At 31.9% G+C, this 56,413-nt stretch overlaps 7 protein-coding genes across 8 annotated transcripts; 4 read left to right on the forward strand and 3 right to left on the reverse strand.

The window, feature by feature from the left end:
- Window positions 1-270: 270 nt before the first annotated feature.
- On the reverse strand, window positions 271-22,812 carry LOC130450006 (H(+)/Cl(-) exchange transporter 5). The gene is made up of 16 exons (XM_056788169.1): window positions 22,611-22,812; window positions 22,410-22,498; window positions 18,058-18,202; window positions 15,741-15,767; window positions 12,740-12,830; window positions 11,604-11,853; window positions 10,278-10,439; window positions 7,496-7,643; window positions 7,218-7,357; window positions 6,946-7,128; window positions 6,676-6,890; window positions 5,676-5,884; window positions 5,256-5,607; window positions 4,039-4,202; window positions 3,343-3,556; window positions 271-948 (listed from the first exon to the last, which is right to left on the reverse strand). The coding sequence occupies exons 2-16, from the start codon at window positions 22,482-22,484 to the stop codon at window positions 858-860; spliced, it is 2,466 nt and encodes an 821-aa protein (XP_056644147.1). The 5' UTR covers window positions 22,485-22,498; window positions 22,611-22,812; the 3' UTR covers window positions 271-857.
- A 1,612-nt stretch (window positions 22,813-24,424) lies between these two features.
- Window positions 24,425-24,748, forward strand: LOC130449965 (uncharacterized). The gene has a single exon (XM_056788089.1). It carries the CDS (start codon window positions 24,425-24,427, stop codon window positions 24,620-24,622), a length of 198 nt encoding a protein of 65 aa, XP_056644067.1. The 3' UTR covers window positions 24,623-24,748.
- Window positions 24,632-26,198, forward strand: LOC130449962 (GPI mannosyltransferase 1). Its single transcript, XM_056788086.1, has one exon. It carries the CDS (start codon window positions 24,632-24,634, stop codon window positions 26,150-26,152), a length of 1,521 nt encoding a protein of 506 aa, XP_056644064.1. The 3' UTR covers window positions 26,153-26,198.
- Window positions 26,199-27,650: 1,452 nt separating this feature from the next.
- Window positions 27,651-30,333, reverse strand: LOC130449963 (eukaryotic translation initiation factor 6). The gene is made up of 5 exons (XM_056788087.1): window positions 30,132-30,333; window positions 29,767-30,028; window positions 29,521-29,697; window positions 27,997-28,178; window positions 27,651-27,781 (listed from the first exon to the last, which is right to left on the reverse strand). The coding sequence occupies exons 1-5, from the start codon at window positions 30,236-30,238 to the stop codon at window positions 27,772-27,774; spliced, it is 738 nt and encodes a 245-aa protein (XP_056644065.1). The 5' UTR covers window positions 30,239-30,333; the 3' UTR covers window positions 27,651-27,771.
- A 36-nt stretch (window positions 30,334-30,369) lies between these two features.
- Window positions 30,370-32,885, forward strand: LOC130449964 (uncharacterized protein C16orf52 homolog A). The gene is made up of 3 exons (XM_056788088.1): window positions 30,370-30,617; window positions 30,671-30,883; window positions 30,954-32,885. Exons 1-3 carry the CDS (start codon window positions 30,515-30,517, stop codon window positions 31,139-31,141), a joined length of 504 nt encoding a protein of 167 aa, XP_056644066.1. The 5' UTR covers window positions 30,370-30,514; the 3' UTR covers window positions 31,142-32,885.
- Window positions 32,886-33,325: 440 nt separating this feature from the next.
- On the reverse strand, window positions 33,326-35,156 carry LOC130449966 (GEL complex subunit OPTI). 2 transcript variants are annotated; one of them, XM_056788090.1, is made up of 4 exons: window positions 34,689-35,156; window positions 34,530-34,633; window positions 34,327-34,456; window positions 33,326-33,782 (listed from the first exon to the last, which is right to left on the reverse strand). In XM_056788090.1, exons 1-4 carry the CDS (start codon window positions 34,791-34,793, stop codon window positions 33,723-33,725), a joined length of 399 nt encoding a protein of 132 aa, XP_056644068.1. In that variant the 5' UTR covers window positions 34,794-35,156; the 3' UTR covers window positions 33,326-33,722. The 2 variants fall into 2 exon arrangements, with proteins under 2 accessions (XP_056644068.1, XP_056644070.1); XM_056788092.1 differs by having other exon boundaries at window positions 33,486-33,782; window positions 34,327-34,414; window positions 34,689-34,925.
- A 158-nt stretch (window positions 35,157-35,314) lies between these two features.
- On the forward strand, window positions 35,315-55,561 carry LOC130449784 (probable helicase with zinc finger domain). Its single transcript, XM_056787785.1, has 12 exons — window positions 35,315-35,757; window positions 37,354-37,541; window positions 38,322-38,646; window positions 40,100-40,469; window positions 43,213-43,560; window positions 44,680-45,141; window positions 47,185-47,530; window positions 47,587-47,804; window positions 50,104-50,335; window positions 50,442-50,990; window positions 51,045-51,631; window positions 54,935-55,561. The coding sequence occupies exons 1-12, from the start codon at window positions 35,466-35,468 to the stop codon at window positions 55,380-55,382; spliced, it is 4,365 nt and encodes a 1,454-aa protein (XP_056643763.1). The 5' UTR covers window positions 35,315-35,465; the 3' UTR covers window positions 55,383-55,561.
- Window positions 55,562-56,413: the final 852 nt, after the last annotated feature.

The following is a 56,413-nucleotide window of genomic DNA, read 5'->3' on the forward strand; positions in this document are numbered from 1 at the left end:
TCAGATCGTTATTCAAAAACATCCATAAATTATTAGTTCCAAGAAATTGAACTATCCAAATAGAAAACGAGATTTTTTCAACTAATACACAAATAAAAAAAGGAAAATCAATAAGTTTGCCAAAATTAGTTTTTAAACAATCAAATATATAAATCACCAAATTTAAGTAAAATAAAGTAAACTATGTTACGACTTTTCGAAAGTTATATATATAATTGGAGAGACTTGTTTTTCATTTAATGTGTAACAAGTTTTAAATAAAACAACAACTGGATATAAAAATGTATTTTATTACATATATTATTCTGAGCATTATCTAGAAACCACATAATTACATAAATATACATATTTGCAAGTACTTTTCATCATAATTTATAAAATTACCAAATAGAATGTTAGAAATACTATAAAGCAAAAGATTTATTAAAAATCGAAATACGAAGAAAAATCAGTGACAAAATATTAAGGTAAAGGGACTTGAAACACTTTGTATTGATATTTTCTAGTTATAGTTTTTTACGCTTATCTACAACACGTGACAATCTACATCACAATTAAGTTTGCAATAATTATCAAAATTATGAATGTTCGATAAACCAAGAAAAGGAGCTACAACAAAATTTATAGGAATGGAATATTTTAAAACCGTCAAATTTATTTGAAACATTCTATTTCATATATATTTAAAGAAACAAAATATTTATAATAGGGAAGACAATTGTGTGGTGTGTATAATTACAAAAATAATAAATATCTTGTATAATGTGGATATTATTTAGTTAAACTTAAATATTATGTTAATCAATATAGTATACATAAAGAAACTAATTGTACACGGGGAAAATAAACTTTAAAAATTAGTTGAAGAGGACAGAGTTCGGATCTTCGTTGTCCATCTGTTTGATGTGCCTCAACACATCTTTTTTCGTTATCACTCCAAGTAATCGTCTGAAAAAACGAAAAATTAATTTTGAATAATCTTTACGCAGTCATTTCATGGACGATTTTGAAAAATATTTTATAATAATTAGATCAGGCAGTGTTCGGAAACGTTTTTATTCATCAATGTAATCTCCTTCAAAAACCTCAATAGTAACGTTAAACAGTTTGTTGATTTTGTACCACAGGAAATTATTGACTTAATCCAATATACCACCAAGCAAGCGAAACATTTTACCCATGTCCTACATAACCCAGACGATACATAAGCCCAGACACTTTATATAGAATACTTACAGAATTTATAGGCACGTCAAGGAAATTAAAAAATAATATATTAGCTGAGGAACAGAAAGATTGCAGAAGAGATTACCAAGGGTGTAAACAACAACTTCTTGTAGACTCTGTGATACTTCGGCAAGCACTGAACCACCCAACTATTGTAAGATTCCTTTCAACAATGATGAAGGGATGGCGAACGAATCTACATATGCGTCGAATCACCTCGTCGATACACATAGATTCTCCACTGATATATACATATGGAGTTTGGACTAAGTACAAGTACAAGACTAAGTACATATGAAGAAAGACATTGTTATTAACGGAAATGTGCAACTACCCAATGGAGTTATCGTAAATACAATGGAGCATGAGGAAACCTACAAATACCTGGGTTATAGCATGCTAGGTTATTGGATCACAAGCAGGGAAAACTTGTAATCCTTTTGATACTTGTAACCAGGATGGGTAAATAATACCAGCTCTAAGCTTAATAATAATTATAATAATAACTAATAAAAAATAATACAAAAGTCAAGCAAATAGGCAGGAAATATAAAATAATAAGAAATTGGCAACCACAAAAAATCAAAAATGAAAAAGATATTTGAATATCAAATTAACCAAAGTACCACGAGATTTTTTGATAGAAACAGTTTATTTAAATATAAAAAAACAAAATGTAAAAATGAATAAATAGAAAATTTGAAAATTTTGATTGTAATTGTTGCCCAGAAAGCACCTACAAAATTTTCATATCAAAGATTTTTATTTAAAAAAAAAGTGAAATTGATAGAAGAATTGGAGGAATAATTCTAACAGAAGGAAACAAAATTGGAAATAATATATAGCAAATAAAAAGGAATTACTCGATCGCAGCAGGTTAATATAAGGGGAAAAGCTTCCATTAAGCAACAAGTATAAGTAAACAGTGTGATCAGTATAAATATAACTAACTTAGTTACATTATAGTGACCATACATGGTTCGATGTAAATTGTAGAAATGTGTACTAGCAGCATATTATTTTTGCGATATATGGTACATTACACAAAAACATTGAACACTCATACCCCAGCTGTTTCAAATTAATTAAATAAATAAAACAAAAATTATCAGACTTATTTACAGATAACCCAAATATAAGTGGCATAAGTGGAGTTTTATTCTAATGAACCCAACAAATGTCAATTTTTATGTTTACATAACAGTATCACATAAAAACCGCGTGAATTTATTTACTTGAAAATTATCTTTGTAGAAAACGGTTATGGGTCATATAATTGTATTGATATGTTTTTAATAACAAGGAAATAAAATTATCACATGCTAATCGTCTGGTAGAGAGTAGTAATATAAAAATAAAATTTACAACAGATAAAAAAAACGTCTAGAACCCTCAATTTATGTTTGGAGGGGAATGTAATCCCGTATGAATCCTCTTCTAGTCAGTACCACTTAACACCCAAGTAATTGCAACAAGACTCAACAACTTATGTCATTACATTCCTGCTGACCAGATAATCAACCAGCAGTTACAATTCCAGTATTCGCAGAGCCATGACAAAAGACAATAATATGATAGGAAACCTTCTGGCATTCCTTCTGAGCTTCGAGGAGTTCCAAAAATTGAAGTCACTTTTAATTTAGATGCGAACGGTATATTAAATGTTTCTGCCAAAGTTCTGGAAATCCCCGCAACACAAAGATATTGACATGATGGTTTTGGAAACTGAAAAATACATGGAAGAAGATGAACGGTAGAGACAGAAATGAATGTGAAGGCTGTTTGGATGGAAAGACTCTCCAAAATTGATCTTGTTCAATGCTACCCAATCTTTCAGTGAGCGCCGTTTTGAGGTCCGATTTCGTGGCTGATGCAGGACTTCTAGCCCGAACATATCTCTTTAGTTCATCTCATAAATTCTTAATAAGATTTAAATCACTAGCAGAAATTTCGACATGAAAATGCTACCGTACAGAACCTGCAGAATGTAAACAAGAACTGTCCCGTCCTACCTCACAAGTTAAATAAAAGTCTCATAGTTCTTTGAAGAAACAGAGTACGACTAAATTTAAAGAGTAATGAAAAATAATTATTTAATGTTAATACAATACTTACCCGTTATGTGTAACGAGTGTTTGCCTTAGACCTAATTTTCTAAACATATCTACAACAGTCTCCATAGGTGTCTGATCAGTTATGGTAATTGGGGCCATATCCAGTATTTTCTTCAATTTCAGAGGTGGAGGTCCCAAAGTTTGCGGGGTATTTCCCTGGGTAAATAATACCAAGGATTGACCGCAAATACCATCGACCATTCTTTTCGCATTGGCTGTAATGAAAGATTATATATTTGAATAAATATAAATAGTACTAATTGTTTTAAATTTCAATTGTTATAGAAAAACACTTCTAGGAATAAGTTTTAAGATGTGAAGAACCACCTGCAGAGGAGTAATTCCTATATCAGGGCTAAACCCAATAGATCCCTTCCTCAACATGAAAAATTACTTCAGTCCATCCGAAAAAACCTAACGAACCTCTTTCTCTCTCTCTCTTAGGTATGGAGATTTAAAAGAAAAATAGAAGAAAATTAATCTGAATCAATGAGAACTTTTAAAACGTGCGAATCACATTGTTTAGCTTTAAATATTACAAAAATGAAAAAAAAAATTAATTATAGACATATTTTTATAAACTGAAGGGTTTATCTATGAAAATAATAAATTTTTTGAATTCCTGTTTGTATAATACAACAGTTGATTTGATTATCAATATCAAAATAAGGCATTATTAAAAAAATAAATTACTTACCTATTGCTAAATTAAGATCTCTTCTAACTACAAAACCTACTAGGTATTGAGACTCTCTGGATACTACAACGGGATACCCTTTATGTTCAGTCTCTTTTAATAAAATTTCTACATCATCGACAGTCATTGAATCTTGAGTAAGAACACTCAATGTTTCATTTCTCCTAAAACATAAGCAACATTACAAGTTTGCATACCTATCGAGTTTAATATTTTTAAAATTTTTAATATTATAATCGTGTTTCATCTATGAAAATAATGTTTTATTTGGTTAAGAAAGCTTAAAGTTAGAAAAGCAAAACTGCCACTAACCCTCTTTCATTTAAATTAAAACTGTTGATTATTTAACTTAATACTAAACTCTTTTGAAAATACTAACAATGCATTATTTTCAAAATTAATTTTAAAACATCTAGCCTCAACTCCCATCAACAAAATATTTGAAACCTAATAACCACAAATTGAGAAAAAAATCGTGTAGAAACTTTCAAATGAAATAATCCTAAGCAATGAAGAACATTTTCATTTTGGTTTAGTCAATCACCAAAATTGTTTATCGCAAAACATATATATCCACAATTTATCAATTATTGGTGCAGATTTTGAACTGGGGGTATTATTGGACTATTCTTTTTTCAAATTGAATCTGATACAGCAGTAATTGTTAATGTATAAAATTCAATGACTGCACGAGAAATTTACTTTTAATATTCTCTCTAGTTTCAAAATTGGTCCCTCGAATTGTGTTTTAATACTATCAGATTTCTTCTTATGGGGTTAACGGAAGTTAACGCATTAAATTCTACATCAACGGAATTCAGCCATGTTATGCAGAGTGATTATGGAAAGTTTCAACAACAGATTAAATTTATGCTAACAAATGGCTGTTTGCCTCATATTTTATTTAATAAATCCTTTGTACGTTATAATTTGATAAAAAAGTAATGACCTAAAGCAGTGATTCCCAAAGTTGTCCTGGTACACCCCCAGTTGTCCACGGAAAGCTTTACAACAGGAACGTACTTGAATTTCCAAAGTTAGATATGATTTTTTAATAAGTTGGGAATATGATGTAAATGTATCAAATAAAACTAGTTATATTTTGAAAAAGAAAAAAAATGTTGGAATTTCTGGCCTTAAGATTAAAAGCTTGTTCATTTCGACACACCCTTTCAGTTTTTTTATATGAGTTTCATCGTGCAAAAATCTAAACTTACTTAGGTTGCATGACATCAGCTGCCAACGAAGTATGTTGGAATTCATCTTTCGAATCCAAAAATGGATATCCATTTAAAGCTATGTGCGCATCATAGATACCTTGTCTACCTAACGCATCGCCTACCCATTTACTTGCCATAGCGGCCGCCATCAAAGGAACAATGTACCTTACTCCGCCTGTTAATTCGAACATTATAACAACAAGCGAAATAGTCATTCTAGTAACACCTCCTAATACCGCTGCAGCTCCCACCATAGCGTAAAGACCAGGTGTAATGCAATCGTCTCCCGTCGAACATTCACCACTGAACAGCCAAATTTTAGGATAGTTATAAGCTAATTGTTCCATACCTTCAATAGATATCAAATATTACTTACATATCAGTTGTATATAGATAAAAAATAGATATTGTACTTACCGATTCCTACAATACGGCCAACAATAGCTCCCAAACACAAAGAAGGAATAAATAGACCACAAGGCACCTTCATACCAAAGGTAAATATGGTCATGATTAACTTGAGGATAAGAGCTAAAATAAGTAACCATACCGCCCTATGAACTCCAGGACCTGCAGCTGCAATCTCTATAGCCGAATTGACATCAGTAAAATTACGATTGTAATCACTAAAAATTAATAACCAATTAAATCATATAAATATCAAAATACAATGACGGTTAAGAGTAGCAAAAACTGCGGCGAAGCACCTGATTACAAGTGCAAAAGAATAATCAGTCATCGAATAGTGAAAATATTATCAGTTATTCTCATTTTGTAAAACCATAATTGGCTTACAAACGTAGATAAGGAACCTATCATTAAGAATTGTACAAGGGAAGATAATTTCAGTAAGATTAAATACAAAGACGAATTTGTCGCTTATTGGCTAGTAATAGAGCTAAAAAATCTTTGGTAGAAAAAGTTGTAAAGACTATTTTTTGTTTCTTCATGTTTTTGTCGCCATATTTTAGATACAATACAGTGAATATTTTATAACAGTAGAAACATAACGGGGAATAACTTTTTAACTTTATAGCTATGACAATTTCCACTGAAGGCAATTCCAAAAATTGACTTTTCAGACTGCTCCAGAAAATGGAAACACAGCCGTGGACGAGTCATTATCAAATGGGGACTACTTTGGAAGATATCACACTCCAGATTATAGAGATGCTTCGCTAACAGACTAACAGACTTGACGTAACTCCTTAAGACTTTTAGCTCTTTTCCAAATAAAAGATACCCCTCAAAAGACACCTATTCAATGATAAACAGGCTGTTGAAAAGGATTTTTTGATTCCACTGAAAGCAATTCAAATTAGGACTACTTTGAAAGATGTAGTTTACCAGATTATAGAAATGCGAAAATAACAAGGTAGGTTTGGGATAAACTTTCAGTAATTCAAGATGTTCTTACCACAAGTCATCTGAATTTGCAATTCCACACTGGCTAAACAAAAGGTATATTAGTTGACTGGTATTCATTCTTGTGTAAGGATTCGGATAAGCGATTATGGCTGTCATAACGGTAACTAATAGTACTTCTGTTACAGGATACTGTCCCAATCTTGAAGATTTCCTATATTTACACCAATATATATTCGCTTTGATGAATATCGTTGCAATTAATCCCTGAAACGAAAAAATGAAAATTACATTGTTTTTATTTTTGAAATAATCTACTTACCCCGATAATACCCAGGCCAATAAATGGAATCAACTCAAAAAATATCCAAGGCTTGTTGTATTCCACATAGAATAGGACGGAATGTTCGTTTCCGAATGGATTTATTGATCTTAAGACGAAAGCAGCTATCAAAGCACAGAAAAATGATCTCCAGAGTGTCTTTAGAGGAAAATAATAACTCACCTACAATATTAAATTTTATAACAATTTCATATGTACCAATAGCAAATTGAATTATATTTAAAAAATTAAATTAAAACAATATCAATTACCTCTTCAAGACTGAACAAAACTCCACCAATTGGGGCTCCAAAAGCAACTGAGACACCAGCTGCTGCTGAAGCCGATAAAATTTCTCTTTTCTTTGCTTCATTTCTTCCATACTTCGGAAATAGATAAGAGAAAATATTACCTATAAGGATATAAGTCTATATAAAAAGGAAATAGTGAACTGCTGTGGTAACTAATGTCTTAAAGCATTTTTTTTTTATTTTTATTCATTGTAAAAGTTTTCTGATAAAAACTAGACTCATATATGTATAATACTCACCTATAGCACATGCTATGTGTACCATCGGTCCTTCTTTACCTAAACTCAAACCAGCTGATACTGAAAGTATCAAACCGACACATTTTATTATAAGTGTCCATTTTCCAAGATACCCCCTTATTATAAATCCACTTAAAATAGTCTTGATCTGAAAAATGAACTTTTCGATTCATATAAATCTATCAAAAAAGGAATACTACATCATGAAATTTTCATGAAACTTGTTACTCTCATTATTTTCTTTTTTTTTATTCAATAGTAGTTAGTGTTTGTAATAAGGATTGTAGAAGAGATTCATTGTAAACGTATTTATTAATATGATTTCGAATAGTGTTGCGGGTTGAGGACTCACAATAAAATTATATTATATTATAACAACAAATACATGGATAGATATTTATATCGATACACTGATTATTGTTTCTCATCTAATTTCAAAATTTTTTGTTCACTTGATTATCTTCATCAATGTTTGAGTTATGATGTACCATATACAGGGTGCGGCAGCATAACTTCCTTTTTTAAAAAGTTCGCCATTTAGTCGGTAGATGTCGTAACGGAGTGCTAGTGGTCTCGTTCGAGAGGGGGGACTATAAAGTTTTGTCCCGGCACAGTTCAGTCGCCATCATGCGTTGGAACAGTGAGGAGCGTGCGTTTGCCGTTGAGGTTTACTTTTCGAGCGGATGTTCTGTGATCGCAACCCAGCGCGCCTTTCGGAATCGCTTTAATTTAGCCCCCTTGGCCCCTGTCCCGGACCGGAAATCAATTGTTACGTGGGTCACTACGTTCAGACAAACTGCAAGTGTGACAAGACGAAGAACTGGAGTCCCTCGGCCCATTAGATCACCGGAGAACATTGAGTTAGTTAGAACTTCAGTGTTGCGATCACCACGGCGTTCTGCGCGCAAACATGCGTCTGCCCTTGGACTTTCCGATCGTTCTGTGAGGAGAATACTTCATGATGATCTTCATTTTTATCCATACAAGATGGCAATTGTGCAGGAACTTTCTGAACGTGACTTCAATTCTCGGAGGAACGCGTGTGAGGTTTTTCTGGAAGTCGTTCCTGAGGACGCTATTGTTTTTTTTAGTGATGAAGCCCATTTTCATTTGTGTGGATCCGTAAACAAACAAAACGTGCGCTACTGGGCTGATACCAATCCTCGACAATTGCATCAACGCCCTTTGCATTCACCTAAAGTCACAGTGTGGTGTGCAATTTACTCACGTGGAATTATTGGTCCCTGGTTCTTTGAGGAAAATGAAGTCACAGTGACAGTGAATTCGCACCGGTATGTAAACATGTTACAGGAATTTTTTTTCCCACGGCTAGATGAGTTGGACTTAGGGGACACTTGGTTCCAACAAGACGGAGCAACGGCACACACTTCAAGAACATCGATGGCTGTTTTGAGGGAACACTTCCCAGAGCGCCTTATCTCAATTAGGGGCGATTTGGAGTGGCCAGCCCGCTCTCCCGATTTGACCCCTTGTGATTATTTCCTACGGGGTTTTTTGAAATCCCGTGTGTATGTGAACCGTTCAAGGACCCTACAAGATTTGAAGACGAACATCCAGGAAGAAATTGCCAACATAACGCCTGCTATGCTGGCAAGAGTCATGACAAACGCCAGAAATCGGTTTACTCAGTGTATGGAGAATGGGGGACGTCACCTAACTGATTTGATCTTCAAAACTCAGTAAAACAAAACTTTATGTATGTGCCTGTATTATAAAAAACGAATAAAAATTTTCTGATTCATACAATAAGTTTTATTAACTTTTGAAAAAAGGAAGTTATGCTGCCGCACCCTGTATTTTTAGCCTTGATAAAGATCAAATAAAAAAATCGAAACGTTGGCATTTTAAAAAACTCTTTGGACAGTTTTATTTCGAGTTGTCAACTCACAACACCATTCGAAATTACATACTAGGAAGGACAATAATATAAACAATAATAATTATTGATGATAATAATAATTTTAAAATATAAGGAAAATAGTCTTATTGCACATCTGTGCAGTAAACAAAGTCACTGTTTTCTCATTTAGTTGGTTTAGCAATCAATGCCCATATACAACCAAATCAAAAAGATCTAATCTCCAAAAGGTACTGGTCTGCACCCTTCCTAGATTTATCCCAATTTTTTGATAAGGTATAGTATAGAGGCTCACAAATCAAACTAAATAAGGTCCTTCCTGGTCCCTACTATCAATTGCTTAGATCATTATATAATGGGCAAAAATTTCTGCCACTGTACTTTCATAATGCTATTTTGAAAATTGATTTCAGTAAACTTTCTTTGGAGAAAAAAGAAAAACGAAATCATTATATTATTTTCCTCATACTGATAAAACATAATCTAACAAAAAGACAAAAATAAAAACAAATCGTTGGTTGGTTAGCCAACAGAGTAAAATAATTCTGGGATGTATATCTTGAAATAGTTCCAGGGGTAGAAATAATAAATGTTTATACCCGGGAAAGGATATTTTATAAAGTGCTTCCACTTATATGTATTGTTTACACACGCTATAGTAACTGTAAGTGAAAATAGACTAATAAAATATAAAAATAAAATTATTATATGCCACATATTTGAAATTTGAATCAAACCGTTTGAGTACTACAGTTTACGCTTAAATGAAAGCCTGTTTGAAATGAGTTTCCGACAGATCACTATTGTAGTTTTCATTTATAAATCGATCTTTTAATTATTAACAAATGTTGTGAAACATTAATGAAAATTATAGGCAATCATTTAATGGTACCAACAACTTACCTCTGGTATACCAGATCCACATGCGTAAGGGGCGAACATACGCACCAAGGAAGCTGATAGGGCAGCAAATAGAAGAGCCCATATTATATAAAATAAATATGAAATAATATAGGCACCTGCGCCGGCTCTTGTTTGGCCTAAGAGCTCAGCCCATGTCTGCCACTAAAACAATAAAATTCTCGTTGTAGTTCAACGTTTGAAATTTAACTACCTGGTAAAAGCGATAGTGGGTTAATCGTAGAGTCAAAGATAAACTTCATGTTTAATAATTTTTATTCTTATTAGCAATACAGTTGAATATTAATAGCAGGTCTTTTAGCACGTAGCTTTTTCAAAAAAAAAAGAGACTTTAGGAACAAAACATGAAAAAAAGGACTTTCGGGGACCTATAATTTTACTCATAGATATCAATAATATATAAATTCAATTTTAGCGTTATTATGTACTATATGAAAAAAACATGAGACGTCCTTATTAGCAAAAAACTGAACCAGGTGCGATTGAAAGTCATCGTCATTTGTGAAAGTTTGACCATTCAAAATAAATGCTAATCAAATAGTGCCAGATCAGGGCTGTATAGTGGATGTGTCATCACTTCCCAGTCAAACTCCAATAGTTTCCCACGAGTTGCCAAAGATGTGTGAGGCCTTGTATTTTCAACCTAACTTAACCTAAACCTTTCCGATTTGACAATTCTCGCCGTTTTTGTCAAAAAATAAGGGGAAAGTGTCCCATCGAAATAAAGTCACTACTGTCATTAATCAATATATTCACCAAATTTGTATATAGTTTGGAATATCATTTGCCAATTACTGGAGGGCAGTAGCAAGTCCCAGATTTCAATCATGGTGTTCTTTATTTCAGATTGAAACTGCCTAATATTGGTATATTACACACATTTTCTTGGAAATTTATCAAAGGAAGTGTTAGTAAAAAGTGTACTAACGCATATATTTGTACTGACATGATGAGTAACTGACGATTGTTTTTCAAAAAAAAAGTAGCTAAATGTGATAATTTCCACTTCCAATCATATAACTATGTTTAATTTCATTTGGCAGTCATAAACAATTGAAAAAAAAGTGTTTCTGAGCACCATCGTCAAATTAAAGTATCCGGCAATGTGGTAAATATATATATATATATATATATATATATATATATATATATATATATATATATATATATATATATATATATATATAAATCATACAATCTTTGATGCAAAATTTAGGAACCAATTTGCAAAAAAGAGACATTTAGGGAACCAAAATCAAAAAGGAACTTCTAAGGACCTCAGTAAAAGCTCTGTAATAATGTTTTTACCTGCGAGCAATTCTTGGCTTCAAAACTAGTTTCATTTGATGACCAACAACATTGTTCCTGATTTAACCAGAACGCCTGCGGACATATACCAAATTTTAAATCTGTCATCCAACTAGCACCTATATCTATAACACCGGCTATAGCGCCAGTAAATAATCCTACTAATAATACGCACAACCAACCCGACCAAGCATCGTGCACCCCTTCTAACAGGTTCCATATTGAATCTTGCTTCTTTTTAACAATGTGCCTGAAAAAAGAAAAATATTATAAAATAATAAGCCGTAGATGGATAGATTAAAATGTAATGGATTTCTACATGTACTGCGAGTTTGAAGATCTCGTTTGTCATCCCTTTGCTAGTACTGGACTGGATATGTATGCTACAGCTCTTTGTATAATCTCATTTAATAGATGCTGTTATTTCAGGCGGTAAAAAAACCTGCAGTAGCAGTTGTTTTTCATTTTTATTTACTCATCCCATTTAGAACTCTGAGAAAGTGAAATGTTCCTATTTAAGTCGATGTACTCTTAAGACCAGTTTTTGGGGAATAACTGGTGCAGATTTAGACTCCCGTTATAGTGCTTCATGTTATGTGAGACGGCCACAAAACCTGCAGTAGCATATGTCTTTTATTTTTATTTTCTTATCATGTTTAGAACTCTGAGAAAGTGAAATGTTCCTATTTAAGTCGATGTACTCATAAGACCAGTTTTTGGGGAGTATCTGGTGCAGATTTAGACTCCCGTTATAGTGCTTCATGTGTTTTCAAGTTCTTCTTTTCAACTGAACACCCCCTAGGAAGTACAACGATTCTGGTCCAGTGAAAGAAGACTTAGCCCCCATTTTACCAAATAATTTGCTTTCTCGTGATACCTCTGTATACTTCTACCAGATTAATCTATCAGCAATAGTTCAATACGTACATAATTGAATTACTTTATCATATTCACAATGGAAAAAACCAATGATAGTAAAAAAATCAAGAATAGTATTTGAAAACTGGGTACTGTCTTCAATATATTATTGGTAGAAAATGATAATTTCTCTTTTAACACTGTTATCTATATAATATCAACGAAAAACTAATGGAATAGCTTGTAAAAACTTTTTTATTTCAATAAACATCACATACCTATGTCGCATACGATCTCTGGCAATATCCCGTTGCCAATCAATTGTGTGAAAATCTTCATATTGTCCAATTCCAGGAATATCTGCGGTTTCTAAAAACATTAACGTTTATTTTTGGTCATTAAAACTTTTGAACAATTTCATAATAACCGAGAGTTGCTACTTTAATTTTGAGATATGGCAACACTGATGTGGATATGTAAAATCTGACATTGACATCTCTTAGTGTAACAATCTTAATGGTGGACATGCTCAGAACGTGTTTTCATATAAGTGCGAGATACTTAAAACATTCATCTTGGACAAAAACTGGAATTACATCGCGTAGTATAATTTTCTACGATTTTCGACGTAGATTAAACCAGCAGGAGGATGCCCATCAACTCGTTTCGATTTTTGGTGATGAAGCATCAGTTTGAGTCATCGTGTTTCGTTGATTTTCCTAATTCAATCGTGGTCGTACTACGGGATGAATTTCGTGAAGGTGGCGTGGATTAAACCAACAGCATTATGCCGATTAACTCGCTTCGACTTTTGGTAAAGAGCAGTGGCGGATCTATGGGATGTGTGCAAAATTTTCTGTAAGAACGTAAATTTTTTACATATATAATTAGTTTGAAGCTACTTCTTCATTAATACTCTGTATAATGTCTTAGTTACATTTACTTTGCCTGAAATCAATCAAAATTGAAATGAACGCGCACTATCCAGTACGCACAAATAGTAACTCAGCGGTCTTTTCTCAAAAATGTTTCCCCGTACAATCTATCCATTCCCCACCAATAAAATTTGAAAACCGCCACTAGTGATGAAGCACCATCTCGAGCCATAGTGATTCGTTGATTTCCCGAATTCAATTGTAATCACACTTCACTACAGGATGAATTTTGTCCAAAAAAGGCTGTTGTGCCAGAAAGAAACATCGAAACTGTGCGTAAATTGATCCTACAAGATCGCTCAAAAAAGGGTGTATCGATGGGTGCAAAGAAATGCTGAAAAAATTCAGTCGCGGTGCTCCAAAAGACGTCTATAAGATCGTAAATCGACTGTATAGGTCTTTCTAGACGAATCAAATTCAACCAAAGTTTTTCGCGCACGAAGCACTTTGAAGCAGATGATCGCCTGTTTTGTGTTCGGAATAACTGAATACGTCGCCACCGTTCCATCAGAGCAGCGTGAAACGATTAATTTTGGATGGTACACCAGCATTTGTTTGCTAGAACTGTTCGAACAGTCAAAGCTTCGAATTTATCCGCAGTGCAGTCCAAAGATTTCTTCTTATTCCTCCAGATCAAAAATAAACTACGAGGTCAACGTTTTTCTACACCTGAAGAAGCGGTTGATGTTGATCCTCAATCGGAATGGGAAAAATGCTTCGATAATTGGTTCAGACGCACGCAAAAGTGTATTGATCTCAATAGATAGCATTTTGGAAAACAATTAAGGCATATTCAATTATAAATATTTGTTTTTAATTGTCTATCTCAAAACTTAAGTAGCAACTCCCGTATTTTACTAAGTAAAATATAGCAGAAAACTGGGTTGTGTGGTGAAGAAGAGGAAATAATAAATCTAATTAATAAAAAATCAAGGAATTGTGCAGTATCAATGATCTAGTATGAAAAGATGCAACTTTTAATAGATACATAGAAACTGAAGATAAAAAATTGAAATTACAGCAGATAAAATTAGGTAAGAAATACATTGAAACAAAAAAATAAAGCGCAACCTCAATAATCCGGACTAATTAAAACCAAAATAATCATTTAGGATTTTTTTTCGATATTTCTTTATTGATAAGAGAAAACATTCTATTGCGAAACAAATAAAAACAACAATTTTTAATAAAAAATAATCTTAGTTCATTAACTTTTAAAGTACAAAATTATGTAACACATCATTCAATAAGTCGTATGACACATTTTTTGGCCAGAAATCTATTTTATTCTCAATGTAATTTCCTTCAACAGCAATGCAATCATTGCAACGCTTCTCCAACTTCTCGATGCCTTACTTGTAGAAGGATTTGTCTTTTGTACCAAAATAGGCTTCAGTTTTAGCAATTGCTTCTTCATTTGAGCTGAATTTCTTACCACCGAGCAATTTTTTTAAATCAGTAGTCACTGTGAGCCAGATCTAGACTATACATTGGAGGAGAAAACAATTCGAAATGTAATTAGTTCAATTTAACCATCGTTGCCCTCGACTTGTGAATCGATGAATTGTTTTGGTGAAACAGTGGTTTTTTCTTCGACGTTTTTCCTTGATTTTTGCGTTCAAACAATTCAACAACTCTATGTAGTATTCACTATTGATTGTCTTTCCATTTTGAAGATAGCCAATGAACAATATTCCATGAGCATCCAAAACTACTGAAGCCAGCTGACTTTTGTGCCTTTAGACGCTGGTGGTCAATCTTCTACCCAGTCAAATACCACCTTAAAACGACGGCACGGCAGCTAACCACATCTGCAGATTCGGTGAGCAAGCCTTGCAGCATCAAAGCAAGTACCTTGAGTGACTAATACTAACACTTTGGTAAGTGGGACACAAAAACCCCATAAAAATAATCTCCTTTAAAAGAAGTCTATGTATTTTCGAAGCATAACAATGAGATGTAGTCTTGTACAAAATATCTCCTACGTATAGATACCCCAAATAATCTACATTGCAACAGAAAGAATCTATTGTGTCCCCTTTTTTCCCTGTTGCATTGGGGATGCTCTGGTTATATATAAATCCCACTCGTTTCAGACAGTTCAAGGGTGGGATGGCTCTAATCACCAAAGATATTCATTTCATACACCCCCAGGTATGATGCTCTGAAGAAGCAGCGCCTACACGTTGCATTCTCTGCTAAATTTAGCACCTTCAGGTGTCCCAAAAGGCGGTGATGCCCTGACAATTGATTCGTTAATAGACGTGTTAAGGATTTATTGTAGATCCGAATTATTGAGCTTGTACTGTATGTGAATTAGTTTCAAAATAAATTGATTATTTACCATGTACTCCTGAATATGAAACGGAATCTGGAACATAAAAACCATTCATAAATATTTATTAGGCACTCAAGTGGAATGGTTACATATTTAGTAGAACTTTTAAATTACACTTTCACTTAATGTTACAAATATAAATGGAGTGTTTCTTATATTGCAATTGAGTGAATTAAACGAAATAAAAATTAGCAGAAACGACCATGTTATATTTATATTTATATATAAATATATATATTTACTATATACTTGTAGGGCCAAATATGTGGATTTCAATTTAGTAATTTGATACAAAGTTGGATAAAATAAAAAAAAATTGAATAGTTAATAGAAAAATACAAAGGATTAGTTTGAATTATACACTGCCAAGCAAAATAGATTCATAATCTGTTATTTGGTTGAAACTTTCAATGAAAACAACTTATTTTACTGATTTAATTTTATTGCCATCCTATATATAGTGAAAATTATAAATCACCTAAAATTGTTGATCGTTTTTTTCGACATTAACGGTATTGTGATGACTGAATGGGTTCCAAAGGGTCAGACTGTCAACCAGACTTACTATTTGTCAGTTTTGGCAACACTGCGATAAAGAGTTCGTATAAAATGAAGAAAAAGAACAACTCGTAGATTTTACACCAGGACAACGCATTTGCCCATAACGAGCTATCTGTGAAGCAGTATTTGGTCAGTAAGCGCACTCCAATGCTCGAACACCAGCCTTATTCACCAGATTTGGCACCGTGCGACGTTTTTGGTTTCCGAAGATAAAATTGCTAGTGTAGTACTGTTTTTTGGACGAAAACCATACTGCGAGCTGTGAAGATAGCCAATTTTACTGAGGTATTTTATGAGACAATTGTTGGCACAGGTTTCAAGAGCCTTTACCTATGGATGATAAAAGGGAAATGAGTCTAAAATTGCTGGAATCATGTAAAGAGTTCCCTTTGTAAGTTTATATTACCTTTGCCAGCTTTAATTTATTTGGGACAACTCCTATCTCGAAGCTAAGGTTTAGAAGATCTGCAAGTGTGTGATCAATATGACCTCCTAACTCTTTTAGTGTGTTCACTGTGATTGCATCGTCTCCTGGTGCTTTACCACTTTTAAATGTGTGTAAGATGTTATATTAGATACGTAACAAGAACTAAATAATTATTAATTATTTTGTTTTACTTTTTTTCTGAGATGTTATAAAACTTCAATGTAAAGTTGTTATTATAACAATTACTAAATTGCAGTGAATTTTGTAATGATGCATTATTGGCGGTATACCTAACATATGTATTTATTGCCTCTTGTTGCTGTATAGATAAAGTACACAAACTTGCATTGTTTTTGGGTTGTTTAGCATTTTATTCAATACTGTATTCAATGTTTCTATTTGCAAATTCTTTGTTTAATGTTGCTAATGGCATTCATTATTTTATTAGCAGTCATTAATCTATTAGTTGCAGAGTCATCAATGTACTGCTCGGCCACGGTAGAGGATTTCCATCCTCCGGGGCGTTTTAATGCAGTAAGATCTGCTCCTGCATCTACCAAAAGAACGCTTAAAGGTGTGGTCAGTATATTGTTCTGGATTCGGAAGATTTAAAAACTTTGCTGCTATTTTTGGCACTCTGCCTATTTTGTTTGTACCTACTACTTGCTGGGTGCTTTTTTCATTTTTATGATTGAGAAAAAACCTTAGTTGAGTGGTTGGTAGCCTAAGAATATATTATAAAAAACTAATATGTATTTGAACACAAATCACAACAAACTTTCAATTTTTATTGTAAACATAACATAACCTCGAAAAATCGTATTGTGTACTTCTTCAGTCTTCTTAAATTTGGCCTTTTGCTTTTTGCCTTTCGGCACCCAGTCAGACCCATATTGTATTCGCGTATTCTCTCTATCATTCGAGACCATATATAACATAAGAAAAAGAAGCATATTAATACATGTATTTTTTGTTATTTTTTAGTACATGTGTGAATTAAGCTACTTTATTAGGTAAAAATGAGTGGACAATCTATCATTTTCATAAGTGGTCGTAGGAGAAAGTACAATGCTGTTCGATGGCAGTAATAATTCAAATCTAATGTCTAATTTGTTTTAAATAATACATAATATTTTATATAGCGCTTCGTATGACGAGAAACAATTTTTATAGTCTTGCTCCGAGCATTACAAAAATATATTCATACCGTAATAATAAATCAGTCCATCCCTGTTTTACGTACAGTCCCGAGATTTTTTTGCTACTCCTAAAAAGCGATTTCTCCAAACCATACATTCAACTATCTCACAACTTGATATAACAAATAAAACTTACAATGCGACAAGCCGTCATTCTCTTCGTCCCCCAATCTAGTTGTATGATGAAAATCTCCGCCTCCTACGGATACAGATGTCTGAATGTCCACCATATCTTCATCCGGGGAAGCTACGAACGTAGCCCTACTATGCCCGTTTGCGTGCTAACACATAATAAGAAAATACTCACAAACATATTTAAACATATTATTAATACACTTTCAATAGACAACAAGTGAAAAAACTGAGGAACGGCGAATAAAACCATAAAGAATAAATATAGAGGATGCGCAACGCGGTTGGGAGGCGATCGATATCCCATATCGGTCAAAAGAGATTCGGATAATAGCACGGTTAATATTTGAGGTGGCTAGAGTAGGTCAATCGACCTGCAATTTATCAAATTGGGTTATAAGAGTTTCAAAACAAAAAATATTATAGCTAAAAAAGTTTATTTAAAAAAAAAACCTCGTACAGTATAGTCTTTAGCCAATCGGTATTAATGGGACACATTTAAAACATAAAAAAATTGGTCTTAGCTTTATAATGAGTGATCTATGTTGTTATTGAATTATTTTTTTGGTAGTAAAAAAAATATCAAACGAAAAGTAAACTATATAAACGATAAAAAAGTATTATATCATACAGTCAGGAAAATACAATATTAACTTCGTCCAAATAATAGTTTATTTGAAATAAATTAAATGTTTCCTCCCCTGGCCATAATAACAGCTTCCAATCGCGTGTTTATGGATCTAATAAGTTCTATCCTATCCTATTCTTCAGTGAGTTTTTGATTCCATTGAAATGCTCGCCTAAACCTCCCAGGAACCTTCTCCAAAAGCCACGTTTTCTTTTATGCGGACTGCGCGAATCTTTCCCCGGATCTTCTGTAAACTTGTCCTCTTCCATTGCTACCATGCAGGCATTCTCTGCTTTCGTCTGAGCTGAGAACGGACCCCCATTGTTTGTCAATCCAATTAACGTGTTCTCCAGAGGACTGCTCAGTGGGCTGGGGTTATTTTGGGGACAGTAACTGATCTTTTGAATCCAGGTTAGCTGACTTAAGTCTTTTTCTGTCTGTCCAGCCACTCTTCGTATTTCTATGGGCTCTTGTTGGATTTGAATACGTGTGAGGACCCGATTTCTCAGCGATGTAGCGACAATGAATCGGTTATGTCTCTCGGATTTTCTTTCGGAACCGCGTCTTCGCACTTCGCACACACACTGACCACTTCTCGGTGACTCTGGTCTTGTCGCAATAGGATGACCGCTTTATCACTTTTGTGTCCATTTTCCAAGGTTGTTAGGTGTACGAATGCCAAGGTTTTTACAATCAATAGTGTCATTACAACTTATACATTCACTTTATTCGATTATGTAGTCTATTATTTCTAATGTTCAGTTTTTAAAAGGGGCGACATCTATAGCTACAGATAATTCAGCCCAACCCAAAATCTTCAAAAGAAAAATAGCTCCAAATTTATATATATATATATATATATATATACATTGAAATCCAAAAGGTGATTCATACATGTGAATAAAACATCACCACATACGAATACCTATGCCACATTTCATAAAAACACTTCTAACGACCGTATTCAATCATCAATACTTGAAAAATCGTGTTAAAACACTTAAGTATTACTCGTTGGATAATCATCTAATATAGAGGTTGGCATAAGTCTGGCAACGCTGTCGATAAAGGTTAGAACGAAGCATGTTCGTGTTTTAGACAGTTGTGTCTGTGTCATGATAACACGTGCTCTTCCGAGTTTTTAGAATGAATAACGATACAAGTTCACGCTTCAAGAAAGAGTTGGAAGACGTACCAGAAATTCTTGAAAACGGGCTCTGCAGCCGACGCGCCGCGTTCTGAACGACCGGTATCTGTACAACTAACGAAAATATGGAAACAGTGGCACTGGCGTTAATTGAGCAAGCGAATCGATCTGCAGGGGAGAACTTCAAATATCCGATCGTTTTTTACGACGCATGCACTATCGAGTTTATCGTCCGCGTTTCCTCTACATACTTCACGAGGATGATTTCGATCGCAGATACAGTCAGAATTATCCGCAATTCCAGCATTCCATTTTGTAATCGGATGAAGCAACCTAGAAGCTGAACTGGAACAACCAGAATCCTCAAGAATTAAACCTGCCTGGGGTGTGTGTATGAGCAGGTATCCATGCGGGAAGTTCCTGGATCTATACTTTTTTGAGGATCACGTGACGGGCCAAAATTATCTGGAAATGCTTTTACATGGACAAATGGACAACGAATCAACACTCGGAACATCCGTCATTTTACGGAGTATGGAGTTTCGCCGCACTACGGATTATCTGTGCGGGAGTACATTTTGTAGAATGGATAGGCAGGCGAGGATTCGTTGAGTGGCCAGCATGTTATGTGACCTGACAGTCTGTGATTTCTTTCTGTGAGGCCTTTCCAATGACAGCGTTTCTACAAGAGGTCCACGCACCCTTCCCGACCTCCGATTGTAATTGAAAAAGAATTTGATTCTCTTCTCAGACAGTTTGGCATGCCTCTCAGTTGCCGCAAATGTTTTGATTAACCATTTCAGTGAGACGCCTTTCTATAGTCAGGCTAGTGAAGCTTTCCCATTGTAGTAGGTCTAGACCAATGGTCGGCAAACTTATTAACCAAAGAACCAAATATTAACATCGAAAAGAATTGGAATTTTTCTAACATCGAAAAAATTAGATTTCTTGTCCATTGTATTTTATGATTAAGACGTGATTTAAATGAGATGAAATAAAAATTCTTGGAATTGATAATGTTAATCCCTTATCACATAACTTTACAAATTTCTTCCCGGAATTTCTGCACACAAAGCGTTTTTTGGTAAACAAGAATCACGTGATTGTTTTCTTGATCTTAAAATAATAAACCCTTTCTTTTACGTCGGTCGTACTTTTTGCCCCTGTTGTTGGAATCGACACAATTCTATCGAGGGGAATATAATGTTTTTTTGAAATGGCATTGCATAAATATTTGAGACAGCCGTACTTAAGGAGCCAAAGAGCTACAAAGGACTCTGGAACCGCACTTTGCCGACGACAAGACGAATGTTTTGTGCTTGCCGACCACTCCTAAAGTCGGTCACAAGATTTTCAACATTTGAATGCTGCAATTGACTAAAATAAGCCCATAAACTTAATCTAATGGATTTCAGAAATTATCAAGAAAATAATATTAGCAGTGGAAAGATCAATTTGAACATTCACAGAAACCCTTTTTCGAATCTCTTTCGTAATTTCTTTCAATAATTTCATTTTGACATTGCACTTTTCCTCTTAATGAAATTTTGTTGTATGACTTATGCCGACCTCTGCAAATGAGGTTTTTTAAAGGAGATTACTCCTATTGTACAGTTTTGTTGAAGATTTACGAGGGATTAGACATTGTAACTAAATTAACAAAGCATTATAAGATATTTCTTTTCATCAATCATTAACAACAGATCCTTGCATCAACGATATGAGGTTCGTTCCAACTGCATTTATTTATATAAAGTGATTTAAACTATTTAGTACATGATTTGATTTTGTCCAAGAAACAAGCTGAGATTTGGGGCATAGATTAAACGACTTTAATTTACTTTCTCCGGGTATGAAAATTTCTTATTTTAGACATCGTGACAATGAAATTGAAACCTTATTTTTCTAAAGATGATTTAGACAATTGTAATAAGTCGCTTTACTCCTCAAAAACTAGTTGTTTCAAACTTTTTTTTAGTTCTATTAAGATGTTTATTGATCATTTCCCTTATATATTTGTATATGATTCTGTCCCATTTTATTTTACCTATTTTCTTATCATACCAATTCATTCATACCAATTGCATTAATTTTAATCAGCTTGAATTACCAATTTAATATAAATTAATTAATTCCCAGTTACAGAATTTCTTATTTCTACTAAATATTGCTATATTTGACAATTTACACCAGAAGATGTGAAATGTTGTATGCTGATAAAAAATTACAAGTTACTAGAAATCCTATCATTATAAAGATTTAATTAAAATTAGCAAACATGTATGTATGTTATTTTGGAACTGATATTTGGAACTCTTTCATAATATAATAATACAACCATTCATTAAAACGATTATCGATATTTTCGGAATAATTATGTTTAGTTAAAGATTAATATACTATTTTATTTTTCATTATAATGATAGTTATAATCTAACCCATCATTGCAAAAATTATAATGATTAAATAACAAATAATTATTCAATTTAAAATAATAGCACTCAACTATTCTGCAATATTACAGATGTTTTATCAGCTCATTTTCTAATCCATTAATCCAATAATATCAAATATCACTTACCTTTTTGTTCATTGACTGATAAGACGGAGAAGAAAGTGTAATTACACCACCCCTTTTCAGCGGATATTTTTCCATAATCAAGCTTCAAACTGAAATATGTTTACAATAATGAAAAATTCATGATTCGATCTAGTCCTAGTCTAGTTAAATACTGAGTAAAAGTATTTTTGTAGCAGTGTCACTACATTCCAATGTACCTACCATTTTGAATAATTTTCCAAACTTAAAATTTTACAACCAATTCAATAAATTTTTTGATTAACTAATAACTTCACTTAAATATTAATCGTCGTGTACAATTTAAAAAAAAATGATTTTAGACAATTTATTACTGTTGTTAAACGTCAACTATAGTCGATATCATGTCACATAACTGTCAATTTTTCTATACTCATAGAACAAATAACTAAAATGTCAAATCTCAGATTACGTCACAGAACCTGTAACAAAGTTTCTAAAAAGCTCAATTTTCAAAGTGAAATTTAAACTTCAAATGTCAGTTTAAACCACAAACATCGACTTTTTCACGTTTTATAGATGGCGTTAAGAGATAAACTCCAGTTTAAATGTTACCGGCGGTTTGGAGGTACTTTAAACTTTAGTCTAATATGATGCAGATTTCTCAAATTGTTAACGTTTCTACGATATTACTTTGAACAAATCATTTTGCTAAAATGAGTGGAGATATGCACAGAAATTACAAACATTCTCGATTCCCTTAATGCTAATGTTAATTATTTTTTTGTTTATAGACATTTCTTAAACAATAAAAAGTTAAAACCAACTCAACTGTGACATGCAAAAAGAAGCAACTTTCTTATTATTACTATCACCGCGCAATGAAATTCAGCCAGCTTCGGATTTGACCGTCTCTCTGATTTCGCGTAGCTAGCACTAGGACCTACTGCAGGTGCAGTTTTACGGCGCTTAGAGTCGTAAAGTCGTAACTAGTTATTTGATAAACGTGGAGCCAGAGGTTATTGACCTCTCAATAGGCTTTATATAGACCTCTGGGCTGGAAGCCTTAGGTGGATGAGGTTTGGAGGTCGAGGCAACCATGACTTTCCTTCTCTTTTTTTTCCAGCACCACTAATGTTGCAGCGTTTGAACCAGGCCTTGTCAAAAAACCGGTTACAGTTGGTAGAAATCGAGGAATGGGGGTAGTGGATAAGCCCATAAAAAAATGTTTTTTGACCACATATGAACGCCCGGTGAATACGGTCATTAGGTCCCCTCATCAAGGACAACGGCTCCTTATATATATATATATATATATATATATATATATATATATATATATATATATATATATATATATATATATACTATAATACACTATCAACATAAAATTATTCATTTTTTTTATTTCTATTTTTATGTTGGTAAAGGACTGAAAACTGAAAATAAAAAATTAACTTCTCCTTTAATGAACCGACTATAATATGTTCTGTCAAATGTCAAAAATATTAAGTCATAAGACAGGGGGAAATACACTCCATACCAAAATTATTTCGTTGTCAAAATCATAATTTTCCGTTTCAATTTTTAGAGTAATTAAGATTTTGGTGCATATGATTAATGTCAACTAAAGACCCTTGTAAGCCATTTGCTTGTAAAATTCAAGTGTGTCTTAGAGGTAATTGTACTGAAATAAGATTTTTTTATTACATAATTGATATATATTTTTTAGAGAACAAGTTTCAGGAAGACGCTTGCCGCATGATTATAGAAGATATGAGAACTTGCTGTAAAAAGTGGAAAGATAGAAGTTACGTTTGTGAGGGTATAGATACAAAAGAAAAATCAACAAAATGAGTGATATTAGGGCGAGGATCAGAGCTAAAGATCGTGGATTAATTTATAAATATCCGAGGGTGTTTGTTGTTACTGCCACTAGTATTGCGTTGTTATGTTTCTTTTCCAAACCGATCTACGATATTTTCTTTAATAAGGATATACCAAATATTGAAGAGCTCAGAAGAACTCATAAATCAAGATTTAGTAAAAACTAGAACATGGAATCTGTTCATTTAGCTCGACAACGTTATAGGAAGTATCCTCTTTTGTTATCAAAGTGTGGAAAAGACGCTGTACAATATGCAACATGTGTATTAAAAAAAGACAATGTTAATATGAATGATTGCAAAAAGGAATTTATGGACTTTAAAAACTGTTTACAAAAGGCGGCAGCATCTTTAAAAACTAGAATTTAGTCATAAAAAATGACAACATTATGGGAAAATTTTGTAAATATTGATTATAAAAAACATTTAGTTATATCTGTATTCATAAGAATACTATTGGTAAGTTATAGCATACACCATGATGAATTTTCAAAAGTAAAATACACAGATATCGATTATAAAGTTTTTACAGATGCTGCTAGACATTATTTAGATGGCAATTCTCCTTATGAAAGACATACTTATCGTTACAGTCCTTTAGTAGCAATACTTTTATCTCCTAATATTACACTTCACAACAGTTTTGGTAAATTGCTGTTTTGCTGTACTGATATTTTAGTGGCACTTTTAATTCGATCCATTGTAAAAAACACAGTAACAGAATATGATTCTTACAAACAGAAAAAGTCGAAAAAATCAATATTAGAAGAGAATAAATTTAAAAAATCAAATACGAAAACAAGGAAAAAACTTCGGCAGTCTAATAAACAATATTTAAATGTTACCTCAGCGGAACTAAAATCAAAGAATTCTATAGATTTAAAATGTGATATTGCTATGTTAGCTTGGTTGTATAATCCAATGACTATAGCAATTGGAACAAGAGGCAATTGCGATAGCCTAGCAGGTTTTCTAGTTCTTTTAACACTTTATTTTCTACAATGTAAACAGTACGCCTTTTTAGCTGGTATAGTACATGGCATATCAATTCACTTTAGACTTTATCCTATAATATACAGCTTAACATACTTTATGTATTTGAGTAAGTTCTCATTTTATACTTCAGAAGATCGTAGAAGACCTAAGGCATCGCAATTCGCTATTGATAACTCCTCGAATTTAAAAATGCTGAAAAACATTGAGAATACCGTTGCTAAAAATAAATTATCTCTGAATAGTATTAGAAAGGAAAGAAAAACAATATTTAGAAAAGAATATTTGTTTTATCTGATACCTAATTTGGATCAGTTTAAATTGATAACTGGTTGTCTCTTATCACTGTCATTTTTAACGCTGTATTTTTATTACTTATTTGGATACACTTTTTTAAAGGAAACATATTTGTACCATTTTATAAGAAAGGATCCAAAGCACAATTTTTCTTTATACTTTTATTTACAGTATTTAACTGCTTGGGTAAAGAATATTGGGTTATGGCAAAAAGCATTAATGTTATTACCCCAATTAGTGCTTATATCAGTTTTTTCAATTAGATATGGTCTGAACAGATTCACTTTGAATTTTTCTATACTTCTACAGACTATTGTTATGGTAATTTATAACAGCGTTCTGACGTCTCAATACTTTGTATGGATTATGGCAGTTCTGCCTCTTTGTTTGTGGCAAATAAGAATGACTAAACTGATGGGATTCGCACTTCTATGTGTGTGGTATATTGCTCAAGGTGTCTGGTTATTACCAGCTTATTTGTTGGAATTCCAAGGTCAAAATACTTTCTTGTATATCTGGTTACAAAGTGTATCATTTTTCTGTGCCAATATCGCTATATTAGGTAGACTCATTATGTACTTTATGCCCCTCAATGAAAAAGGGAATTAGGAATAGTTGTAATTATTGATAGTAATAAAAATATAAAACACTTCAATTTTTCATTTTAAAACAACTATTAATACCTTGTTTGTACTGTACACTTTTTTGTGGGAAATTTTCACATATTCAAGAAAAAAATATACAAAATCTTTCTTAATAAGATATGTGCTTATGTAACTATTAACGTGAGATATTGTACTTTTTGTTAATTTGAACCTTCTTTGACATTTTTTTAATAATTGATCCCAATGGGAACCTTACACACTTTTTGATAATTGGTACATCTCTAGACATAGTAGCAGTATATTGAAGAAAAAATTATAAGGAACAAGGATTTCTCACTTATTTCAAATATAAATGATATTAAACAAAAATCTTTCTTAATAAGATATATATAGGGAAAGTGCTTGTGTATCTATAAAATTTTTGCTCTAATTTATGTTTTCTAAGCAATTTTCTTATAAATGGAACCTTCCCTATCAGATTTTGCCAATGCGATACATAATCATCATTTTATGATTGGAATCCTCCTAGATTCTTTTTTCTCAATTGGAACGTTCCTAGATTTTTTTCTTGTGACTAGAACCTTCCCTACCATATTTTTCTCATAACTGGAGCCTTTCAAGATATTTATTTATAATTGGAATCCCCTAGATAGTAGTTTTCATAATTGGAACCTTCCTAGGCACTTTTTTTATAATTGGAACCTTTCTCTATTTTTTTTTCATAATGGAAACTTACCTACACACTTTTTGATAATTGGAAAATCCCTAGGCACACAAAGAGAATTAGGAATAGTTGTAATTATTACATAACACTTTTTCCATCAATCAATACACTAATTTTCTAATTGACAGCCTTTCTAGATACGGTTATTCACCATAGGTATCTTCTTAGGCATTTTGTTTATAATTGAAACTTCCTAGATATTTTTTCACAATTAAGACCTATTAAGACACTTATTTCACTATTAGAATCCTCCTAGATACTTTTTTTATGAATGATACCTTACAAAGCACATATTTTGTGATCAGTACTCCTATTCTTTTCAACTTAATTACAAAGTCTACGGTAGGAACCTTTCTACGCACTTTTTTATAATTAGAACATCCCTAATCATTTTCTCAATTATAACCTCCCAATTGGCAAATATAGGACTACAGAACCACCGTTAATAACGAAAAACTTGAAATTAAAATATTTCAAAAAAAATTAAAAACTTAAAAATAAAATTGGCATTAATAAAAAATAAAAATTGCACATCATTGATAACAAAACCAAACAAGCCTATATTGGGCATTAAATACCCAGATTCAGTGAAATTGAACTTAAAAAATTCAACTTTCATTGTTGGTTGGTGTTATTCTGGAACACTTTGAAATTAGATTTGAAACTCAAAAAATTAATAAGATATATCCTAATTACTCTAATAATTTTGTTACAGTTAATATCTGACTTATATAAGGAATGTTTAGGTAATTCTATATGACAATTGAAAAACAAAAACTATAGAAAAGTTTGATTTTTTTTTCAATTTTTACAATTACAATATATATTATGTATCAAGTTTTTAGTACATATTATAAAACGTGGGACTTCAATCATTTTTATGAACCTTTTATGGTAGTTCAAGACATGCTGAAACAAAAAATATATAATAAAATTATTGAAAAATAATTATAAACAATTTTTCATAAATCGTAATATGTTAACTTCAATTTTATAATTTATTTTATGTTTGTCACAACTTTAGCTGTTGTTTTGGTTAGGAGTGTGGTTCATAGACGACTATTTTAATTACTAATTGAAAAAAACTTGCTTTTTAAAACACTTATAAAAAATTATTTGATTACCTTTCAATTAAACTGGCTCTCATACTTGATGTAATATTGGATGGTGCAGCTTCATTAAATCTAAAGACAGACTCTATAACTGTGAGTTCTGTAGCTGTTGTATCCATACCAGCAAAGGCGCACCAATCGTTTACTACTAAACCAGCACCTACAACTTCACTTCCTCTATTTACTGTACCTGCCTAAAAAAAATGAGAAAATCCAGTACACAGTATATTCAATCTTCATGATAATATATGAAAAAATCATGAGAATATAATATTGAAGAAAAATTTTTATTTCATAATTTAAACTCATTTTTATTTCAAGAGAACATTGTGACAAGGTTCTGGTAACAAAGACACATTTAAGAGATTTACAAGACAAACTGTTCATAATTTTTATTAACAAATAAATTCAGACTGTCAATGATTGAAATCCTAAATACTTTTCTCACAATTGGAACATTCCTAGACACTTTTTTATAATTGGAATATTCCTAGACACTTTTTTATAATTGGAACATTCCTAGACACTTTTTTATACTTGGACAGTCACTAGGCACTTTTTTCATAATCAAAACCTTCCAAGACAATTATTTCATTATTAGAATCCTTCTAGCACATATTTTTGATCAGATTAATCTTACACTTTTTCACAATTGGAAACTTACTAGGAAGATTTTTATAATGGTTCCAAAGTACTTTTTTCATGATTGGAACCACTCAAAAACAATTATTTCATAATTAAAGCTCATTTTTATTTCAAAATAACATTGTGGTTCCCACAAGCACCATTCCTATCTCACTAGTGTGAATATATTGCCACTTTAAACAGTCAAAAAATTGAAATGAAATAGTAGTTATTTAAAAAATGGGTCGAACACAATAATGTTGAGTCGACTGCTCCATAGAGATATATCTTTATTATACGTCACTTACAAAATCTTGACTACAGCCATCAATCAATAAATTAAGAAAATTTCAAACAAAAAAATTAGTGAATATTAATATGGGTTTAGAGAATCACGTAACACAACTGATTAATTATTTACAGTACTGCTGTAGAGCTGAGCATAGTCATTAAAGAACCTAAAACAGTATTTAAGATGATGTCGGCATCATTACCATGGAATTACAATGAACAAAGTAGGTGGGAGAATCTCAAATAATAGAGAAATCAATTAAATATTAGGTAATGAAAACATTGTCTGATTCATTAAAATCCAAGGTTGTAATAGTTTGTCACATTCAAAGAACAAGTAACACTTGAGAGAATCATGAATGCCAAAATATTCAGCAGTAGAGGCACACCCCATGTCAGATGGACTGATCAAATTCACAATGCTTACAAACAATGGATGTGGAAGGAAGGGGAATGTTGGTGAAGAACAGAGCAGTCTGGAGGCAAATTGTCAAAGAAGCCAAGGCTCATAAAGAGCTGTAGCACCAATTGGTAAGGTAAGGTACAATTATATTGAAATAAAAGCCAATTACATTCAAAATATTGTCTATGATAATAATTAGTTTTAAATTGAAAACTTACCACTAATGGCACTTGCAATAATGATGACAATTCTTCTTGGTCAACTATACTGGTATTGGGATGTACTAAGCCCCCTTGATTACTAAGAACACAATATGAACCAACCAACACATTACTGGCAATTGTCTGTCTGAATACTTCAACTTTTAAGGTATCTGCTATTATTTCCTCTGTTTCCTGAAAAAAAGAAACATTAACTTGGAAATGAACTAAAATTAAAATTTTATTACCCATTGTCAGACTTACCCTGTCTAAATCTGGATGTACCAATGCAACATAATCGTTACATGTAATCACATTTCCCAAAGCCGATAATCTTTCTTCTACTCTTTGTACTTTCACTGAATCGGGAAGTGCGTTTCTAATGTGTTGAAGTTCCGTATCAAAAGTAGAATTTGGAACCAACAGACCATTTTTATTACCAACACACATTCTTCCAATAATTCTACAACCTGCTAGTGAAGCGTGTACCACAGGGATAGTTTCGCCCAACTCTCCTTCAAATGTACTGAAAATAAAGTAATAGTTGACAAACTTTTTATTTACCTTATTCTTTTTGTGATAATTCAATGCCAACAATATGTATTGCACAATGTTATCCTAGTGCTTACCTATAAAAATTTTCCGAACCACCTATTCCTACTAGGCAGTAAGCATTTGTAAGTTTTGCAAAAACACCTATTTCGTTATTATTTTCAAACTGTACGCGTAATGCCATTTTATAAATATGTAAACACAAAAATTTTTTAAAAATTATCCTTTTCCAAAAAATGCACGTTTAAACCACTAAAAGAAAAAGAAGAAGTATACCTCTAAATACAAATTGACGTTTGAATACCTTAACAATTAAAAAGCTACATAGTGTGTTAGTTAGCCCTTAAGTGAGAGATCATTTCAAATAAGAAGACTAGTCAGTTTATCATAAGTGTCAATCTCCATTAAACAAAATAAAAATGTTAGTTGTTTTCTTAATATAAGGAATTAAGCTAGCAAAATGGACAAATTAACTTTAATATCAGGAACACTTTTTATGGCAGCTGATGTATTTGCAATAGTTAGCTTGGCTATGCCAGACTGGATCATTACAGATGTTGGAGGTAGTACCAAAATTTAATTAACTTATTTCATATACTTAAAATTTAAATTTTAGGAGATACTAGATTGGGTTTAATGTGGACATGTATGACTCTGTATAATAGACCACAAGTATGTTTCACGCCAGACCTTCAACCGGAATGGTTATTAGCATTAGTGTGTATATTTGTTGGATGTATTTGTATAACCACTACCATTATTCTACTGGCTTCTTCACATTGGGATAGAAATGTAGTACCATATGCTAGATGGGTAGGATTTACAGCAAGTGAGTCTTGATACCAATTTTTCACCTTATTAACCATATGGTATGAAATTGTTTATAATAAATTTTTCAGTGGTATTATTTTGCTTGGCAGCAGTGATTTTCCCAATGGGCTTTCATGTAGATGAAATTGGAGGACAACCCTATCAACTACCTGGTAGTCATCAAGTTGGTATCTCATATATTCTTTTTATCTTATCTCTATGGATAACTGTCATTTCAGAGCTATTTGCAGGCAAAGTATGTCTGCCACATTTTTAGCATAAACATTTTATTCTTTCAATATTGATTATTGCTGGAACTTACTATTCGTATTTTTGGGGGAAAAAGATTCCATAATTCATAGGCATTACAGCTATATATGAATCCTTGGATTGTTCTGCTTTTTTTTAAATAGAGTGATCCACAAAATGCATGTCAAATTAAACACAGACATTGATTTTTTCGTTAGGAAAATTCAAATGTAGTTTAAAATATTTTTTTCAATATTGAGTGTGAAAAGGACTATTGTGTCTTTAAAATTCCAACATTGTATAAATCAAATATGACAATTTTTCAGGAAGCAAAAAAACTGCTTTTTATAGCTATCAATACATTTTTTTTGAAAATTTTTAAACATAGATTGGATTTAAGATTTTTGTCTGTTATCTTGAGGTGCATCTTTGGATTCTATATCAACTGACATTTAAAAATAAAAAAGGCATTTTTTGAATTTACGTGGTGTTAAAACTTGAGCCACAAAATATTATCTCTAACGTTTATTTAATAACAATTAGCAATTCTATAGGTTGTTTTGTTGACTTTGAGGCTAAAATGAAAAAAAACTCGCATATGCCCTAATGAGACTCCTCCAGTGAGAAGATCTCTTACACACTTCATTTTAGGTCTGTTAGCCAGTTTCTCTTCAGTTTTTGGTCATATCTTTCTTGCATCAATGGTTGGAGTAGGAGAATAACGTGTGATTCCAGCCTTTGGTAATGCATATGGCTTCTCTGTTGTATTGTTTCTTGTACTGTGGTAATTAGAAGGTCTTCATGTACCAGGGAGCATCAATAATTTAAAGACTGTCTTTAAACATATTTTTGGAGCTATGATAATTGAATGGTATTTATATGCAGCAAAACACCTTTTCAGTACCTTCTAATAGTGTATAATTTTCTTCCTTATGTACCTCTTTACTCTTTGCCAACATTGGCAATCACCATTCCTGAATTCTTGATTATACGCATGTTGCGATAATATTTCAAATGAATATATTTTTTCTATTTTGACAATTTTTTCGGAACTTATGTATCTTTCTAGCTATATAAGAAATATATTAGCGACAAATTCAACATTTTGCCAACAATTTTTTTAGATAAAAAACTTGAAATAGGTCGATTTTTAATTTTAAGTGTAAGTTTTAACAGTATTTGAACATGGTTTACTACCTAATGCCCATAGAGAAGAAAACAAAAAGTAATTACATTTATTTAGAGAATAATTTTAAAATAAACGAAGTGTAAAAATTCTCTCTAATTCGGTCTGGCGGCTTCTGTATATTTTGCAATTTTTCTGCTTTAGTTTTATGACTCCATTAAAAAAAATTAGTTATTAGATATGTATATCTAGGGGGTCACTCTATTATTCTTCGTATACCAATCCATGTCCAAGGAAAACAGTAGTTCAAATGCCATCAAACACATAATGGGGAAGTGCACAATCTTTTTATTAATGAACAAACTCAAGTACTAGCTGTTGGTTAAGGTCTGTATAATGTACAGATGCAAATTCAAATTTTCATTATTTCAATCAATGAAAGACCTATAACTATACCATGTGTATCAATTTTATACAATACTCATTAATAGCTTGGAGATTAACATATTACGTTATTATTTTCCCCCCCTTATTTTTAATTCAATGAAATCTTTATCTGTGATTATTCAAATTCTAATTGAGCTTTATTTTATGTAAATATTGTATTTTACGTTTTAGAATAAATGATTCTATGATTTATAAAAAATAATTACTCAGTATTATTTTATTAACCATTATAATCTAGTACAAATACCATAGGACATAACCGTTTTACGAGGAAATATCACAAGTAGGTAGAAGTGAATTGGAAAAAGACAACCAATTACTCCATTTGCATAGTGAAAAGTATTTTTATATAGTCGTTTCAGAAGTTGGAAAACAGAGATAAACCTCATAGAATGTGTGATATATGAAACATAAATTTAAATATTTTGATAAAAATTTAAAATTAGTTGAAACGTTAATTTTTCATTACTCTCTCAAAAATCTTCTTCCCCAATTTTTGTTATATATTCATCTCTCCATTTTATCAATCAACATCAATAGAGTTTAGGATGACAGTTTCCTTCTTTTAATTTTCTTTAAGAATCTTCCTTTTCAATTCCTATTTGTTAATAGTTTTGAAATATTCGTAAGCAAACTAAATACATTTTTCCATATTTATTTATACATAATTTTTGAAATTTTAGCTTAAAAATCGTTTCATTAAATTTTTTTTACATAATTTAAGACTGAATGAGCTACTGCATGTATTTACTTTTATATATATTTTTCAAATCGTGAATTATATTGGGAAACGAATGAAACAAAGGTAAAGAAAAAAATTGTATGTCATTAGTCATTACTGACAACATTGTTAACAATTCCATACACTATTTTATATTAAACACTTGAATATTAATATCAATTTAAAAAAAATGTATTGGATAATTTATTGATTGATTTAACTCTTCACTATAAAATCAGAAAAATTAATTTTTATATTTAAAATGTAAATTTCTTTTTTAAATGGAATGAAATTTATTTAAGAATAACCCTTGGGTTATGATGGTATCGTTTCTACATCATAATATAAACCAGAGTAGATTATTATCCAGGTTACCTGAAACATAAAAGCTTCATAAGAGACTGAAGAATTGTCCTCAAACTGACATTTTCCTCACCATGAAAACTTGCCACTTATCACACAAAAGTATTCGATCCATTAGTTATAAACATGACATACATTAAAAATACTTTCGTTATGTGCAAACGATTGCTAATCATCAATTAAAATTAGTACAAAGTCATTTTATTTATTAAATAATTCTTCTGAGATAGAAAAATACATAACAAATCATAATGTATCTAGGGATTCTTGGAAATTTTCAATTAGACAGGTAAATATGCTATTAACACATGTTTTAACTCTCATCAAAGTTGCTAAAAATATTGCCTATAAGTTGAAATAGCTATTTTAATATAGACTTTTATTGGTGTTTGATAAATACTAACTAGATTTTGATATGTGTATTTGCTATTGAAGCTCATACAGTAAAGGAAAAGTGTTTTAATGGATAAAACTCATAATAAAACAAGTACAAGTTAGTTCCCTAGGCTTATACTTTTTAAATGCATTTAGGGTGTACAAAAATAATTGTACTTACTAAAAAACCTGCAAAAGATGTCATAAAACCTTCCTTTGTTAATTCCCATGCACCTCCATATTCATCTTCATCAACATTTTGGAAATTACTAAAGTAAAGATATATTAAACCAGCATTGATGACAGCAAATCTAATAAAAACATTCAAATAAGGGTCTTCAAGTCATATTTTAAAATCATTGAATAATCTAGGTATAAACTTACAGCATAAGTCCTAAGAATCCTTTAAGTGCTATCAATCCCCAAATTATTCCTAATAGTATTCCTAAAGCTTGCCTAAACCAATAAATCACATCCAAAAATTCTTCCTAAAAACAAAAATTGAGTTCATTTAACTTCATTATAAGTTTCTAATATTTTTACCTTATCTGGCCATTCTGAATTCGAAGTAAATGCTCTAGACCACGCTGAGGGTAAATTGGACTTCGAAGTTCCATTTTTTTCGATTAATTTTGTTTTTGTATTCATTTTGTTTGATACATTCTACATATATGATAAATAACCTAAATTTCTGAATAGGAATTAAAGAATCGTGGATACCTAATAATGAAAAGTTGTCATAAAAATAATCTTCTTTTTTAATAAATTTAGCCAAACGTAAGCCACTAAGGGGAATATTCACCACGCTAAACACCTGTTGTAGAATACTAACACTCAAAATATTTTTAAGACCTAATGTTTAATATTTGGTTGTCAGATAAACATAAAACTATACCTATTCATTTAATGAGTAAGTAAAGCTAATAATCTCTATTGGGCTGATATTTAGGAAACGTAATCGGTTGAAAATATCTTTAGTGAGAACAAAGTACATACATATTCATACTTCATTATACATAGGTACGCATTATATTTTCCTCTGTGTAAAACATTTATTATTTCAGGTAAATTTTAATGGTCCTATTATCATAAAATCTTGTTAAATTTCGAATCAATATAAAAAAGAAGAACACTATTGATTCCCTGAAGTTAGCAGATATTTTCTTTGTGTTTTGTCATCTGTCACTGCTGTCAGAATGACGTCTAGTGTTCATGTTTTGTAAACTAATTCTTTGATTAAAATTATTAGTGTATATTTAATGTAAATATTAACAGAAGAAAGTAATAAGTAACGATAGATTCTATTCTACTACATTTTTCATGACCCCTGCCGCAATGGAAATGCAAGCGCAAGAATATTTAAAACAAAAAAACTGGGTGCAGGCGATAGAGCTTCTGAATAAACTATTAACAAATAATCAGAATTCCATAGAACAACTCGTATCCTATCTTACAGATAGAGCGGAATGCTTCTTAGAATTGAACAACCACCAAGCTGTAATTATTGATTCTAAAAGTATCATTAAACTTTGTCCAGATCAAACTAATTATAATGTTTGCTTAGCTAGAAAAAGACTTATACATTCGCTTTATATGATCAAGCGATTCACAGGTAAGAATATATATCAACGATATTTATTTCAAAAAGATATGCTTATTAAAATGTAATTGAACCTGTATGTTGTTTTGTAGTGGTAAAAAAAGTGACAATGTACAGCTCAAATTGTTTTTTTTTTCATAGATTATCTACTAACATTTGCAATTGTTCCATTAAATTGAACTAACTACCTGTATATTCCCAAAATTTGTTATACATTTAAAACTTTAGAATTTTAAACATCTACTGGACTGGTCATACAAGAATCAATTTGTAAGTAGTCATATCCCTCAGTTCATATATTGGTAATTTAACTGTTTTTCTGATACTAATTGTAACAGAACCTATTTTCATGTTTAACCAATTTAAATATTGTATTACAAGAGAAAATTACAAATTGCAATCTCCTTGATGTGGCCATTTAACTATTAACAAAATATTCTTTGTTGGTTTCTCAAGATCTGTGAAACAAAGTCTCTCTGGCTTATATTACACTTTTGATCTATCAATTTACTTGAAAAGTAATGTTTAGTGATAACTATTTCAAATTCCATAATCATGCTAACAATTAAGTCGAGTTCATAATTTCATACTTGGTGTGTTGAAAGTTTTTCATTTGCCACCAACAGTTGATTAATACATTGAAAATGAGTGACTATGCCGAAATATTTAATTATATATTTGATAACGATTCAAATTTTTATTGAACCAAAAATTAAATAACAGTGATGGTTCTTTTTTAAATATGGATTTTCTTATGATTGTATTATAAAAGAAAATTACAAATTGCCACTTAACTATTAACAAAGTAATCTTTATTTATTTTTCAATATCTGGCTTATTTGATTTAATCAATTTACTTGAAAAGTAATGATTAGTAATGGCCATTTCAAACTTCATCATCATAATAATTAAGTAAGTGCTGTTTATAAGTTCACATTTGGTGTGTTGAACGTTTTTCATTTACACCAACAGTTGATTAATATATTGAAAATGAGTCTCTATTCCAAAAAATTTAACTACTTATTTGATAATGATGCAAATTTTTATTGAACTTAAAAATTTAATAACAGTGACAGTGCTTTTTTAAATATAGATGTTCTTATGATTCAATTGTCAGAAATTTTTCTGAATAATTAGAAGTACATACCTCTAGGCAGTTTGATATTGTTATCAATTCAATTAAACATTCTTTTTATAGCCAGAGACAAGTTTTGTATTTAAAATAAAAATTATCTACTAATTTAACATATAACTCACATACATTTACCCCTGTCTTCATAATAATAAGGTAATTGTGGAATATCAGTTTATCAGCGCTTTTACTGCTTCAATATTGGTTTTTTTGAATTTAATTTTGTACTGAAATACTAACACTATCATTTCTATTTCATTGTAGTCCTCGTGCTAGAAAACATTGCTTTGAGCCATGTTCCTCACCTTATAATTTCTGTTTTATGGAACAAAGTCTTTTTTTCTTATATCTGATCTCTTAATTAAGCCTTTAAGAAAGTTTTTTCATAAAATTTCTGAAATCACACTAAACCAAACTGATTTTTCATTTTTTCTGCAATTAGGTACAATATATTTAATAATTTCGGTTTTTTACAGAAGCAGATATTGCTGCAAAAGATTGGCTCATGTTAATCCAAGAATCTGATGTAAATAAAGAAATTAAGGCTGTATTAGAAGCACTTTTAGGAAACTTCATAAATTGTTCGAATTCCAAGCAAAAGACTATTAATCTACTAAAAATACTTGATGCTAACTTCACTAATGGATTTAATACCACTACAAAGGTAAGAAACTGTTACAAATGCGTCTACGCCCTGGAGCCGATCCTGCCTAAATGTATTGGAATTCTAAAATTAGGCGAAGGCGCTCGGCGTCTTCGACATACTTTTTATAAACCACGGAATCAGTTTTATGTTTGTTTTATATAAGTTTTTATTATAGCAGGCGGTTTATTTCTTTTGAATAATTTCCAGGAAGGTCTATTTATTTATTTGTTTTTTTTTCTTTATTTTCTGGAAGTTCTTTATTTCTGGAAAATTCTTTTGGGATATATATAAGTTTTTATAGTGCAGTTCAGTTCAGTTAATATTAAATAGTTGTAGTGAATAAACTGAAATAGAAAGTTATCGAAGAATTTAAAAAAATTATAGTGAATTATCTGAATTAGTTAAGTGTAGTAAGAGGTATTTAAGTAAATTAAGAACATAAGAGATAGTATTGTATAAATAAAGTAGAAAAACATATTTTTTATTTCTCCGTTTTTCCGTGTAAAAAATTATTTATATTTGTTTGTTTAATATCAAGTTATTCTTTACCCATTTCTAAATTTTATTCGTACATTGATTTAGATCTAGTCCTACTGAATAATTTAGTACATTCTAAACACTTGCGTTAAGTATTTGGTTGCAAGAATATGTTACATAATTCCATATGTTTTAGCTTTTCACCATTTTTTTTAACACATTGCGTGTTTATCTCCACATTTCTAACTTTTTTTTAATGTCAACGTTACAAAACTGATTTCAAAAATTTTTTTGTTTCTTAAAGGAATTTTTTGTTTTCAGATGGATAAACCCCCACCGCTAGTCTCTTGTGTGTACTGCAATGTTACATTTTCAGATAAATGTGAGTTGCGAGCGCATTGTCAAACTGAAGCCCATGAGATGACGGTAATGTCTGATGACGGTCGGGATTGGAGGTGGCGACCACCTCCGAGAGGAGTTACTTCAGATGCTTATCTTCCTTGCGACAATTGGCGAGAAGCCGGTTGTTGCCGGTATGGATTACAATGTGTACGGGCACATGGTGAAGAAGAATTGGCTGAGTGGAGAGAAAGATTTAGGTATAGAGAAATGCGTATGCAAAGAGCTAAAGAAAAAGAATTATTTGGTAAGTCGTAAAAAAATACAAAAAACATTATTCGTTTTGTCTTATTTCAGTCTATTGAGTTTTATGTTTCCATTTGATTTCGTTATGCAATTATTTCTGCTACATATTTATTTTGTCTTTACAATTTGTTTTCTTGAAACCACGTATATTTCTATTTCTTTTGAATTCCTATTTAAATTTTTCTGTACTTTATTGATTACTGAATGGTTTTCAAGTCTATCTATCAGGAATATCAAAGGAAAATCTTCAATCTTCAATTGTAAATGAGATTTGTAGCTCTATTTTCATATTTCTCTTAATCCAGAGGAGTCAAATTATATAATCCTTAGATTATAGCCGAAATAATACTTTTTTGGAGATATTGTTCTATGATGGAATGCTTAAGTAATAATTTTCATGAGACCAATGTCTTAGCAAATTATAATTACAATACATCAAAAACATAGATTTAATATAAACAAATTTCAATTTTCCATCATAAATCAAGGAAATTCCATCTGTTTGATGGGAAATATTTTCTGGGTTGTTTACACTTTGAAGCAACAATAATTGTTTTATATTAAAATATTCTAAGCAATTCTGACAATTATGTTAATTCGTTTAGCAGTTTCTTTACTTAGAGCTAAAATTCATTTTTCTATTTTGCTTTTCTGACAATTTTGACTACACATTTCTTAAATTTTTGAATATCGTTTCTAATAAATAAATTAGTTGTTGATGTGAGATATTTAAATCTTTTGTAAATCACTCTTTTGTGTAAATCAAGATTATATCGCAAATGAAAATGAACACATAACAAAAATGAGCTAAAAACAAATCTTCTCTACACTTTTTTACAATGGATCACACAAAATATTTTGATTTTATGTATATTTGATATGTTAACACAGTCTGATATGTAAAAATAGAATTGTACGAGAGACTTGTTTTTCAATGCCTTTAGATTCGCTGCTTTGTATATTATTTCCATATAAGTCCATATTTACTTTCAATTTTCCCATTTCAATTATTATACTGTTATTTGTCTGAGCATATCTAAGGTTTTTTTGAGTGATACATTTTTCAATTTTATTGCCTTATTTGATTCCTTATTTAGTATTTGATACCCTATTATTTTGACTTATTGATTGTTATAAATTGTTATATTTCTTCAACTACTGTGTATCCACCATAATTAGCTACATGTCATTGGTATGGGATATATAAATTGTAATGTTTCCATATCCGTTTACCTAGCATCTTTTTACAGGTAGATTTCATACCCTTCTATTTTATATATTTCGAATTTTGTTTGATTTGTTTTATCTAAACACAAAAATCATCTTAATAAGCCATGAAACTATAAGACTGTATTGCTATTTACTGTTGATGTAACAATGTCATTACATCAACCAGTTTTAGTCTAAAATTATTATAACTATTTTATATTTACTTTATATCTTCATTTCTTCAGGTAAATCCTACACAGAAGAAATTCTAGAAAAATGGTCGCAATCTTCGAATCCAAACGCTTTAATGTGTACTAAGGTAGAAGAAGTAGAAGATCAATGCTCTTGTCCCTTATCAGTAACAGTATCTTCGAAAAATAGCCTTCACGAATGGACATTCTATTTAAAAACTAAACGACCATTAAAAGCAGTCGCACTTCTACAAGATACGCATAGGAATCATTTTTTCATAGCTTGTATTTTTATTAAAAATTGTAAAATAGATTTGAGAAATAATCAAGAATGGATATCACCGTTATTACATCAAGAATCAATGTTACCAGTAGAATATAGAATCAAAGTTGTATTTACCACGGGAATTTATGGAACGTTCAGGTTAGTAATTCCTCAGTTTGTACTAATAAAGCCCTGGATACATTTATGTCTACCGTTAAGGTAAAAATATTTGGTATAAACTATTTCTAAAATTGCATTATTCCTTTTTGTCCTGAAGAGTTCTAACAGCAGCCCTCTTTTTTCCAGTATATTTTCCACAATTTTCTTCTTTTTATTTTAATTCTTCCACTGTTCACTTTGATGTTATCTGTGGTTCCCATATTTTATTTGTTGATCTCCTTGTGCGTCAAAACTCTTTCATCTGATTTATGTCACTTATTTTCATCTCCGATTTGATCCCCAATTTGTTTATTCTATTTTTATCACTACAAAGAGAAAGTAAAATTTTTATTCCTCTCTTATCTATATACATAAAAGTATCAGTTCACATTACCTTTATCAAGTTATCCTATTTATAGTAAATTTTTCAAAAATCAAGTAATTTTATTAAACCGTGAAAAAATTGTGAATATAATTTTATTACACATTTCGCCCTGGTTAATATCGATGAACGCCCATTCACCTTCATCTAAATGGTGCGATAAGATACAATATTTGCTGAATATTTTCGCTGACAGACATTAATAAGCCGGTTTATTATCTTTACGTATTGTTATCACCAAATGTTAATTACAAACCTTTATAATGTTCGAACAATCAAAAGGTTTTATCACAGAAAAAATCTGCGTCCACGAACATTGAAGTCACAGCTAAACGTCAACATTGAAGTAAGAAAATTTTTAATGATGAAAAGATGAGTCCAGATGAATATCGTGATGTAAGTCCCAAGGAAGATTGTATGTGAGACATATTGGTTCATTTTTTGAAAGAGCATGGTAGGCATATTTTACAAAGTAGGGAGTGTAATTGCGTAAGGAAATTATCAAAAATGTGTGGTTGAGGAATCCATATTTGACCAAATGTATCTCAGTTAACTGTATCATCAATCTAATTCCCTCAATCTTCTGTATCAGGTAGAAAGGAAATAAAAAGAAACAAAAATGCCTTTTATTCATTTTTATTGAGTCCTTCTGTGTTGTAGAAAATGCTTCTATACGAAAGACGTTCAAAAAAAGAAGGAAACAGAAAAAGAAGTACTCTGGTGAAGCCTTTCAGAGTTGGATCACTCCAAAAAAATCATTTGGAATATGATGTATAACATGAAAATCTTAGTAAAACCAAACAGGGCCTTTTCACTAGCCTTCTTACTTCCTGCTATCATAGGAAGTACTCGCTTAGATGAGATCTAGCAGATTCTGGGAAGGAGGAGGTTCATTTAGTTCTAGAAAACCTCGCCTTAAGAAACCTGTGAGAACGACGATCTTTTCTAATTGAAGTCAGCACAGATACTGGAGTAAAATTGGATACCGGGAGTCTTTTAGGGGAGCACAATCGACTTTAAGGTTACAGTGTAATGTAATCTTGAATCTAAATTTACATGAAGGCACCTGAACATGAAAATAAAATACTCCAAAGAAATGTAATACACTTTTAGTGAGATCAAGTATCAACATATTTGATTTGTCTATGTGGTTTGTTTGTGGGTTATGTTTTTTTAGAAATGGGCCAATATTGGAAAAAAAATCCTCAGCAAGGGATGATTTTGTGGTATCGTGGGGGTTTTTTTATGTGTTTGTGAGAAAATGACTTTAAAAGCAAAAAGCAAATTTTGAGTGTATTGACAAGTTGAAGGGCTCAAAGATAGATAACTATTTTATACATAAAGATTACAATGAAGTACACCTGGAAGTGACTAAACTTTTTTTGATGACCAAGTATATATTCAAGGACTTTGTTTCTAGTGGTGTCTACAATAAAATTAGTTATAATCAAAGTTTTGGTTTGGTATTCAAGGTCATTTCTGTTTTATTTTATATACAAAGCAATCACTTTATTTAATATTGTTATTTATATTATCAGTTATCATCATTTCAGTTGAATTGCCATTTAAAAATCAATATACCAATAAAATATGATACATGGTGTATACAAATTGAAACTTAGACCTTTTCTTAGGATTTTAAAAACTAAGACGCAACTTGTAGATGTAGATTTGAAGCTCTTTCAAAGTCGTGCTGATAAATATTTTGGTTTTCGACCTTTTCTGTTATAAAATTAGTTTTTATAATAATTTTTGAAAGACAGATGAAAATTTTTATCAGAATATTTTTATAGAGACTGAAAGTAGTCGAAACGTCGCAATTTTTTTGTTATAAAATTAGTTTTTTTAATAATTTTTGAAAGATAGATGAAAATTTTTATCAGAATATTTTGATAGAGACTAAAAGCAGTCGAAACGTCAAAATTTTTGTCTATCTTTCAAAAATTATTAAAAAACTAATTTTATAACAGAAAATACCTAAAATCAAGACCATTTAAAAACATAAACATATATAAGGTCAAAGAAATAAGAAATTAGAGAAATAAATATTTTGATATAAATTAAAAAATTTGGTGATTGCACCACATAAGAAATCTTTTGCATAGTTTTTTTCTACAGTGTCTAACCTCATTGTGCTTTAACTTGAAAGTTAATCGGTGAACCTAGGATAAATATTCAATGTCCTCTACACTCGGGTAAATTGGAATCTAGTGGTACAGTTGAAAAAAACTTTAAGCTTTCAAATTGACGCTTCTAAGTTCTCTAAATTTTTTGTTCCCACGCTTTAATGTGTAATATCTAAACATCTAAAAACTAAACACGCATCTACTTATCCCTAAAAAAAATTTGTTTTGTTTTTAGGCAATCAGTTGTATTTGATTTCTCCTCAGAACCTGTTCTAGTCAAACATATATGCGTAGACGTCGTACCAGATCCAGATTTAGAAAAAATCAACGAGATTAGAAAAGAAATTACATTGTCAATATCGGAGCGTTGGACGATACACAATTCGGACATTGTCCCTTTTCATTCAACAGTTGAAAACGCAAATCCTAACGAAGAATGGGAAAAAAGGTTAAGGTCAATGTATCCCTGTCCGCATGCTGAAACTTTTTTATTGTCACATGCCACAGTTGCAGAAAAGAAGTTTACAAAGAATAATTATAGGGAGAGAATGCATGAACTGTTGTTTATTGAAGAAATGGCGAGGTAAGATAGAACTAAAAATAATAAACATTTCATTACCTTTATAAATTAGATTATGGTTCATTTGAAGTGATGATCCCCATTGTGTTACACTTCATTTTCCAAAATTTGGTAATTTAGTTAAGTACCAAACCACCTTTTTCCATTTTATAGATTATTTTTTAGCATTTCCAAACCAGAATGAAATTTTTTACTTTTCTATTGCTAATTCTACCACTTATTTGAGACAATCATTTAAGAACACTGTTAAAGTAGCTGCTCTCTTCTTCTCCATTACACTCTTTGCTGTTTTTCAATTGTTGTCACTTCCCTCTTTAGGAGTCTTGTGCAGATAGTAATAATCTCTCATTTGGTCTTGCCTCTCTCAAATTGCTTTGTATATCGTCCAATTACTTCTGTTTGACCATATATTCTGATTTTTGGCTCTGATTCCTTTTTCAATAGCATCTTTTAATATTTCCATCAGTAGTAACACTTTATAGTGTCCAGTTATACAGCAAAGGCTTACTCATATAACCAGAAGAGTGCTTTACGAAACCTCATTTTCTTATATTTGATATTGTTTTTAAGGCTATCTGTTTAGATTTGTCTCTGATTGATTCGCCATGTTCCCTTAACAGTCTGGCAACCTTTTCTTTTACAAAAATTTCTACTTTAAGGATTTTACATTCAATTTTCACTCTGTACAACTTCTGGTTGTTCATTTTCTTTGAAAATACACCATCTCCTCTTCCATCTATGAAGAACGAGATTTCTTTATCCTTTATGATGGATTTTCATCTCAATCTCCTCTTGTAGAAATGTTTATTTTCATCCTTTGCTTGAAATTTGTTTTTATGTTTAAGTCAATACATTCTTTATTTTTTTGTCTATAAAGGTTGTTCTCTTTCAACTGGAAAGCGCTTTTGTCATAATAGTGTATTAACTTGATAATTTTTTTTCATCTAACTGTCCTTGCCAGTAACTTTAGAGTCACCATCCCTTCAAAATCTACTTTTCTATTTACTCTTCTGTAAATTTTATTTTTTTTTCTGTTTATTAATCAAATATAACCTGCTCCAACTGTAGATAATACCACATTAGTAATATTTGTCCAATACATAAAATTTCTATTATTTTCAGATACGAATTGGTCGCCCAGTACAACCTTACGGCAAAACTCCAAATAGCACACAGTTATATTCTTTCACCTAATAACATGTCGGCTAGTACAGCAAAATATTCCAACAACGGTGAACTGTTTGCTTCTGTAAGTCTTGGCAAAGAACTTTCGGAAGATACATCAGAAGGTCGATTGATTCTTATGCATTGCAACAGCGTTTATTTATGCCTTACCCAAGAAATTCAACACAAACGAAGAGTCTATGAAGCTTGGATCGAAGATAAAGGAAAAAATACGATTTATTTAAGGCTGAGTGCCAATACAGTCAAAGAATTGTGTTTAACACCTGAATCTGATGTCGAAGTCGATATACAATTTCAGTTGAATAGAATACCATATTGTGAATGGCATTACACTTTGGATAAGATGAATAATTTCAAAATGATATTTCCAGAAACTTATTTAGAACCTAGTATACCATGGTCAGTAAATAAAATTTTTAAAACACTTAAATAACTATATTTGTCTGTTTCGATAAAATTTTACAATCTGTATTAACCTACTTCTAATTAATACATCGGCATACATTTTGCAGACTCGTTTAATACATGGGACAAATGAAAAATTACTCAGTGCTAGGCAGAAGGACTTTGGTTGATAATCTAGGACTAGTGTACTATCCAACACATTTATAATATTTTATGATTTTGTTGAAGAGTGAACATAACAAAAATTACTTACAACTACATTAATCTGCTTGTAAAGTCATTCGTTTTAAACGCCGTCCTTCACTTCCCAAATTGAATAAACGTTTGAGTAAATCATTTGGAGGTATTGACACTCTGTTGTGGTATCTGTCCCTGGACCGCACAATTTCTTCTGTGGCTGATTTAATTGATACATCTCGCACTATAACACTATTGGGCACATATCTGGTATTATTGACAATGATCCGCATTACCTTGTACTGGAACCTCTGCATGGTCTCACTGTTGGAATCCCCTAGAGCTGAATTCCTCATCTCCATACAGGCATAAGGATGCTTCTATACTGTAATATTTTGTTTTCAGTTGATAATTGGGATTTTCTGCTTATGTGCCAATAAATTAGGTTTAGTTTTACTTTTAACTTCTTCACTTGGTGAATATGTGTTTCTGCCAAGTTGGGTGAATGTATGTATGGATTTTGGATTATCGTATGTGACCCAAAGGATCTATTGTGTCCCCCTTTCTTGCTACGAGAGAACTCAGTGTTTACAGCTGATCCGTTAATCCCACTCCTTTTAAAAAGTCTATAATGTGGGATAGCTGTAATTGCCAGAGATCTTCGTCTTCTATTTAAAGCGCTATCAGGTGTAGTACTTTGGAGTTCCTTTATCCTCTGGGCGCATTCTAGTCTTGCATTTTCAGGTGTTTGTTGAGGCGACAGTACCCCGATAGAACTCCTGTTAGTATTCGTAGATTATAGATACATTCAGCAGATCTTCTCTGGTAATAGTTTCCTAGAAGAGTCTTATCTACCAAGTTAGTCTTTGAAGTGTTTTATGCAAATTTGGATATTGCTTATATTTGGCTGTTCCTTGAGGCAGATGTAGGATAACTCTCTCCGGATAGTATTGGATAGAGATTATAGAGAGTATTAATGTATTATATAAGAAAATGTCTATTAATAAAATAGGATTTTTTAGACAGTAGTATAATCCTTTGTGCCATACTTTATCAAAGGCTTGTGTGATATCTAGGAAAGCTGCTAAACTGTATATGTAGCTTCAAAATCTTTATTCATTTTAGTTTCTAGTCAGTATATTGTCTATTGTTCCATGTTTATTTTGAAATCTAAATTGGGAATAGGTGTTGCATTATGACTTTTATTTCTATTATTAGTAGTTTATGTTATAACACTATGGTCGCGTTAATTTGCATTTTTTTATCATTTTAATTATTTCAGCTAATTCGAACAATCTGCTGATCCGAACAGTGTTTGGTTCCAATTAGTTGGGAACTGTACTTCAAATTTACGAAATACGGTAGCAAGACTTCTACATTTATTATCATTATCTTTCATTTTTATTTCCATTCATTAAATTCGAAAAAATACTTCCTCATAATGGTGTGTTTCTTCTTCAGTTTTGTCAAGGATTATATAAAATAGATTTGTAGCATTTTCATGAATTTTACAAATGGAGTTCATAAAGAATCAGAAGCAAATAATAATTTTTGAAAGATGTCAGGGTCTTAAAATTTTCTAAGATTCTGATTCTAAATGAATGATTGGAGACTTATCTAATAAATAACTGTTGAAAATAAAATAACGTACAGTAGAGTATCTATTATCTGGACTAATTGATGCATGTCAGTGTCCCATGAAACCTCGCTTAGGAGTACCATTTTTTCTTCTAATTTTTAACCAACGGACGTCCGGATGACTTGTATTCGGATAATTGATGCTCTACTGTATTGAAAAAATTATATGACCATATAAAATTGAATAAATAAAAAAATTAATTATAATTCTATATTCGTCAGGTCCCCTTCAAGGCAGTGGTCAAGAACTCTGGATAGCAGACTAAATATCAAACAAAAAGAAGCAGTTAACGCCATAACAACACCGTTATGTGTTCATTTACCACCGATTTTGGTGATCGGACCTTTTGGTACAGGAAAAACCTTCACATTAGCTCAGGCTATAAGGGAATTGATTAAAGATTCGACCAACAGAATTTTATTGTGTACCCATTCGAATAGCGCTGCAGATTTGTATATTAAAGATTATCTTGATCAGTGGGTAGAAAATGGCGAAGAAAGTGCAAGACCTTTGAGGATTTACTATACAAAACGTTGGGTATCTACAGTGCATCCTATAGTTCAAAAAGTGAGTTTACTTATATAACCAAGATTAAATTTGAAGTGTATCATGATTTTTTCTAGTACTGTCTCATAAAGAACAATGGAAATTACCGTAGTTTTGAAATACCCACCTTAGATGACATCATGAAACATAAAATCGTTGTTGTAACATTATCTACATCTGTTTACCTATCTGCAATGGGTCTTCCGCAAGGTTTTTTTACACATATCCTCCTAGATGAAGCAGCTCAAGCTATTGAATGTGAGACAGTTACACCGTTAGCTGTAGCACACGATAGGTAATTAAAATTATATAAATTATTTACATCATTAAAATACCGAATTTATTTACTATGACTGTTTCAAATTCTTGACAACACAATATTTTCAGTTCAGTGATCCTCTTTAAATCTTTCTCAAGTTTTATATTAATAACTAATTTAATGATCTAACAGTTTTTTTCTTTAAATAATTGAATTTATACAGTGTGTCAAAGACATTATAATATATGGACGATGAATTTATTTATTTCGACTAAATTACAAAATATTTTTAATTAGTGAAGCCTCTGAAGTTTCTCTAATTTTTTATGGAAGCCTATGAATTCTAAAAAAATTGATTGGACTCTTAAATCCTTGCCCGTGTTTGAAATGAATAATGTAATTTGTGTTATCTTGACTCAAGTACTTAGGATATATTCACCAGTTATGGTTCAATTTTGAACCAACTATTATTGCAAGCCTTAATTTTCAATTTTGTCCTAAAAAGTCTGGAATATATCCACAATTTCCATTAATAATGCTTTTATATAACTGTTTTGTTTGATGGAATAGTAAATTCATGCAATATGACTTTTAAAGATTTTGGAGAATATTTGGATATCCTGGAATTATCCTTATTCTTTGTAGCACTCCGCATTTATATAAATTTATTCAAACTAATAGAGACTTTCAAGTTTGACTTTAAAAACTTGGTCGAAGTTATAATCAATAATTAATTTAATTATCTCATAGTGTTTTCTTCAATTATTTGTATTTTTACAGTGTGACTCAAATACTTTTGAGAATATCGTAGTTTTGCTTTTGGTCTTGGGAAAACTAGAAATATCCTTATTTTTTAACGATTCTTGAAAGTATATGGAAAAATTTGGTATAACTTAAAATACTTTCATGAAATTGATTTGGCTAGATTTGGAATAATTTAATACAATTATTAGAATACTAAATGTACATAGAAAGATTCTAAAATATTTTGTTTTTTGGAAGTCTTGTCGTTCAAAATTTTAAGAAGTAATACTTAACTTTTTTTTTAATCAATGGAATACAAATTTTATGCTGTATGACTCTTAAATATTTGCAGTAATTTTATGTTTCATTCCAGTCTGAAAAATGCTTAATTTTATCCTGTAAAACCTTGATTATGACTCTAATTTCTCATACTTATGCTTTTGTATAACTTTTGTAAATCGAGGGAATGCTAAATTTATGTAGTATGATTCTAAAATGTTTTAAAGGATATTTTTATTTGCTTTATTTTTAACCCACTGTCTTCAGAAGTTTGTCCTGCAAAACTTGGAATATGTTCTAAATTTTTATTAGTAATACTCCTGCTTAATTGTAAAACAGAATACTGCAGTATTACTGAAATACTTGAGAAGATATTGTTCTTTGTACCATTTTACGTTCACTCATCATCTGATACCTAAAATTGTCCTCAATTTTCAATTTTGTCCTGCAAAACTGGGTTATGCCCTCAATTTTTGGTAGTAATCATTTTATATAACTTTTTAATAAAAAAATTTATGCAGTACATATTACTATTGAATACTTCAGAAGATGTAGTCAGCTGCTTTATGTTTTATCCAATGATCCCTGGAAGCTGGAAGATATAGTCAATTTTTTAATTTTGTCACGGTTAAAATGGAAATATCCTTAATATCCAGTAAAATACTGTACTACTATCACTACGGCCCCCAAAGAGCCTTGGTCTCGTCCCCCACATTCCTCCAGTCATCACGGTCCAACGCTCGGTGTCTCCACCCCCTCACACCTCACAGCTCCCGAAGATCCTCTTCGACATCATCCAGCCATCGTTTACGCGGTCGCCGGCCCTCTGGCTTCTACCGGTACGCTTTGGGAACCCCCGCTCCTCAGACATACGCTCTAAGTGGCCTAGCAATCTGAGTCTGACCCTCTTGAATTCTATCACTAGGTTGGGGCCAGTAGAGCTCGGTGTTTGTACGTCTGCGCTACATGCTCTGCTCGCATACTGGTCCATATATATCGCTCCCAAGTGATGGTAACACCCTGGTGCGAATGTGTATCGTTGTACGGAGAGCGCATGATCTCTTGTATGTGTGGAAGAGCTCGTGCGCACGACGTGTGCCTTGACAGGCCCAGTTCTATGTAAGATGTTCTCTTGTACAGATGTTTATTTTATTGTTATTAACAGGTAATAAAACCTTTTTTACTAGTGACTTGTTTGATTAATCACGTACCTTAACAGCGCAGTTTCCCCTATCTAATGTATTCCTCCCTTTCTCCTAACAACTTGATAAATTCTGATGTTTGGTTTAACATTGTAACTGTTCTTTTTCAGTACAAGGATAGTACTAGCAGGGGATCACATGCAGTTAGGTCCAGATATATTTTCGCCGTTTGCCAAGGAAAGAAATCTTCATATATCTTTACTTGAACGATTATACGATCACTATCCCGGTCAATTTCCATGTAAGATTTTACTATGTGAAAATTACAGGGCGCACGAAAGTATCATACAATTCACTTCTGAATCTTTTTACGACCAAAAATTGATCTCAAGCAGTAAACAAGTAAGTTGATTTTAAATAACTTGTTTAAGTTTGCTGTCTGAAGGTCTTTTAAATATTATTTTAATTTAGGTTACATGTTACTCACTGTTATTAAATTTTTTTACAGCCTCGACATGTGAAGTTCTATCCGTTAACATTTTTTACTACCCGGGGAGAGGATATTCAAGACAAAAACTCAACGGCGTTTTACAACAATTCCGAAGTTTATGAAGTTGTCGAACGAGTTTCCGAATTGAAACGGAGTTGGCCGGCCGAATGGGGCGTTTACACCGATCAATCCATCGGCGTAGTCACTCCTTATGCCGATCAAGTGTTTCGTATTAGATCCGAATTAAGAAAACGACGAGTAGATAACGTTTGCGTGGAAAGAGTGCTAAACGTACAAGGAAAACAATTCCGAGCTATTATATTATCAACGGTACGTACGAGAAAGACGTGCTGTACCGATACAGGACGTACCGAAGTCGATTATGGTTTTCTTTCGAATTCTAAACTGTTAAACACAGCGATTACTCGTGCACAAAGTTTAGTTGCTGTTGTAGGGGATCCCATAGCGTTATGTTCATTAGGCAGATGTAGTAAAGTTTGGGAAAGATTTATACAGATCTGTAAGGACAACGACAGTTTATTCGGCATAACTTGGACACAGTTAAAAGTAAGATTGCAATTTATTTTTCATATATATTTTAAATAATCAAATTTTTTATAGCTGCAACTAGACGGTATAGAATTAAAGAAGATTTACACACTTAATCCGCTGGCACCGGAATTTATTCCTCGTAAATATAAAGAAATGGGAATTCTTCCCAATCAAACCAAAGTCGAAGCGAGTATTCCGAAAGAAGTAGTACCTCCACCGCCGCCCCCGACAAGCATAGTATCTCAAATACCTCCTGCGGTTATTTCACCGTTTCCACTTCAAGATTTGAGATTCTTTCCTCAATTATTATATCCGCAACAACCCAGACCGTTTTTGTTTAATTTGATTCCGCCGCCCATTACAAACGGTTTCAATCAACCGATTCCTTTAGTTAATCCTTCTTTAGTAGTTCAACAACGTCCAACGGGGCCACAATTACAGAAGACCGTTTCTATTCAACCAGTACAAAATATCGCCGTTCAGAGCCCTAAGTGCTCTAACAATACTTCGCACGCTGGTAGTAATAAATTGATACAATTTATGAACAACGTACATTTTCCCGAAGCTAATGTTTTGAATGATTGCGTCAATTTATTGCCACAAAATATGTCGCTAGCAGATATGCTCCTGCAGCCGGCTAGTCTACAAGAAAGATGGTGAGTAGTAACAGAAGAATTCGGTTGAAATAAACAAAATAATCGAAAATTTGTTATACAAAAATTAATTCTCAAACTTAATAGCGTCAAAAACACGCTAAAACATTTGCTTCTCCTAGTTGTTATGTGATAAACTTATTAGTATTATTAGATATGGACAAGCAGGAGAGCTTGTGAGGTTGCTTTTCTTAATTGTCGTTCCTTAGTCCTTATCCTAATACGAGGTATGGTTATTACGTAACGAGACTAACGCTGCTACAGAAAAAGTAACCTAACCTAACCAAAGGTTAGGGACAGTCAACTATTTAGCCTAAAGCCTACTCTTTCGATTGTCTACCGTATCTGTAGACAAATCAGTGTAGCCGTGGCCTTAGTTTGTATAGGGGCTGTTTTTTTTGTTATGTCGTAAAAATGTTCGACGTAGAAATAGAGAATCGAAATTTCACATGAAACTTATAATTGGTTGTAATTGATGGTTGAACATGTTCTTTTGAGTGGTTTGAACGTTTTCAAAATAACCGAGAAGATGATTTACGTTGGGATCGCCCTTTCACTTCAAAAACAATTGAAAAGTCAGTAATCTTGTTCGATCTGACTGTCGTGTTATTCCTTAATCTATAGTAATTTTAGATGAAAATTTCAACATGCAAAACTGGTACCTCATTCCGCATTGTTTGTCAAGAGATTTCTAGTAAAGTACAATATCCAGTGCTAGACCGCCCACCTTATTCGCCGAACCTTGCACCGTACGACTTCTACCTCTCTCCTAAGTTCAAATCTGCATTAAAATGACAAGGTTTGAGTATATTGAAGCTGTGAAAGAATTAGATGCGCGCGTCCTGAAGAACTTTATATAAAAAGGCTTCTTGCATTGTTTTGAACAATGGAAGATTCGCATGAAACGATGTAGGGGTAGAGGAAGACTATATATTGAAGGTGTTAATAAAGAAATAAACATAAGTTAAAACCTGCATTAAAAACAAAAATATTTGAGTATTTCGAAGCTGTGAAAAATATAGATGAGCATGTCATGATGGAATTGACATAAAAAGGCTTCCGGTAGTACTTTGAACAAGATTACCATAGAGTGATGTAGGGTAGAGGAAGACTTTGACTTGTCATTTAATAGCCACGCCTTGTACTATTTATTTACATTATTTATCATATATGAATATCACATTTCAAAGGTATCCGAACTATAATTCACAAAGGTAGTTATTTTGTAATTCGTTATCAAGATCTCGCCTTAAATTTCATGATGCCTTAGTTTCTTGTTATACTTTTCATTTTCTGGTGTATCCTTTGAGTCGACCAGATGTTTTTGATTGATAAGATTATTATATTGGAATAACATCTACTAACCAATTTATATCTTTTCCCAAGAAGAGTAACCTATAGGTAATTAAGCCTTTCAGTGTATTTAATATTATTCAGAGTTGTTGTTACAGGATGGTAGTTAATAACTTGTCACGTTTTTTTATAAATTGTGCTTGTTTATGGCTGTCTAGTACAATAGCTTCGTTCGTGAAGCTATTTATCATTCAATGTATAAAGCAGTTGCACAGTTTTGAATGAATGAGGGTAGGATTCCATTCACTTCCAAACTTACTGCAAGTCTAAACTTGTCTATGGAACCTCTTTTTTTTCTTCTGTAAGTATGATTATAGTAATACTGTCCTCGTTTCTTTTCGTTTGATAACGCAAGAGAGGCTGTTGTTTGGAACATCATTATTATTGCCTCTTAATGTGAAAGGTTTTAAAGAATTAGGGTGGGACTTCATCCAGTCAAAACTTGCTGTTAACTTAAGATTGTTTATGTAACCTTTGATCTTTGGGATGTTGAGTCGAACATCGTTTATTAACGTGACTTACTTAACAGTTAAAATTCGGAGACATCTTGATGTAAGTATAAAAAATGTTATCACCATTACCTAAGAGATTCATTTCAAAGGATATCATATAGGCTACGATCCAAAAGATCTATTGTGTTCGCCTTTATTAATGTGATACTGGAGACCCAGTGTTTACAGTTGATCCCACTACTCTTAGAAAGTTCAGAATGTGGTATGACTGCTAGAGATCTTCGTCTTCAAGTGTTTGTTGAGGCGACAGTGCCCCGATAGAACTCCTGTTAGTAGATTGTCCTTACTTAGTTCGATACATTCAGCAGATTTTCTCTGGTTATAGTTTCCAAGGAGAGTCTTTGTCTGTCTCAATCTCTGTAGATTATCTTCTTTTCTATTGTTCAGTAGCTGATATCACAAAAGCTTTCAGGTCCTACGAAGGGTTTGTCTGCATCTAATTTAGCGAGTATGTCAGCTATTTCGTTTTCCTCTACTCCGGTGTGTCTCGAATCCATTGAAGGGTAATTTTATTTAACCTAGCTCGTTTAATTTTTTTAGGTAATCCTAAATTAGATTGATTAGCTCTAATGGCTATCGTTTGTTATAGTTCCTATTGGTATGGAACTGGACACATTTTTCAATTCAATATATTTTTGCTTGAGAAATACTTAATGTGTTACCAATGATTTTAGAGTGTTTAGTTTTAGACCCGTACTTTCCTATTCCAGTTTCAGAATTAGTGATTGTACGAATCAATTTTCAGTTGTGCAAATTAAGTTAGTGTTTTCACGATTTCCATCAGTTTACACCTCAATAAACTAACTTCATGTCTCTGTAGTGGTATTTTAGTTACTTTTCCAAAAGTTTATTACATCTACATCTACATCTTTTCTTATTTGCACGTATATACCAGGATTCCTATTAATATTTCTGGTCTAACAATGAAAATACTGATATTTATGATAGAAAATAATTTTAACTTTGTTAAAAATCCTCTTCATTCAGATTAATACTCTTTTCCCTGCGATTATATGCGTTTTGGACGCAAAAAGCATTGGGTGGCAAATCAGGACTGTATGGAGGTTGGAGTGAAAATTTACAGTATTATAAAATTGGGCTTTATGTCGTGATTTTGATACCTATTTACTTAACGTTTTTGGATTAAATTGGTGTTTCTGTATGTGGTTTTTCTGGGATTTCTACATTCATGTCAATTCACCAATTCCTTTGCTATATGTTGTGTCATATTTTAAATTATCATTTTCTTGTAATGAACTGAGTATGTTCTATTTCCATAATCTACTGATGCTATTTAATACAAAAAAAATTGATTATCTATATAAAAATGTGTTTTTGTTTCCATTTACCAAACGTTTCAACTATTTAAAGCCCGTAAATATGGTAAGGAACTTAGAATGCCGATTATGCATATGTGTTTCTAATTTTATCTCTCGTTTAGGTACAATTATTTACGCGAAACTACTGGTCCAGAAGCTGCTGAAAAATTTAAATATCTTCTCCACACTACGAACCAAAAAGGCTCCAAGATCTTGGATAAAAATATATTCGAACGTTCCACGCCATCTTCTTGCGAATCTCCCACTTTTAGTTGGTACGACAGCCCAACCAACCAAATTAATTTCAATAAACCTGTGTACATGACGGAAAAACCGTCGACGGAACATCACAATGGCGTTACCAAAGATAATGTAAGCTTCGAAACTTTTCAAAACGGTATGACCGAAGAAGATTTACAGAGACACATCAACGAAGAATTCGCCAACTTGAGCATGGATGACAGTGATGTAAACGAAGTGTTTAAAGCCTTCACACATAAAAGTGACTATGTACAGATGAACGGGAACACAAACGTCTCCGGTCCCAAATTCTATAAATATTTCCAGTAGGGCATTTTTTTCCTTCATATTTTCTTCTATTTTCTTTTTCTGTTTGTATATTGTATATAAATTGTATATTATGTGTTATTGTTGTTTAGTATGTAGAATTATGTATTTGCTTTTTTTTACTATTTATAAAATATAAACTTTATATACTGTACTTAAGTTGAAATACATGAAATATGAAATTGTCGCATTTTTATTTCCAAAAAAATCGTTGTATCTCACTGAAATTGAACTTCCACTGTATATATAAATTTTCCAAATTTACTATTTCATTTCCCTTATAATTGATTTAATTAGGTGTTACACCACATCACAACCTTACGGCTTATTGGTTATATTTAAGGTTATATCATTGCTGAAGCATTTTTTACATATGTTTGTAGTGTAGCTACGACATGTCTCAGTAGTTTGCTCTGCAAGACAATCTCTGAGGAGATGGATGGAAACACGTGAGACAAGCTAAGGCACTGTCTGTCGTACCCGTCAATTGCTCCACATAAACAGGCGGGAAATTCTACTGTTCTTTGTCCTCTTAACCGAACACGTTTATCTAAAACACCATCTCCACTTTATTCGTTATCACAAACAATCCGGAATGCCTCTGGTGCATGGAGGAGTAGAAAACTGCCGAATCAAGTTGTCGTTTATCGCCAGCACTTACATGTTGGAGGTCCACAGATATGGACAAGTCTTAGGTAATGCGCAAATTGGGACACGTGGTTTTGTGATCTATAAGATTGATTACATTGATGCAAATTGACGACACAGCGCGACATGACACGACACACGTTAACTCACAGACATGTCCCGCTGTGGCCGCTACAGTCCCTTCATTGAGTTGTGGAACAAAATGTATCGAAAACAGAGTCGTGTCAAGCTACCTTAGATGTGCTACAGGTGTCCCAATTTGCGCCTATGGGATGATAATTCAAAATTTGAGATTTTCGCAGAGAACTCTTCACGGAATATGGGATCCCGCCATTGCCTTGCATGTATATATTTGAAACACTTTTGTGTATTCTTGGGGGTGTATG

This window comes from Diorhabda sublineata, chromosome 10 (genome assembly GCF_026230105.1).
Source record: "Diorhabda sublineata isolate icDioSubl1.1 chromosome 10, icDioSubl1.1, whole genome shotgun sequence".
In the NCBI taxonomy this organism is placed as follows: Eukaryota; Metazoa; Arthropoda; class Insecta; order Coleoptera; family Chrysomelidae; genus Diorhabda; species Diorhabda sublineata.

What these genes read in the sequence shown, in the direction of transcription:
- LOC130449963 (XM_056788087.1), bottom strand. Translation starts at nt 30,238, where the DNA reads ATGGCATTACGCGTACAGTTTGAAAATAATAACGAAATAGGTGTTTTT. An exon ending in GGTTCGGAAAATTTTTATAG is followed by an intron (nt 30,029 to 30,131) that starts GTAAGCACTAGG and finishes CTTTATTTTCAG; the next exon opens with TACATTTGAAGGAGAGTTGG. An exon ending in TACATCCAGATTTAGACAGG is followed by an intron (nt 29,698 to 29,766) that starts GTAAGTCTGACA and finishes TCTTTTTTTCAG; the next exon opens with GAAACAGAGGAAATAATAGC.
- LOC130449784 (XM_056787785.1), top strand. Translation starts at nt 35,466, where the DNA reads ATGACCCCTGCCGCAATGGAAATGCAAGCGCAAGAATATTTAAAACAA. An exon ending in GATTTAATACCACTACAAAG is followed by an intron (nt 37,542 to 38,321) that starts GTAAGAAACTGT and finishes TTTTGTTTTCAG; the next exon opens with ATGGATAAACCCCCACCGCT. An exon ending in TAAAGAAAAAGAATTATTTG is followed by an intron (nt 38,647 to 40,099) that starts GTAAGTCGTAAA and finishes TCATTTCTTCAG; the next exon opens with GTAAATCCTACACAGAAGAA.
- LOC130449964 (XM_056788088.1), top strand. Translation starts at nt 30,515, where the DNA reads ATGGACAAATTAACTTTAATATCAGGAACACTTTTTATGGCAGCTGAT. An exon ending in GATCATTACAGATGTTGGAG is followed by an intron (nt 30,618 to 30,670) that starts GTAGTACCAAAA and finishes TTTAAATTTTAG; the next exon opens with GAGATACTAGATTGGGTTTA. An exon ending in ATGGGTAGGATTTACAGCAA is followed by an intron (nt 30,884 to 30,953) that starts GTGAGTCTTGAT and finishes TAAATTTTTCAG; the next exon opens with TGGTATTATTTTGCTTGGCA.
- LOC130449965 (XM_056788089.1), top strand. Translation starts at nt 24,425, where the DNA reads ATGGAATCTGTTCATTTAGCTCGACAACGTTATAGGAAGTATCCTCTT.
- LOC130450006 (XM_056788169.1), bottom strand. Translation starts at nt 22,484, where the DNA reads ATGGAAAAATATCCGCTGAAAAGGGGTGGTGTAATTACACTTTCTTCT. An exon ending in GAATGACGGCTTGTCGCATT is followed by an intron (nt 15,768 to 18,057) that starts GTAAGTTTTATT and finishes TTTATGTTCCAG; the next exon opens with ATTCCGTTTCATATTCAGGA. An exon ending in GCAAATTCAGATGACTTGTG is followed by an intron (nt 5,885 to 6,675) that starts GTAAGAACATCT and finishes ATTAATTTTTAG; the next exon opens with TGATTACAATCGTAATTTTA.
- LOC130449966 (XM_056788090.1), bottom strand. Translation starts at nt 34,793, where the DNA reads ATGAATACAAAAACAAAATTAATCGAAAAAAATGGAACTTCGAAGTCC. An exon ending in ATTCAGAATGGCCAGATAAG is followed by an intron (nt 34,634 to 34,688) that starts GTAAAAATATTA and finishes TTTTGTTTTTAG; the next exon opens with GAAGAATTTTTGGATGTGAT. An exon ending in GGATTCTTAGGACTTATGCT is followed by an intron (nt 34,457 to 34,529) that starts GTAAGTTTATAC and finishes TGTTTTTATTAG; the next exon opens with ATTTGCTGTCATCAATGCTG.
- LOC130449962 (XM_056788086.1), top strand. Translation starts at nt 24,632, where the DNA reads ATGACAACATTATGGGAAAATTTTGTAAATATTGATTATAAAAAACAT.